Below are 69,687 nucleotides of genomic sequence, written 5' to 3'. Positions count from 1 at the left end.
TTTTACTGAGAAGGAAAAAACTCAAATACAATCCCTGGAAAGTTGCTACGGAAGACTCTGCTTCTGTCCTCCTCCTTTCACTGCAGCAGTCAGGAGAGTGAAGGATTCCACCACAGCTCTCGGTTGATGGGCAGCCCTGCTCCAGTATAAACTCATCCAAGGTCTCTGACTAAGCAAGACCCCTGCGGTGATACAGACCTAGGACCCAAAAGCAGTGAATGCACGGCTTTATTACCCATGGACACAGAGCCCAAGGAAAACAGACTCCTTTCCAGAAATCAAAGCAGACCACAGACAGCCAGTCAAAAGCTATAATACCAGCTGGCTCTGGAGTCCTCACGTGGCAACATAGCAGGAGAGGTTCCAGTCTGATCTTGAACTCCTGAGCTGGCAGCACCCCAGCTTGTAAGAGGGACAACATCTTGTATTGCTCCCAGGCAATGCTCTTGGGTCGCTGCAGGCGTAGCCTTAACAGCCTTTAAAGGCTCCTCAGTCCAAAAACATGAAGAGTGTCTCTACTTTTGAAGGATGTAGGAGACATGCTTACGTATTTGTGTACATCCATTGCATGCCTGTAATCACTAAGGGTGCGAAGAAAGCTGTTGAAAAGCCCCAGGACCATTCCAGAAATTGCCTAAGCTTGGAAGGGACAGAGTAGCTTCTCCATACCTACAGTTCAGAAGGTCAATATACCACACACAGCCTGGAAACTCAGGCCATACCTTCTCCTCAATTTGATGCTGCTCTCGGTGCTTTTCTTTCTCGTTTTGCTGTTCTATAGTCTCCTTTTCTGTGCTCAGCACTGACAACGCCTGGACCACAGTGCGCCCTGCTGGAAAGCAGCAGCTACGGCCAGCCTGGAACTATTTCTAGGGATGGATGACTGCAGTTTTAACAGAGAACTTCAGGTACCAATGCTTTAAGTAATAGCCCACTGAGCTAACTGGTTCGATTTTTACATCCAAAAGCCGACTGTTCTGATGCACGCTAATCTGTTTTACTCCTTCTGTACTACTGTGTTATGAAGTTTGTCAAAAACACTTCTATAAATGTCAGGTAACTCCATGGGATGCTGTAGCTCAGTTTCACACATTTACCAGACCTACAGATCACCTCTCCTAACCAGGAATGAGGATAGCTGTGAGCCACACTAGGAGTTTTGTTCTATGTTTTGGCTACCTCTTTTTATCCTTGCTAATATGAAGCACTACCCTCTCATTCATTATGGGTCTTTTAGTTTGAATTTCAGCAAGACAGCTTGAAAAGCCTTGTCCCCGTGTGGCTCTTGGCAGGCTAAGAAGTAAAGTGCTTTTGCTCTCAGTTTTCACAGAGCTGGGGAGGTGCTGCTTATTGTTAAGCAATGAAAGGGGAGGGCTCAGGTCACATCTGTGAAATGTTAGCGGAGAAGGGAGGCTGGGTGAAAGTAGGTGGCCAGCACAGCATAGCACTGCTGGATTTTGCAAGGCCACTGGGGAGATAGCCATTTGTCTTAGAGCCCTGATAACGGTCAGGCTTGCTCTCTGCTAGCTAGCTGGGGGTTGTAAATACCTCTGCAGACACAGACTCTTCAAGTGGCTGGAGACTAGGCTGATAGAGGATTAATCGCCTGGAGGGTGGGTCGAAAGGGAGTTAATTAGCTGTGTTAATGCATGGAGATAAAGCAGGTTCGTGCCTCCTGGCCACCTTACTTCCAGGACCTGGACTTTTGGGGCAACCAAGATGGAGCTACCAAAATGGGCCTTGAGAGTGGCCAAAGGAAATTATCTCCCACTTAGAAACGCAGCCTCTCTATCTTCAAGGGCCCATTAAGCACCAGCTGTTGCTAAACCGGTAAAAAACATGCCAATGAAGCTCAGAGAACAGGAGGTTATGAGTGTTCTAACCCAGGCTACTGTTCAGCAAGTTTGCAGAAAGGCTAGTGCCCAAAGTATTCAGCCAAGGAAACAGCCACAAATCCCATTGTCTGCAATGCTGTGTAAGGAATGCCTCAAAATCACTGCACTTTCAGGTGAAGAAACGGAGCTACAGACTGAGTGGCTGTCACTTCTTCCGCAGTCAAAATGGTAAACGATCTTCTCTCTAGGCACTTCTCTGGCTGAATCATGAAACAGCAACTAGACAAGACCCACTATGATCCACCCTGCCACTGTATACCCGTTTAGAATGACGCTACGAAATCCCAGCATAACAGAGCCAGAGCAATTACATCTGAGAGGTCTCAGCTCCCCAGTCTACCCTACACAATGCATGGCAATGTCAGGAATCTCCTCAGTCCTCTTTTGAGCCTTCGTGTGTCATAGTTCAGAGTGTAAAGCCAGCTGTACTGAGAGTCCTGTGCTTAGAGTCGCTGTCTCAGGAGCACATTGCCACCTTTGCGTTAATGTCACTGACAATGAAGAAGCCCAAACTAAAAATCACCCTCTATGGCTGTCATCAAGTTTACAGCCAGGCATATCAGGAAATCACCTGTTCTGTACTCCTACATTAAACTTAACTCAGTTACTCATGTCTGGGACTAGCAACTTAGATTTGCCTTTGGCTAAAACACAATTCCCAGGAAGACATCCAGAATGATGCTAAGATACCAAGAGACACAAATTCCTCCATTATCCTTGTTAGCCGGTAGTAATTTTACTGTTAAAATTTGTACCTAGTTTCTCATTTTCATTTTTCTGGCTATAATATTCAGCTGCTGATTCCTGTTACGCCTGTCTCTGCTATACTAAATAGATCTTCAATAATCAATACTTAAACTCCATGGAGTATTTACGCAGTGTAATACAGTCATTCTCATGTTCTTTCCTGCAAGATAAACAGATTGAACTGTTTATGTCTCTCACCAGCCTTTGAATCCTTTTGTGGCTCTTTTCTGTAACTCTCCAGTTTTGCCATGTGCAGTAATCCAGTCCTGATTCCACTAACAGCCTGCGCAGAAAAAAAATCACCTCCCTGTTCCTATTTGCTACACCCTTGTTTATAAATCTACAGATCAAATTAGCCTTTTAAGTTTCAGGATCAGACTGGGAGCTGATGTTCAGTGGGTTGTGCCTGGATTTCCTTTCAGAGCCACAGCTTCCAGAATACAACTCACAGTCTGGCTTCCAGTCCCTGCTCTTAGGTCTGTGACTTTGCAAGTAGCTACATCAAAATGTACTTTCTTTAAGCAAGCCCAGTTTACCAGATCTCTGTAGCTGTCCTGCCCTTGTCATTATTTGCCTCTCCACCAATTCTTTACTCCTAGATCATTTATAAATAAGTTGAAGAATACCAGTACTGGCACTAGTCCCAGCTGACTCCCCTTCTGACCCTCTCCAGAAATATGCCCATTCAGTGATTTCTAAATCACAACTACTAATTAAGATAAGTTTAGGGGAATATTTCTGCAATGCTGGGATTTATTAAAGGTTAACATTGTAAGTATGCCACAAGTCTCCTGAGATAATGATTTCAGCAATAACTTATCTGGCTCAGCCATTTTCATTTTTTGACACACAGTAAAGGTTGTCTAACTACCCTCCCATAGCAAACAGTCTGAAAACTGTCTGAAAGAGTATTTTATTGTCTTCATTTCATGTGAGTCCTTATTCTTCCCCAAAACAAACCAGGAAAAAAAATTGAGCATTTCTGCTCTCCCACATTTCTTATCAGCCTTTTTACCTTCACCATTTAGTGACAATTTCCGGTACCATTACTATGCTTTCTTTTCCTATCAATATAGTTGAAAAAGTCCTCCTTATAGTTGTCAGGGACTACTGCAGGTTATCCTGGCTTCCTTGTCATTTTCTACTCAATATAAATTCCAAATTATATCAATCATTAATTGTTCCCAACTTTCTGTATTTCTTTTATATTGCTTTTTAAATTCTAATTCCTACCCTTATTCCACCAGTGAACTGTGGTAGGCTTTCAGCCAGAAGCAGCTCTTTATTGACTGGGAGTCATGACTTGTGAATAAAGTCTTCTTTTATAAATCCTCTTTCCACTCATAACTTTTCCTATCCACATTTTTCTTTTCCTTTGCCTCCAACATACCTCCCCTCCCGCATCAGTTTTTAACTGCATCAGTTTTTTAACCTGTTGGTGTCCCTTATCTCCATATCAAAGTGATCTGAGTCAGCAATCTGTAACAAAACTCAGAGTCAATTTATTGCTTTTCTGAACTGTACTTTGAAAGCACCAAAGACCTGAATTCTGCATCCCCTGTTTTACTTCCTCCCAAGCTTTCCAGTCTATGCTAGTACCTTAGGCTTTCTCCCATCCCCTTTCATTTGTCCTTGCAGAATGTAGCATAGCCTGATCTGATACTATGGTGACAGTAAAATCATCCTTCCCCCTCCATTTTCACTTTTCCCATCATGTCAATGCTTGACAGGTGACCATTATTTCATACCTATGCAACATTAGGTCATCAAGTGAAAATGCTGTAGGCATGCTAGGAATTTCTGCTATTTTTTTCACCATTCCATTATCTACAAGCACATGTAAAACTGCCAGAACTCTAGTTCCTGAGATGCTACCACCCAGGGTGCCAAACTCCACGCAACAGAAAGGACCACACTGGCAATCTGCCAGCAGCTGAAAGGCTATATCTAATTGTGCATAAAGTTGAGCAGATTGTCTGCTTAGACTAGAGCAAACAAGCTTATCTTTAATGCAGACATATGGCCAGCAAAACCTACAGATCCCAGCATGCAACATTATGGCCAGCTGGCCACTTGGATCAGAAAGAAGCATTACATGATCTGATACTGTGGTGACAGAAGATCAGTATCACAACCCCTCCATGTTCAAAAATCATGAGTCAGGCCACTCAAATTCATGAGTTTGGCTCAGAGAGCTGGCGACTTTAGAGGGGATAAGCCAATTGAATTTGCTTTTGAGACAGGGTTTGCATTCTCCCACTTTTCTCTACAATCATTTACAAAAATGTATTTTTAAAGTAAAATCTAATTTACACAGTCACTTGTCTCTGGGAGCTGAGACACCAAGAAAAACCAGACAGACTCACAGTATGATTAGGGGAGGAGCAGCAACATAGTCTGAACTCTTGAAGTGCACAAATAACCCAATAGACAGACACACGGACAGAATCTGGAACCTGCAATCACCACAGATATCACTGATAAAGATGAGGGTGGCAGACAGTTTTGTTACAAAACTCCAGGTTCCCCAATCTTGCACTAAACTCTCTGCTTTTACCGTTGTTTCCTTTATTCAATCTGGTTTAACTTCCTTTCTTCCCACCCCTCAGCTGTCATATAAAATGTTCTCTCTGCCTCCAATTTTCCATTCTGTAAGACACCTCTGCTCTCCTATTATGACACCCCATACATTTGATGACAGTTACACCCTTGACAGCCACCACAGATGTTCAGTTTCCAATTAATAAAGAAAACTATACCAAAAGAGTTGTTACTTTTAGACAGGTTAAAATCAGCCCTTAATCTCTCAGTCCTGTTCTTTAGGTCTTTTAAGGGAGAATCCTAATGCACGCTGGGAGCATCACTCACATGTTACTCAACCCGGTCAATTTTTTGTGTATTTATTGAGGGCAGAGATGATTTTGGCTTCGGTCACAATTCTAGAGTCAATAGATTTGGGAATTCCTACTTCTGCTCTGACAATAACTGTTCAAGAGTGGATCTAGCCAAGAAAGACAAGAAAAGCTTCGGGTCAAAATGAGGGGATTGGCCAGAGCTATGAACAACATGTCAGGAAATAGAGCACTGTCTGCGCTGGGTCAGGACCAACATGAACTGGCAGAATTGAAAGAGGGTAATTCAAGACCCAGAGTTTGAGTACCTTGCAACCTGGAGTGAGGGACATTGGCAGAGCCGTGCAGATAAAGTCAGCAGAAAGCCTGTGTCTACCTCCTGTTCTTTTTTTTCCCCCTACATTTTCACAAGCAACCAGTACTTCAGGCAACCTGAATGCTTGTTAAAGGGGGGTGGATTGATCTTTCTTTAATGTCAGAGCTCCTATCTGCATGTGATAGAGTGCAATTAGAGAGGCTACATGCCTTGCTGATCCTGTAACCAGTTCCTGCCTTACTTCCTTCACCTGACAAGCTCATTCCATCAGTCCTCAGGTTCAGTCCAAAAAGGAGCAGAACAGAGCAGCCAGAGCTGCACAGGCACCATGATGAATCTTCTTTTCTTCCATTAAGAAGCACTCAGTTGCACTTGAGCTCAGGTAGTCTTTGAGAATTAACTTTTTTGAGGAGACAGAGATCTGCACTAACAGCAACAACCTCCCAGGAACGGGGCAAAGGTTCACACTTACTCAGACCGCAGGTTGCGACAGGAAGACAAACACAACAGTGGCACAGCTGAGCCTCACTTTCTATCTGCCACTGTGTAAAATTTGACTACAAGTCAAATTTGATTTAAAGACTTCAATAAAACCGCCATCTTCATGTCTAACACACAGCATGACCTGCCAGTTGCCTGGTCCCTTGAACTAGATGTGAAACACTGCAGAATTGTATCTGTAATCTTTCAAAGGTGCCATTCTTCATCACAGCTGAAGGGGGCTAAAACCAGCTCTGTGATGCAAATTAGTCTCCAGGATCTTAGCCCTTGGTGCCTGTTTTCTAGTGGAAACATAGAAAGCACCCCAGATTTATCGCCTGTTGCAGTGGCTCTATGGTTTCAGGCCTCACAAAATTAAAAAGTCTCCCTACCACAAACCCTAGGAAAAAAAGGGTGGGCAGGGAATGCAAACAGTAGCAATGCCTGAACTACCATCAAAACTGCAGCTAAAATTTTCTTAGGAGGTATCTAGGACCTAATCTCCCTTGCAATACTCCTTTTTGAGTCAAAAGGGCCAGCTCAATGGGCCAGCATACATAAAAATGTGCAGTCCCTCCAGACTACACCTTTGTAAAACGACTGCAGCAAGGACACTCCCAGTAAGTTGAACAATGGTTTACATTTTAGCACTGTTTATGCTCTGAACAGTCAGAAATGTTCAGAATTCAGGCAGGAGCTCACTAGGTTCCTTCTCAGTCAAAGGAAAGATTGGACAAGATATATATATATCTTGTCTAATCACACACACATAAAGTCTGAAAGTCAGAGCACTGGTAATTCACTGTCCTTCCAGCCAAATCCATCAGGCACAGGTCACCTACTATCCTATCCTGCTACTCCAGGATAGGAATAAAATAGCAAACTTAAGTTCTGACTATGACCCAAGAACCTTTCTTTCTGTTCTTTCTAGACAGCAGGCCATGAAAACACTTGGCCCAATCCAAAAAAACGCAACAAATCAGCAAAAGGTAGTTAGAAGCAAATAAAAATCATGCCCATCTCTTTAGAGAAATATCCTGTCAGAGGAAGAAGCTTTAAATATACTTAACAGTTGTCCAGCAGAACAATAGAGATGTGAACTGAAAATATTCCAGTAGGCACATCTTCCTTTCTGCTTCCAGTGTAATCCCACTAGAATACAGATTATTCCACACTGCAGCATCTAACACAGTTTATCAAAGGAACATTTGAATTCAGCCTCTCAGAGATACCAGCTTAGTGTTAATGAGAGCCCATTTAGATAAAGAGCAGCAATACTGGGTGAGACAAGAGGTCTCTTCAATACTTCAAACCACATAAATTCCCTCTATCACTGGTGGAGTTATCTCTCCCCATAGGGACACCAGCTGTCACAGGCTTTACAGAAGTCAAGAGACAATATGCCACTCAGGCAGAGGGGTTATTAACTGCTGATGTGGTCAGATCTGTTGTGAGGATGTAACAGCTCTGGTACACTTACATCTACCACTGTAAGCATTTAGATTTGCTTAAGAAGGGAATTAAGTACAATATTTAGTAAAGGATACAATTCCTTTACAGATTTGCAGAAGCTCCTCACAAGCATACCAAAGTCCATAGTAACCTGCATCCTGTCACCTCAGCATTTCCCAGACTACTCAAGACTGCCTTCCCTTTCATTGCATCTGTTGATTCTTCTACCTTTACCTTGTGGGATATCATGCTCCAGAGAGTCTAGAAAGTCAGTGGATGGGTCGAGGTCAGCCTTTTCCAGCAGGGTTTTATTCTTCAGGTTAACAGGCTCAGTGAAATGGAAATAGGAACTTAACTTTTTTGCCTCCATCAAAGAAAGACCTGCAAACAGCCATTGATGACCATTAATAGAGTGAGCTAGGCTAACGTTCGTCACACCATAGAGTATCATATCATTTCTCTAATGCCCACAACATAGGAAAAAATCACAATCTTTCTTCAGTGGACTCCACAGAAGACCAAAGACTTGCCGGAAATGGGTGGCATCAGTCATCAATGATGTGCATTGCACGCCATGCTAAGTGCAGTCCTAGCTGAGCAATGGGCACTGAGTTGAGACCAACCCTCTGTGCCCATTTGGTTCCACCCTATATCTAGAGAACTCACTGCAGCTATAAGTGCTAACCGCTGACATAAACTATGCGCAGCAATGGCGGGTCCCACCTTCCCGGTGGCGCCGGCGGGCGCAGGCGGCCGGTGTGCCGGGGCTGAGGGCCCGGGCGGGCCGGGAACCACGCGGGGCCGGTGTACCTCAGTGCCTGGCGTGAGGCGGCAGCCGTTCCCACGCGGTGCGGGGCTGAGGGGAGCGGGGTGGCCGCGGCCCGGAGGCCGTGCGCAGGCCTGGGGCACTGCGGGCTTCCTGGGCAGGCAGGGCCAGGCTGTGCCGGGCCTGTGGGGAGCCAGCCCCGGCCCTGAGGGGCAGCAGCCCGCTCGGAATGCGGTTAGGGGTGGCTGCCCTGCCTAGGTCAATGGCCTCCATTTCAAGAGGCCCAAATCCAAATGTACGTCCAAAAGCAGGAGGGCATACAATTACACCAGAAAGGATACCACAAAGGGCTCCACCTTCCTCATTTGTTACATGAACGGCAGCAAAAAAAAAAAAAAATTAAAAAATCCAAACCTCTGAATCTCACTACTTGCGGTGTCTTTTTTTACAGTTCTTACCTAGCTCGTGTACTTCTATAATCAAGTGGCTTGTTTATAAACAGCAGCACTCTTTGTGCTTTCACTCTTTGTGATTGTCACTCTTTGGGAGCTCATTTTGCTGAATCCCATACAGACAGCCATGAAACAGTCCCTGCCCCTGCAATCTGACTTAATACAAAATGCAATAAATAATGAGATTGTGTGGCTGTTTAAACAAACAGAATTTGTTTGACATCTTCAGGAAGTTGAAGCTTTTATATGTGTGCATTATATAAATAAATATATGTGTATGCACTTACATTTAAATCCATTGTCACATCATAAATTCTTGGGTTTCTTTTTCATATGTTTCCTGTTCATTTCTAAGGAAAACAGTGATCCTGGAACTGCTGCCTGTAACAATCGTCACCTGCTGATCTGTCACGTGAAATCTTTAATGAGCTGTGCAGCACACAATCTGACCCATTAGTTTTATGTACGCCACACAAAAAGTGACTCAGATTCCTGAAGATTAACCACCTCTCCTAGACACGAATCAGGCAGAACATGTAGGAGTGACTGCAAACTTTTTGTCCATGCTGTCACCTACCACTGTGCCATAGTCTGATTTTCTCTATGGGAATTGGCATTTTCAGGCTTTGTGAGCTCATTTAATCACTGATGTCTCTAGAATCACATGTTAATATGCTATGGCTATCTGGCTAGTAAACAGAACTGCAAACCAGTCAGAGTCAACCTGAGATCTTAAGTGATTTTCTGCCACTGTCAACCACAGCTGGATTCAAACCAGCTGCTAACAGCTGAGAGGCTCTTTAGCCTGTTATGGATCTTCTAAGCCACCAGTGTCTAGTTTTTGCCAGTCCTGATTGAAGATTATCAAAAAGGAAATCTATAGCTTAAGGAAATTCTTCCTGGTTCAGTGAAGTCTGGTGGGTAACTGTACTCTGCTTTGCTTTGTCTTGACCCCAATTACTAAACACTGATAAGGATCAGGAAGTAAGTGGTTGCATTATTTAACAAATGAAAGGTCAAAAGTGCTGCTATTCACTAAGGTCAAAGGTTACCATCACTGTTATTAAACAGTTTGAAAGCAGTTTCTCCCATCCGTTGCCATCCCAGGCTGGAGCAGCACTCGGGCAGCCAGGAGGGGAGAGAGGCACCAGGCATCATTCAGCCGGCTGCTGGCTAGGCAGCTTTGCGTGGACACCTGCTTCAGGGAGGGAAGGTGCCATGCTCCAGCAATGCCCAGCAGCTCCAGTCAGAGGACTGAGCTCTCCTGCCTTTGCACAGAACATGTGTGTACCTGTGTGCCAAACAGCTTTAGCTCCTCCCAGCTCCACTCATTTAGAGCTGGCATCATTTTGGGTGAGAAATCAAACTCAGGTTCCCTTCCGCTCATCTTGAGCAAGGTACTGAAGCTCACAGAACTGTTTACAGCATCAGAGTTAAAAATCCTGAAGTACCTGTAAGTTAATGCTGAGTGCACAGTGACTCCTGTATGCTTGCACAGCTTTATAAAACATTTGAAAAAACTTTCAGTGATTTAGGAGGAAGCTAGCTCACCTTCCTTTGCATTCTGTAGTATACCTGATCTCAAGAGAAAGAAAAATAGTTATTAATCCATGTCAGCATTTCTGCTGGTACAGATTAAGAAGGCTACCCTCAAAATACTCTTGCAGGACAAACTGTTTCACTGTCCTGGGCACCCATTAGACTGACACTGCTCACGAGTTATACTGCTATCCATCATCCAGGTCACTTCAGTGTGGTGGGGACAGGCTGCAGTTGGTTCTGATGCACCAAGAAATAGATTGGGGTTATTCCTCCCAGGTGTGTTGAATATAAGGTCTGGTTTTCCTTCCAGTTAACTCAAAAGTTTGGACTGTCTGGCTTCAGAAACAGTGTGGTTTTGAATCATTTTCCTGCGTGTAAGTCATTACTGTGTAAGGATAGTAAAAGATAGGAAACCAGAAGGAAAAGTACAGTTTTTCTCAATAAGAAAGGCATGATAGGTGGCTGCTTGACAGAAGGGGAGGAGATTGTGGGTGACGAACAGTTGGACAAACTTCAAGAGCTGCAAAATGAAGCCTTGAGCTGTGCTGAGCATGAAGTAAGGAACTGCAGCCAAGTAACAGTTTAACAGGAACGGAAGGGACCAGGGGTGTCCCTACCTGGTATAATATAGACGCTTTCCTCTTGTTTGGAGATCATACTGAATACAGCAAAACTCTGGGAATATTTTGACTACAAGCTGTCCAAAGAATGTGGGTCTTTTGGCCTGTCTGGGACCAGTGCCATTGTCTCCATTACTGAGACCGGAGCTAGCTGTGTGCAGTCACTGGGAGACTCGGAAAGGAAGGGGTGAAGGTACAACGTGTGCTGTGGGCTGGGTTCCTCCACATCTGGAATCGAATCCCTGCAGTAGCATTCTCAGTAAGAAGGCAGCAAGGAATCAGGCTAGTAGGTCAGGATGGGAACAGCTGTGCTGAGATAAAAGAGGAATCTGTGGGATGATTGTCACAAGTCTTCCCTGGAGATTCTCTTTGGCGTAATCCGGGGCAGACATTATGTGTTATACTGCCCTACTCAGGAAGAAGGCACAAGAGCCAAAGCGCTTTGTCATTTTGTGACATGAAGTTTTCTATGTCTTTAAGGTTCATTTCGTATTTTTCATCACTCCCCTAATAGCCTCTGTCTTCCTGACTGCTCTTGGCACAGGGGACAGGTAAAGAGTTTACTGGGGTAAGAAGTACTAATGTGCTGATTATATCATCTTGCCCAGGCATCACATGAGCAGCTGTGATTCTTCTAGCTGGCAGCTGAACACACACGTCTGTCTTTGTGTTTTTCAGGTACCCAGAGGGGTGAGATGCAGCCCTCTGACCTTGCAGCCACCATACTGCCAGTCAAACTGCCAGCAGTCTGAGTAGGAGGATGCTGTTGAGGAACCCTGGGAAAGACAAAACAGGACAGTGAGAAACTGCTACGTAAGTGTAGTCCTGGCTGTGATTAGGCTTCAGCAGGATTTAATGCATTGGTATAGGTATTAGCCGCATTTCAGGCTGCCCATCATCCTAGTGTCTCGGCACTAGCAGTTAATATATACACAAATATATACTCCAATATAATAAAGGGGGTTTTAGACATCCTAAGCAAGGACAGGCACTGCATGAAATACTGCCAAATTGTTTTAGTGATTCCCTGGAAGCAGCTTGCTGACAATGATCCCTCGTCATTGCAAGTTCAGTTTTTATGACTGACGCTCATCTTGTCTCTACAAGCTGCAGTTGCTACAGCAAAGTGGTGGAAGAGCATGTCTTATAGTGGCAGGGACCTGAACGATTTAGGTTTTTCAGAGCCATGACCAAGATTACATATGACAGAGAGGAATGAGTCGGCAGCCATCAGTAAGCACAGTCTTGGTATAACAAGGTTTAGTCAACTTGTCCTTGAAGAAAGCCCAACAAGTTTGCAGCTTGCAGATGGCTCCAGGCAGAACCTCTGTAAACCATTTAAGCACAGGGGCAACAAAGACCTGGGTGATGCGTGAGAAAAGCATGCGGCAAGCTGATGATGGGATAAGTGTTTCTGGCCTACTGCCTGAGAGCCCAGAGCAGAAGTAAGGAAGCGAATCCAGGGGAGCTCTGGGATCAGAGTAATCAACAAGGCAGATCTCATTAATTAAAGATGACGTTTTCAGAAAACATGCTCCTTCTAGTTAGCTTTGCTTTTATCTAGGCAGAGGTTATTCCCGTTGGAGATATCTGCATCCCTCCCTTTGCCAGATAGTCAGAGACCACTGGCCTTTTTTCATGTCACTTTCTATAGTGATTGCCATTTCCAACACCTTTTTTTTTTTTCCTCCTCAGGAAAATAGTTCCCAGTCTGAAATTTCTGCTCAGTCTCAGGCACCTGCTTAGAACTATTAATCTTTAAAAATGTGCAGGAGCCAGACACCAGCTGAGGTGGGGTGGGTGGCTTCAGATGACTGTCTGCACCCTCCAAGCATCAAACACGCAGAGACCTCTCTGCTGTGTTTGCATCCCTGTCTCTGAGGCACTGACTTTTGCCAGCGGAGCTCAGTCATCTCCTCAGCAAGCCTTTTGCCTTTGTGTGGATTCACTCCTCCAATCTGCTGCTGAATTGCTTTGTTTGAACAACCCAGCTGCATCATGCTGATACTTTCATGTGGTTTCTTTTCCCAGTAATGGAGTGGAACCAGGTAAATTATATCTGAAAAGGGGAGGAAAAGAGGGCTCCCTGCACAGCATCTGCTGCAGAGTCTGTCCCTCCACATGCACTGTATGGCCCTCACCCTGCCAGCCTTGGAGTTGCTTAGCGCTAATAAAGGAGGGGTTTCCTCCTTTTTACCGCAAGACTGAAAAATATGTTCTGTCTAGTTCTGGAGAAAATGTTACTCCTCTGAAATTTCCAGCCTTTCTTTGCTGCCTGTACTCAGTTCTGGGCAGAGATTGAGGAAATCTGAGATGACCCAGGAGAGAGAACAGCAGAGACCTCTGCCTAAACTGTTTGAATAGCTAATACCCTTTCCAAATACTGGCACCTGGGAATCCTTTAATGACTTGGATGGTGCTTTGGGTAGACTGAATATCTCCTTTCAGAAACAAAGACTTACTATTATTATTTATTTGTCTGACTTAAATCTTACAAGCAGTTAGAAAGTAACCCTTTCTTGTATTATATTCCTGGCCCTGTGCTAGGTACCACGAGGCCAAAGTGTCCTCTCATTTACTCTGATTTAACGACAAGGGTAAGTCTATATTAGGGCAGATACTTCAGATTTACATCAAATTTTCAAAGAGCAGAATTTGTCCCTATTCCTTTAGTAAAATCTTAAACACACACTGATCATTCAGAAGGGAATTATATGTGAAAAATTCCAAATACTAAATGGATGCGTGCCTCCAACATAGCTAATGAAAAGCTAAGGAATTATTTGTAACTGAGAGGAGAAGGGTTGTCACTGAAAGAAGTAATAGACCACCCTGTCAAATTCATTTTATCCTCTGTGTTGGGCAATTGTTTTAATCAGCTGAACCTTTATTGACATTTCTTTATTGACAGAGCTCCGGTAGGAGAAATTTTTCTTTCTTGTCTGCTTAGAGACTCCTACTTGATCTAAAGAGAGAATGCAGTCTGTGGTTTCATGGGCATGCATGAAGACTTCTCTTAATAACCCAAGTTACGATCTTTTGACATTTATTTCCTACCTCTCTCCTTCTTGCCTTGATTTGTTTATAATTGTCTGCATCACTCCCAAAACCAGATTAACTCTATAAAATCATAATTTGTAGGCTTGATCCACACAGCTCTTTGCAGACTCCAGCCTTTCTTGGTTTGATCTCTTTTCAAGTTTTCTGGTCTTTAAGTAAGTGAAAGTATTCAGAGCAAAAAAAGCGAGCAAGTAAATGCTGCAACTTCAGAAATTTTCCTTTACGTAAGCCTGGTTTACACCTGTAAACTGCGAGGGTGGAGGGTCACTCTGGGTTTGTTCAGCACCTAGGAGAATTAATCCTCCCCCCAGTCTCACTTGTGGCCTTTAGTCTGTATGAGAATACAAGTGGTGTCACACATAATAATGACTACCAATTTGCTTTCCTGCTGTTAGATGTGCCTTTAGTTCTGCTGGCCTCTACCTCTGAATTTCCTGCAACACAGTAACCTTGAGCTTGGCCAGCAAGGGCTGGAGGTCATTGTAGATCTGAACTAGGGAAGTTTCCTCAACAACAACAGGAGAAATCACATGCCCAAGCCCCCACCGTGAGTTTGTCAATGCAGCAGCACAGCACTATGCCAATGGAAAATGGGGTGGGTCTCACACAGTCAGTTGTTCAGGCTTTATAGCCAGCCACAGGGCAATTTCATGCTCACAGCAACCTTTGAGGCATAGAGGCACACTGGAACTGTGAGTCGTGGGACCGTTTTCCAGCTCAGAGGCCCAGATGCGCACTGCAGTCACATCCTGGTTGCTTGACAGGATGCAGCCTGGATGTGTAATGGTCTGCCTTCTCTTCCCTGCCATGCTTCCAGCTTTCCATTCAAAAGAAAACTGGGACTGAGGGCAGGGGAGTGGGTGTTGTGGTGGACTACTGGTTTAGACAGCCATAGTGTGTCTTACAGTTCACCTCAGACTAGTAACAACACATTGCAAAGCTTGGCCTGGCACAGTAGAATCGCTGTGGGATGGGCTGTTGCCAACTTCTGAGCACCTGAGACATGCAGACTTGGACTACGGTGGTGCTTGTGAACCAAATTTCCTTTCCCAGAGAACCACCACGAGGCAACTTCAAGCACCGTTTGTTTTACAGCTACACACTACCAGCAGGGATGAGTTAAGGTGTAATTATTTTGGGAGAGAGAGCGAGCTGTTTGGGCCAGTACTGACTGATCTGGATGCCTAGTTCTAGGACTTAAGTGGGTCTCTCTGTACAAATGCCTAATCAGTTTCAAAATACGAAACAACTTAATGTTTCCTTCTCATTTGGTCATAGCTTTATTTTTGCCCCTGTTAACCCAGAATCACATCTTGGCAGCTTGAGTTCATTTATCTTTGAACTGATGGGCCACAGCTGTATGAACTTGGCTGAGGGTAGGTGAAAGCTGCAGCCTATTTCAAAACATTATCTACTTGATGTAAGCAGAAATAGGAGCTCAAGTGGGCTGTTAGATGTGTGTATTGCTGAATGGTTAGAAGAATTGTGCTGTGAAAATATCTGAAATCAGAAACAGTATCTGGGTTAAGATACAGGTTTTGTGACAGCCAGAGGCTACTAGTTGAAAGCCAGGTCTGGCAGAAGTCAGTAGCAAAGCTTTCGTTGATTTTGCTGGATCAGGATTTCATCTGTGGAGTGCAAATGAGGAGCCAATGGAACGGCAGTAGCAGAAATGGCAGTAAAAGAGTTGTGGTAAAGTTGGGTATGATGCTGGATGTTTTTTTCCTAACATCTTCTCACTTTGCAGGATAGGGACCTGTCTTACGGGTTTATGTGCTCCGCCGGGTCCCAGCTGCTGTGCCATGGAGGCAGGAAAGCCTTTGAGGCACAGAGCTGCCCACACCAACTACCCAGAAGACAGAAAAAGAAATTTGTCCTCTTTCCTGGGAACCAGTGGTTCTCAAAACAAATGAACACTCGCTTGGTTTGCTTTTGCTTAAACAGAGATTCAGGCTTGAATCAGAATTAGTCAAAGCAAAAGCTGTTTGCTCTTTGATCATTAATCTTTAACAGGAACCTGAAAACAGTGGATGGTAGGGATAATGCTCTAGCAGAGATGGTGCATTAGTCTGCCTCCAGGGTCTGAGATAGGCTGATGTATTTGAGTGTTAACTCCTTGATCTCAGGGAAAAATATTGCTGCAGACTGTAGGAAAAGGATCTGGTTAGCCATATTTACAAATAAGCCTTCTAAGAGGAGACAATAGATTTGCCAATCTTTTTTTTTTTTTTAAAGGCCTGTCATCATTGGTGCAGTTCAGTCCTATAATGGGACTGTTAGAAGAATTAGGATTTTCTTTTTTAAGTAGGGGATCTGTGAAGGGAAGGAGGAGTTGCTGTCTTTTATTGCTTTCCGTTTGGAGTAGTTACTTGAGCTTGATTTGCTTCCCAAATTTTCAGGCTCCATCACACTTAGGGCATGCCTACCACAGCATCAGTGTTTAACTGCAGCGTAGCAACTTTATTTAAACTCTTAACAAGGATGAAGTAACAGCAAGACAGACTTCAGGAAGGCCAGTCAAGTCTAGTCACGGGCTTGAGCAAGCTTGTTAGACCACACTGCAGCTGGCATCCCAATGACTTGGAGCTAGATGAGTCTGCTGGTGTAGCATTCCCTTCTCCAATTGCATTTTAAATAAGAAACATCTTGTGGATCCTTCTGCAAAGTCCTGATGTATAACAGGGCACTCCACATGCTGGACAGGTCCAGAATTGCTCCTTTTTCAGGGCTCTCCAGTGGCCCAAGATCACCCTGAAGTTTTTGGCTCTGTGCTTTTTAAGCAAATGAAACCCAAACCCACGCAGGAAGCTCTGCACAAAAAGCTCATTTTCATGCTGGCATGTTCCAGGGGCTGGTGTGGTCCCATCACTGGCTAAAGGAGGTAGATGGAGGGACAGAAAGGGAAGAAAAGGAGAGCCTGATATGGGGAGGTTTGAATTTGAGTGCCAGGTGGGTGATTGACAGCTGGCAGAGGGAAAAGTAGGGAAAGAGATGTCTCTCAGCTATACCAGTGTCCCTCAGACCTCACCAGCAAGGGATACTGAGAGGGGAACAGAGCAGGAAAGCTGGTGTGGTAAGAGTTAGTAACTGCAAAACCTGCACAAAAACACCCACTTGGTGCCACAAGGGAGAAGGATATGGCAGAAGTACAGGCTGGGCTTGGACAAGCAGACAGGAGGTGCCACCCCTGTACTGCCCTGGTTTGTCACACTTGCTTTACTGAGCACTGCTAGCCTGGGCAGGCTGGCACCTCCTACCAAACGATGGGTCATGCCTCTGTCTTAGCACCATTTCCTCGTGTTGTGCTTACAGCAACACTCAGAGCCTCCCCTCCCCCTGAACACTGCGTTAAGCTTTTCCCTTCCCGAGCAAAGAATGGATACTAACCTATGCCCAAGTGCCACAGCTTTAGCTCTGCGGCTTAGCTCTGCCTTCAGCCCCGGCACAGCATGATCCTGCCGACTATGTATGTTCTCAGGTTGCTAAATCCGCTCTTTGAAGAGGCTCAGGCAGCACCAGGGCTCGCAGTGTCACAGCTCTGCTAGCTTGCCCAGTGCATCCAGCTCACCCTGCCTTATCCCTCTCAGCCCCTTACTGTGACTCCTTGTGCCTCCCTCCCACCTGGTCAGGCAGCTGGGGAGGGCTGCTTGCCCCTGAGGAGGGACCAGGCTGGACGACTTCCATCATGGCCATCCTGTGGACCATTGGAGGTGCTCAGCTGTGTGCACCTGCACAGTGCCCAGTTCCCAGTCCCCTTGGGTCCCTCCAGCAAAGCCCTTCCAGCCCACAGCTTGCTCCTGGTTCACCTGGACACCTCATCAGCCACTGCCATGAGGCTCTGCCAGTGTTGTGCTATGGTACACAAACCCATGCAGTGAAGAAGCCAAACCTGGACTGCAGGGCAGGCAGGACTTCTCTGTCTCCTCTCTAGACCTCTCTGCACACGTAGGTGGCATTTCACATCGATACTATAAATTCAGCGCTCCCTTCCACTCCGTGTTCTAAGCACCAGCTCAGTGTTTGCACAGGGCAGGATGCCTCCACTACCCTCTCCACCAGAAAAATAATTGTCCAGAATCAGAGCATATGGTGATGTGTCCCACTGGCTGCCTCCAACCACTGTCATGCCTGATCAAGGGCCCCAACACCTGCTTCCTTGGAAAGGCATGAGAAGGTGAAGTATCCCTGTCCTGAAATCAGTATTGCTCTAGAGCACCCCCACAAATATGTCGCAGGCTGGCAAAGAAGAAAGATCCTTCTTGGGGCCATATGTATTTTGAAAGTTGTGGATGGGGGAGAACAGCTTGGATTTCTTGGGACTTTCTTGAAGGAATGACTTCTCTTTTGTAAATAATTTCTTACTTCGTGGTACCCCTATCTTCCTGCCCACACAACAGTGGTCTGCTTTACTCACTAGTCATCTCCTGACTGTCACGTAGACTGTGAGCTGATCTCCATGACCAAGGGTCTGTGCTCCTGGCCCGCACTGTCCTCACCCTGATCTTTCATTAGAGAGTCAGAATATGAATACTTCCATTTCACAACCCAGTATCTCACAGGTAGGAAAAATGTAAGAGGAAGAGCAGGCACATTTTCCTTGCCTCATTTCCACCAGTTACTGGTAGTTCTATCTCCCTTTATTATGCTAAATAATTTCTCTTCACTCTTCAAATATTTGAAGGCCAGGATCCTGCTCCTAGTCAGTCATCCCTTAGGCAAACTAGATTTTGCTTTTGTAATGTTTTTTCTGCATAGTAGCTCCAGCCTCCTAATCACCTTTGTTGATGTTCTTTGAGCTGTTTCCCAGTCACCACAATTTTTCTGGTAATGGGGTTACTCAAAGTGAGCGCAATATTCCAGGCACAGGAACCCTGTGTGTCCCGTTGCATCTGTGATGTTGCCCTCAGGTGGTTACCCCAGAGAGAAGATGCAGCTTTAAAAAAACCATCCAGTGTCTTCAGGACAGAGATTTGCAACCGCATGAGAGCTGTGGAATGGATAACTCTGCACTCTTTTAAGTGATGCCTTTGTGCCAGAAACCAGGATTACACTGGCTTTTTCTGGCTCTCCATCCTGAGCTCTAACTCTCCGTGTTTAAAGTGTATTTCACCATGTGGATGCTGCTGTGCTTAAAGAGCAGCAGGAATAATCTCAGCTTCAGTGAGCCACACAAACCTGAATGGAAATCCTAAAACAAGAGGCACAAGAACTGACGGATTTTCACCATCACCAACTTTATTAATACTAATTTTATGATTACAGCTACTTGCCTTGGTGACATTTTTCAGCAATTCTTTTTATCTCAGAATTCTATGCATCATAAAATTACATTTCCTTTCTTTATTACATCAGGTGTTGTGTAACTCCCAGATTATAATCCATGTCAAGTCATGAAGGGTGTTCAGCAGGTGACAAGAGACTTTATTAAAGGTCAAATTAGATATTCATTATGTTAGTCTCTCCCCTGACTCAACTCTTCATAAAGCTAAACTGTCCTGCTCACTCATTCCCTTCTCCCATTACAGCCTCCACTGTCCCAGTGATTATGGTGCCAGGTTTTTTTCTGCCTTTTCTATTCCTCTCTGCCCTTTTGTTATGGAAGTGACCATACTTAACACTGATTTCAAAGTGGGGATGCATAGCTGATTTATTTTGGAATTGTTACGGTGATATATACATTCCTGACCTATTTAATACACGACATCTTATTTTGGCTTTGCTTTGCTCTGCACTGAGTTTTCTCTCTCAGCACTGTGCTGTCCACAGAGGTGCCTGGAGTTTTTCCCTGAAATCAGCTCTAACTCAGAATATTTCATTTAAATATTAGGTCAGTGAAATATTTTTTCCAGCTTCCCTTAACTTATATTGGCATACAGAGAGCTCCATCTGCAATCCCTTTGTGCCACTTACCCAACTTTTGGTTCATTCCTGCTCCCACTGAAGGCAAATGCCAAAACATGAATTAGATTTCAGAGCAGCAGCCTTTACTAGGGCCTTTTGAAGTTTTTCCCAGTCGTTCTCTATCTTACATAGATTTGGCTGCCTCACTAAACACTTCATCCTCTGGATGTGGTGCAAAAGCAAGTGGTGGTCTCGTCAATGGCACTAAGATTTCACCATTAAAACCAAATGAGCTGGACTCGATCATTCTTGGCTACCATATGTCTCAGCACTGATCATGGGGGATGTTCCTTCTGTGAGCCTTGCAACTCCTCTCACTGCAACACTGCTAAAATATAGGTGCTTTCTCCTATGTTTTCTTTCACAACTTCATTTTTGTTCCTTGCTTCCTGCAGAACCAGTGCTGGTGCAATCACTGGGTATGTCTATAGATGTGTCCTCTCAGTAACTTTTTGATCTGTTTGCTGATTTCACCAACTTCGGCAAGCAGACATTTCAAAATTAGTTCTGAAAGGTGTTTCTACACATTTCATGAAAAGTGATTTCTTTGGAAGTGCAGGGGTGATTTTATAAACATACCTAAAGGAAACAAAATCTTAGAACAATTCAATTGTTAGAAAGTTTTTGTGTTTGTACTTGCAAAATACAAATTCTTTGTATTTGCAGATAGTAGCTGTATTTTGCAAATACATGTAGGAAACAAGGCTTCATTAGTTACACTGCTTGTGGAACTGCTTATTAATCTTAGGCAAGGATTAATCCTGCAGCTGTTGCTGCCCAGTTTTCTTAACAGCCACTTGCAAAGGGCTTTATCCTTGTACCTTTGGGAAGGGCCAGTCAGTTACGTATCTGGGATTTTGCTTAGAGAAGTCTTTCCAAGAATGCTGAAAAGCTGGAGGAGAAAAAAAAATTACACTTACAGATTTGTTGATAGAATCTTGTTTACCATATTCAGAACAATATCTTAAAATACAATACCTAATTATTTTCCCAATTGTATTTGTGGGTCCTGATATAATGCTCAAGGTCCATAGTGCTGCTTTCTTTAGGTGAGATATCTGCAGTGCTGTTATTACATTATACTCAAACGTCCCTCGTTTTCCAGACTAGATGTTTTTAATGAAAAATGAAAATCATATCCTTATGTCAGAAGTTCAGCTGATTCAGTCTTCATTCTCTTAATGCCTCTGGACCTGATGAGTCTCCTCATATTACTGTTGTTGTTGTTGTTATACAATGTAGGCATAACAACTAATAATGGACAGTAGGAAAAACCATAGAGAAATAAATAATTTGGAAAGAAGGCCACAAATATTTCCAAACAGCTAACACAGTTCCCCAAAAGGGAGGTAATAACACACAGGATCATTGCAGAAAACTCTCCAAAATTTCCAGTGAACTGAATACATCATGAGACCAACATCTCAAAAACAGATCTCTTCTTGCATGTTTCTTCAGGCCTGCAAAGGGGAGCTCACACACTCCAGCAGCCCTTCAGCTGCCTGCCATACCGACTGTGGGAGCTCCATGAGCGCCTAATGCTCAGCTGATGGCACTGCAAAACGCATGCTTAGATTTGGGCTTCTCCTTTTCCCTCCGAAGCCCTTCGTTGTAAGAGCTAGTTTCAGGAAGGTGGCTGTGCAGAGCTACAGCAGAGCCGTGGGACAGAGACAACCCGCCCCACTCTGCAACACAGCTACCCCTCGCAGCCACTGAGCACTCATGCCCACCGAAAGCAAGAACAGGAGTTTTCCAGGGTAAGGATGGAGAAAAGCAGCTTGGGATCTGGCCTGTCGTAATAGCTACTGTTACAGGATCCTCAGCAGCAATCATTGTTATTGAGAAGGATGGAGATCGTTCTCTAGCATTTCTTTCTGCCTCAGCCAAATACTTCCTGTTAACTGCTTTTTTAGAGATTTTTTGTTAAACTAAATAAATCATTGAGTATAGACCCTCTACACATACTAATTTATATGCAGCCCTTTGTTGAAGATAAGGCCTTTGTTTCTGCCACCAATGCTTCTTCACTACATTAATGACAAATCACCCAGCATATTCTTTTCCATAAGACATTTATATCTATATTGTCCTACAAATCTTAAGACTAGTCCCTCTCTCAAGTACCTTTGGTCAGCTGCATCCTTTTTTAAAAAAAATGATTCTTGCTTTCTTTGCAAGATGATAATTTTACATGGCTTGGAGCAATGGTTGCTGGAGATATGCAATGCAATCCTAAGATTGTAAAACAACAAAAATGGGATAACTGAGCAGAGTTGAAAGTTATATCTGTACTGATTGTATGAAGTTCCCTTCTGTATAAGAAATTCCTCATGTCTGCTGGGCACCTGGGTTAGCTAAGCCAAGCCTGCAAGCCTCCACCACACTCACCTACCAAAACTCCACAGTGTGTCCAAGCCCAAAAGGGCTATCCTTCACATTACGTTCCAGGATTAACACTCCTAGCATGCAGCACAGCAGTACCCATATCCTAGAGCACAGAAAGGTCTTGTACACCCGACTTTCAGTCCATGGCCTGGCACACATGCAGGAGCTATCACATTTTGTGCATCCAGGGTCTGAGCACAAGCTTCCAGAGCCTGCTGCCTGCCTCCCATCACCAATATCCCCAAGATTATCCCTGGGGTATCAGTGACCTAAATACACTGGTTTGGATTTGAAAGTTGTTTTTGTTTTTGATGTTGCTGAGTCTCTAAAACCAGCACACGTAACAAACTGCCTATTTCCAAGCAGCGGTTGTGTAATTTTGCTCCCCACCCCCAGAGATGTTGCCTGCCATTCATTTAATGGGCTCAGTTTCACTGGGAAGTGCCTGGAGGAACCTTTTAGCTCCCTAATTAGCAACAGAAGGGGCCAGTCCTTGCCAGAGGTAGCAGTGAAACATTTGTGAGGTCTTCCGACAATAAGGGAGACAGAGAAGGGGCCATTTCCAGCTGGGAAAACAGTAACTTTTCTTCAGCATACAGTGCAGAACAGAGGACTAAAGAGATGTTAGGGGGAAGGTATATTCAGAAATGAGAATGGGCTTTCTGCGCAAGAAAGGAGCATTTGTGGAGGGGGAGGAAGAGGTTGGAGAGATTGTCCTGGGCTCTCCCAAGCTGTTCGTTGCTCCTGCAATCCGACTTTTATGTAATATACCATGGAGCAGCACAGAGGCCTCATGGACTGGCTACCGGTGAGGGCAGGAGCAAGGTGTTGCTGCCGTCTGCTCTCAGATGTTTGAGCTGGCTCTTGTTAGTAAGATTCAGGAATTAACAGCTTGGAGGTGCTTAGGAGCTCAGTGTTTCCTCCAGGGCCGTGATCACTGAGGCTGAGCACAGAGCCTGCCATTCAGTGCCAGAGTAGACTTTGGTACCAAACAAATCTCCCACCAACCAGCTGAATGTCCTGAGACCTCACTGGAAAGGTGAAAACTTTGCTTGTCCATTGCAAGTAGGGCGATGTGCTGGGGGCTTTTCCTTAACCCCAAGGACACAGCCACACGTGGTAAGATCTCCAATTTTTCCCATCTAATCCCATCTCTGGGCATGGCTTTTTTCATGCAATACCAGTTGGAAAGAGTTGCATGTGCATGGACAGTCCCAGCTTGGACCTGTTGGACCATGGGGACCATTTTCCTTCAGAAGTCATGCAGGGAAATACAGCATTCAGTGTCTTTGGCCTGTAGGAGCAAAGATACAGCATAACACATGAAATCCTTGTTAGCCTTAGGACCTTCCTTAAAAGCAAAGGAAGAACATAACGTTCAAAGACAGAGTGATGCCATGGGGCAAGCAGGGTTTCGGGAACCTGGAAGAGCACAGGAGAGATCTGAAGCTTCCAGTTGTCCTGCCCTGCAACATCACTGGCCAGCAGCTCACTGGTAGTGGCCACCGACCAGAAAAAAAGAAGAGAGCTGGTCCCTGGTATAAGTCAGGAGACCATATTCACAAAGATCCCCTGTTAATGAGCACCATTTGCTTTCTAGTAATGCTTAAGACAGTGAACCTGATTTTGTGCATGCAAAAGGAAAATTACGCAGCAATGCCTTCATGCTGTAAGATGATGACTTGATGATCTTAAAAGGTCTTTTCCAACCTCAACAATTCTATGAATCTTATGATTCTGTGAAGGGCAGTGCATTACAGTTGGGGCCATATATCCCAGCAAGGGCCTTGCAACGGCTCTAAAGGTCAGAATAATCATTTCCAAGTTGCCACAGCATCTCAAGCTATAAAAGAGCTACATTCAAAGGTTTTGTGCTCCATTCTTACCCCTGTTCAATAGCCCATTTCATAATGAGAAGTCACCAGCTTTCCTCCCCGTGTTTCAGGTTTCAGTATTAATGGCATTGATGAGGCTTGGATTATGATTACGTGAAACTGGCAACGAGAAACACATAAAGTCCAAAATAGAAAAAAGCCCAAATAGAAAAAAAAGTTGTATTACTGGTGCTGCGAGCTCCTCTTTCCCACAAGAGGGCACCCAGTATTTGCAGAACTACTGCTTGGCCTTTGGGTGCTTTCTCCAGCAGCAGGTCACACTGTACCAGCAGTAGCGAACGGTCCGGGAGAGCTGGCAGGTTGTGTTGTGTTTGGCTCCTCCTGCTTGTATCCAGCGGTTAAACCAGCTGAAAAAATACATTACGGTAACATTTCCATGTCTGTATTTTCTATCATTGCTGCAGGGGTGATCCTGCAGATCAGTGACAAGAGCAAGAGAAAAGCATAGGAAACAAGCTTTCTGTTAGTATGTGATTTGTGCAATGGGAACATATGAAAGCCCTTTATAAAATGATGCCTGTCACACAGGGACTGTGGGATGGCAGCATTTGGAAGTTTAGACAGAGGTGCAATAGTGAGATTCAGTGTATCAAATTTTATTCTCTCTCCTTTTGGTTTTGTTTTGTTTTTTTTCCCATGCCAGAGTAGCAGCTGAACCAGCAAAAGCACAGCGCTGGGACAGAGGTAGAATTTTTTCTAATAGTGCTCCGAAGGGGCTTTTTAAAAATGGGTTTGCTAAGACGTCTGCCATTAAGAATAAGGGATCCTGCCCCAATGCAGGGAGATGCTCTGAGACATTTTTGCAGGTCCTTTCCTGTGGGATTCCCCTTTCCATTTATGAGACATGCATCAAAATCTCGTGGGAGGCAGCCTTGCTGTCTCCAGCAAGCAGTTTCTGCCTGAATTTGTGCATTTTGGCCTCGAGAGGTTGTAAGAGAGGAGGGGAAAAACCCCTTGCTTTCCACTGCTGCTGCATCCCAGGATGGAATTTCCTCTGGGAACCCTTTGATCTCTGCTCACCAGCACTCACACAAAACTCCTGCACATACCCTGCATTTCAGTAGATGGGATCCTGGCATCCCAGCTGTTTCAGATTTATCGGGGGTGAAGGTGGTGGTGAGGTTTTGCCTTTTAGCCCCAGGGTATTAGTGGCCTTGGTGTGTCACCTTGTATCTTAAGTAAAAGCCATTCTGACTTTCCCAAGCTTTTTATACAGAAAGCAGCAACTTCTGTCTTTTCTTTGTAGCTGTAACTAGCTCTGCTGGCTCTTCTCCCACATTCCTGGTATAGATAAATTCACTCACAGCTGTTTAAGCCAGTCCTTCCTCCACCAGCCTTTATGCTTTTTCCCAGTGCTAAGTAAGAAACAGAATTTCCTCGAGGTCTCTTTTGTCTACTGAAGACATCACAGCCTGCAGTACCTCAACCTGGCTCTTTACAGGGTCCTCAGCTACCTTCCACATGGGTTGTAGTTCTTTCCCCTTGTTGCTAATAATTCTCTTGTCTTCTGACTATAGTCCCTCTGCAATCAGTGATATCATCTTCCAAGAGGCCTCAAAAGAGCTGGTTTTGTTTGGGAAATAGAACCTTAAAGCTAAGTAATCCCAGACGGATGTAACCAGAAATAGCTGTGGTGTAGCAATAAACTGAACTTTGACCAAATGAAGGATTTACAAGCTTTTCTTCCTGATGACTCTTTTTTGATGGCACAGTGGCTGCATACGAAGTCACGGTATGAGACCTAACCATCACAGAGCTCACTGGTGGTGGTACTTCGCTTAGAGCGTTGCATGGATATAGGAATCATTTTCTCTCACAGTAAGATGTAGTTATTCCTGGACTGAAGCACAGCAAGGACACAATTTAGGAAAGAGAAGCCTTTACCTAGTAAGATTTTACTAACCATGAAGGAAATTAAGTCTAAAAATGAGCTAAAACAAAGCATTGATTTCTGTGGAAAATGAAAAGCAACTTTTCCTTTTTTGTTTGGGCTGCTGCAGATCACAGGTGCACATGGAATAGAGCCACACGATGCACAGGTCAGAAGGGGCACATGGAGGTCAGCTCATCGCAGCTTCTGCTCAGAGCAGGTCCAGGTAGATCAGGTTGCTCAGTGCCTTGTTCCTGTCAAATTTTGATTGCCTTTAAGGATGGAGATCCCACATCCTCTCTGGGCCCCTGTCCCAGTGTCTGAATACCTCCATGGTGAACTAATTTTTCCTCACATCTAACCAGAATTTCCCTCCTTGCAATTTGCGTCCATTGCCTTTTGTTCTTGGTCCATTTTTCCTACACTCTCCACTAGGTAGATGTAGACAGCAGTAAGACCCCACCTTTTGCCTTCTCTCCTCCAGGCTGAACAAGCCCAGGTCTCTCTGTCTCTCCTTGTACACCACATGGCTCCAGCCCCCCAGCAGCCTGGTGGCCCTGACCACCAAGGGTGGGCAGCCTCACTCCAGCCTTTCCTCTGCCAGCAAGGCCAGAACTGGACATGGCACTCCAGATGTGGTCCCACAAGTGCTGAAGAGAGCGAAGGATCACCTCGCTCAGCCTGCTGGCTAACACGCTTGCTGTCTAGCCCTGTACGCACTGGCCTTTGCTGCACCTTGTTGACTCAGGCTCAGCTGAGGACCTCAGGCCAGGCTCTGCAGAGCTGCTTTCTGTGCATCTGGCGTCCAGCCTGTGCTGATGCACGGAGCTATTCCCTCCCCGTGCAGGACTTGGCATTTGTCTCTTGCTGAACTTAATCTGCAAGTGCACGCTTAGGCAATAGGTGGCACTGATGGTTGGTGTAGCTTGCATTGTCACCAAGAGAGTGTCGCTGCGGAAGAGAAAGCCAGCGGAGGAGACACCTGGGTTGTTTCGCTGGGAGCTGTGGCTAGGCGAGGAGGAGCGGACATGTGGCAGGAGATGCTTCCAAACGCCTGGTGAGATCTCTTTGGCACAGGGAGGAGGGACTCTAAACAGGGGTCCCCAGGGTTGGGGCAGGAGAAAGGCCCTGTGGGGTCCACCAGGCCATCGGTGGGTGGGAGCATGCAGCTGAGCTTCCCTGAGCATGGGTAGGGAGGAGGCTTTATAAGACTGAGCCTTGTTCTGTGCCACTCAGAGAGCTGTTTCTGGGACATGCTTGCTTTGTTAGCAGTGCCGAGTTTGTGCTGTTGCCGTGATAACTGGTTTCATGCCTCTGACTCACTAAACTCCAGGATGTAAGTGCAGGGGGTTGTTATTACTTGTTGCATAAGCTACTTAGCCTCCAGGGAGGTGGAGGCTGACACTGTTTACTCTTAGGAGCTCTTGGTCTTCTTTGTCTGGGAGTGGTTTCAGGAGATACTTCCTTAAAAATCACATAGACTGTCTCAGAGATCAATTACCCAATTGCCTTCACTACTGCTGGGGTGTCCAGTACAGGCACTGTGTTCTGCATCACAGGTAGCAGTGGGAAAGGGTACTAGGCAAAAAGAAACACCCAGTGAACTTGGTTTTTCATGGAGTTTCCTGTCCTTTTTATTTTTTTTTTGTCTCAAGGCATCATAATTATGACACCAAACAGCTCCCTCATCTAGCTGCCTTCCACAAGGCAGAGTAACAAGACTTTCTCTGTTGCTTCTAAGTTTTTGGTAGATTTTAGATTCTGCTTTTCTTGCAAGAGAATCTACCAGGCTAAAAGAGAACCAAAGAGGATATTTTCTTTTTCTTGCGGGCAGATGAGACCTAAAAGCTTGGTATCCAGTCAGGAGTAGTTGGAAGTAGCAAAGGTACAGCAGCTCACTGAACCTGAACAGGGAAGGGTCCCACAAGCTGCTCCTCATGCCAGCCCTGGGCAGGATGAGTACCACGTGGCTGGCAGCAGAGTAACCCTTGAGCTTGGAAGTCCCCTGCCAAGGCTGGGCCCCTATCGCTACACAGCTGCCAAAATAAACTATTTACTTGGCTGAAGTAACACAGCCCTCTGTAGGATGAAACACCGCAAGGACACCTACCCAGTTGTTCAGTGCCTTTTATCTAAATTGTGCTGAAGAAGAGAATATTATGGTGACAAACTATCTAGCTAAAACACAGCCCAGAAACACTGTCTCTGTTGCCAGCCAGCTGAACAGCTTGTGATCCCATGGCTGCGCAGTAAATGGTGCTGGCAGGGGATGTTCCTTGCACCATCCCCAAGGGATGGTACCATTCAGACAACACTGTCAGACTAAGAATCTTTCCCACCCCACCCCCACCCCCATTTTCTAGGGATGGCATCTTGTCCCGGATCAGGTAAGTGAAATAGCTGCTCTGTGCTGAGGAGTTCACTTTTTATTAGCACCTGGGTTGGGGCACAGCATAGTCCCTTCCATACCCTGTATGACAAAAAATCTTCATTCACAGTCTTCTTTGAGCCCCCTGCAATAGCCCCAGACAGCTCTGCTAATCCCCAAGGGAAGCTGGAGAGCTTGAGGCACAGGTCAGAGGGATGGGAAGGGACACTACATTTAGGACTGATTGCTGAAGGGTTTGAACGGTTTTAAAACATTGCTGTCTGCCTGTTACATCCAGCTCTGGTGCCTTAGCTCCCACACCTCAAGAAAGTCTGAAACTTTGCTGTCTAGGTAAGAAAAAGAGGCACCAGACAGACAAGTTGAGACCTTTACCTATGGACAGCTATGGTGGAGGGCTAGCGTTGCCCTAAAAGATGACTGAATCTGTAGGGGAGCTATGTATATAGCACAGTCAAGGGGCATGTCTAGCACATCCAGCTGTCTCCAGCAGCTGAAAACTCTTGTCTCTGCTCCTCAGCCCACTCTGTGCAGTTTTTATTCCTGAAGCTGTCCAGGTGCTACTATCCCATTCACTTCAGTACCTGCCTTAAAACAGATAGATCCATATCCTACTGATCCTTGTCTCCCAGGGCACACCTGGTTCGTAAGGAGTGGGACAGAGAAGCCTTGTGATTAACAAGTCCTGATCAGCAAAGGCTTAAGGTCCCTAAGAAACACTGGTAGATGTAACCCTGCCACAAATCCTGCCTGCGATCTTCAAAAATAACAGAAACAGCCAGCCCCTGCTGACTGCATGGGGTTTGTTACTCACATCCAACCAATGTGACTACAAGCCTCAGCATAGTCCCTTTACCCTTGACACTTCTGTTGGGCGCAAACAATTTTATGCCTCCCCAGGTCATTTGAATGTTCTCAGAGGAATGCAGTCCTGGTCCCTGTGGCCGCTCTGAGCGTTGGAGGGATGCTGGTTTACTGGCTGAGGTCTAGACACAAGATCAAGACTATTGAAATGGGCAATGGATGGTGGGGCTCAGATGAAAGACCTCTAAAAGGGAAAGAAGATGAAAGTATCTGTCCCTTCAAGATTGAAACATCTGACAAAGAACTTGAGGTACCCGTGGCTGGGAGGTAAGGAGGGGCAGAAAGTTGCAAGGTGGAGCCAGTTCATCACCCACCTTACTGCTTTGAGGTGAGTGATGTCTTGGGGGCAATAGCCAGCGCAGGTCCGTTAGATGATGCTCTGGCTCACTGCCCTTTATGAATGGGATTTGAGCTCAGATTCACTGCAATGTCTTTATGCTTTCTGAGACCACAGACTCTCAATGCAACCTGGGGCTGCTCCTGCAGAAAGGCCATGCTTTGAGCAGCAGAATTTGACAGCAGGTCTGCAGTGGTGGAATGGGGTGGGAGGGCACCGGGATAGCAAAGGCACCAGTAGGGCAGGACTGAGGGGCTTCCACAGAGGACAGGGTTGGAAGGGTGAAGAAGGATGGGGTCCTTCTTCCTTCTGTCCCTACAAGCCTGTCACTAATTATCTGGCCAACTAGCAGTCGGTAGCACAGGCTAAGCTGCTTGTTCTTCTCTCAGCTGGCAGTGCTGGCAAGTTCCTAGTGCCAAAAACCCTAAAGCGAGTTAGCAGTAAGGCAAGCGTAGAACCCACTACTCCTGAGTGCCCTAGGGGAACTGCTAATCTGTAGAAAAATATATTCTCCATATAAATGATTCAGGAAGTTATACAGAGTATGGCAGTGCTTCAGGAGGGCTTGTGGTGTCCCAGAGAGAGACACAGAAGCCGGTGGAGCCAGAAGAGCCTGTTCATGCCTGCCTTAGCATAGGGCACATGCAGGCATCTGGCCAGCCTTGCAAGAGCTCCTGTCCGCAGGACCCGCATCGCCGCCTGGAGCAGGCCCGCTACACACCGCAGCTGGAAGGGGCTGCCTTCCGCTACGGCTTCAACTCCATCTACCTGCAGAAGGTGGTGGCCTTCTGGAGGAACCAGTTTGACTGGCGCAAGCAAGTGGAAATCCTGAACAAATATCCCCATTTCCGAACCACCATTGAAGGTGAGGAAGTCTCTGTGGCTTGAGCAGGTCTCACTCTGAAATGCACAGAGAGAATGGGGGGCTTTAAGAGGTTACTATATTAAGACAACAGTATGCATAACAGCTTAATGAAGGATCAGTAGTGGAGGCTATGTTATTAATAACCCTCTATAGATTAAGGTCATTGCACAGTGGTGATAAGATTAGATCTGCTTGAAGATGGGCTTCATCTGGCTCTGAACCTGCACGAAATAACAATGAGGTTTTCTTCTGCTATTGCCTTGAAGCCACCTTTGAAAACTGTAAAATTTACCCAGGCCCTGAGGTTGGAATATCCACCACCACCACCCAGTTTAGCCAGACTTTAGATAAGTGATCTGCAGGTTAAACTTACATCCTGCGCTTACTTTTTCCATGTTTCTCTTTTTATCACCCACACATTTTGTAATTTAGTCATGTTTTTGCACGTGTCTTAGCTGCATTATGCTATTCATTGAAGTGCAGCTGTACTTATATACTGTAAGACCAATTTCTCAGGAGGTGGATGCTCAGTCTCCTGTGACCCCAGTAACTGGGACTGGGATCAATACCTCTGTCTGTAAGTAAAAGATGAGACACAGGTAAAATACCAGGCATGTCCTTTCAGCTAGGCATCTTCTTGCCATGGGTGGATTGTGTACCTTCTGCTGTGAATGCTAATCACAGTTTTGCCACCCTCCTTCTTCAGAGTTCGGAACAGAAACTGTGATGGAACTAAGGCTTTAATTTATCTGTCTGGATGTGTGGCAGGGATTGATATCCATTTTATCCACGTGAAGCCCTCCTATGTCCCTCACGGTCGAGCTGTTCAACCTCTGCTGATGGTCCACGGCTGGCCTGGCTCCTTCTACGAGTTCTACAAGACTATCGCTCTACTCACAGAGCCAGCTGAGCATGGCCTGAATGAGGGTGACATGGTGTTTGAGGTCATCTGCCCATCCATCCCAGGATATGGCTTCTCTGAGGCACCACACCAGAAAGGTGAGCGATGAAAAGGCGCTGTTGGAATTGCCAGGTTCTTGGAGCCTCAGTCATCCCTGGCCCTCACCAGGGAATGCAGTTTGTGAATGCAGATGCTTGGCTCTGCACTAACACCCATGTGGCTGAGGCTCTGGGGCTGCCTGTGGAGATCTGGAAGGTAATGGTAGCTGGAAACCAGGTCTGCTTTCCACTCTATCCACTTTCCACTGAATTTCCATCTTGTGTTCACTGTATTGCCAAGGAGCAAGGCAGAGCAGCATACTCATGTGCCTCTGTCAGACCATGATCTTTGGCCAGGGGATGATACACCAAGACAAACAGGTTTCCTCTCTTTCTGTTTACCTACAGGCTTTGACAGCAAAGCAACTGCTCGGAAATTTCATAAGCTGATGAATAGATTGGGCTCCAAAGAATACTACCTACAGGGAGAAGACTGGGGATCTCTTATTACCACAAACATGGCCCAGATGCTGCCACAGTGAGTAGCAAAGGGAATCAGTGCAGAGAAGGTTTCTCCAGTTCTTACCCTACCTTCTGGCTCCACGGTCTGGGTCCTGCCTTCTGTTTGCCCTGCCTCTCATCACCTTCTGCTTTGTTTTCTCCAGGGGTATCCCCACCCCTGTGCATTCAGTCATATTCATGCGCTTTGCATTGATAGTGGTATTTGCATTCTCACGCTTTCTAAATTTCATAGAATCATAGAAGCATTTAGGCTGGAAAAGACCTTTAAGATCATTGAGTCCAACCATAAACGTAACACTGCCAAGTCCACTGCTAAACCAGGTCCCTAAGTGCCACATCTACACACCTTTTAAATACCTCAACCACTTCCCTGGGCAGCCTGTTCCAATGCTTGACAACCCTTTTAGTGAAGAAATTTTTCCTAATATCCCATCTGAACCTCCCCTGGCACAACTTGAGGCTGTTTCCTCTCGTCCTATCACTTGTTACCTGGGAAAAAGTGACCAACACCCACCCTATTACAACCTCCTTTCCTGTAGTTTTAGAGAGCAAGAAGGTCTCCCCCAAGCCCCCTTTCCTCCAGACTAACAAGCCCAGTTGCCTCAGCTGTTTCTCATAGGACTTGTTCTCTAGACCCTTCACCAGCTCCGTTGCTCTTCTTTGGACACATCTTTCTTGTAGTGAGAGGCCCAAAACCGAACACAGTATTCAAGGTGCAGCCACACCAGTGCTGGGTACAGCATCACTGCCCTTGTCCTGCTGGCCACGCAATTTCTGACACAAGCCAGGATGCTGTTGGCCTCCCTTATCTAGGGAAGAGTTGTACAGAGAAAAATGGAGTGCTGTTTGGCTTCTCTTTCACTAGGCATGGAAGTAAGCTCTGCTGCATTTTGATTTGAGACCTCAAGGATCATCATTCTAAATCAGGAAGGAGATAAATTTAAAATTGGCAGGGAGAAAAGGAAGGAGCTCAGCCTTTCAGCAGCTGATCAGTACCATGAAGTATAGGACTTTCCTGGATGGAGATGGCACCAGCTGTACCATTTTTAACTCTCCCAATTTTTTTTTGAAATCACGATAAATGTGAAGGGCTTATGTATTTGGCTTAGTGAAATGCTTCTATTACAGCTCCCGTCAGACTTATTTTCTAGAAAATTTGGAAACAGAAAACTGCTTGATTTAACCTTCTATTCATTAACTTGATTTCAGATCTGTGAATCTTATCTTCGCTGGCAGAGAAGGTTTGAGAAGGATGATAACCGTGATGCTTGGGGCTTATATACCATGGCTCATAGGCTTTACTAGGGAAGATGTTCGACATATGTATCCTTTCATCCAGAAGAATATACATGAACTATTGCGAGAGTCTGGATACTTACACATCCAAGCCACCAAACCAGACACTGCAGGTAATGAACCTTCTCTATATCACTATGAACTTTGTATACTGACTGCTTAAGGCATATAAAAACATAGTTGAACAAAAGCCAACCATGTTTGAGAAGCAATGAATTCTGGTGACTGAATGCAAGACATGGGGACAAGAGCTGTGTAAAAGGAAGTGAAAAGGAACCACTTAAAAAAAGATGGAGACTACAAATATCACTTTTCAAGGTCTTTTAAATGGCATACCACTTCTCTATGGCAAAGAACCCCTTTGCAAAAAGCCTCTTAAAGTAAAGCACAGGACCCTGAAATTGAAGCTTCTAGAAATAAATGTGGGTGAAAACAAGAAAAATACGATAAGCAAGTGCAATGTGAAACTTGCAGAAAGGTAGACACAGCCATAATACCTGAAGCCAGAAGCAGGATGTAGTGGGACCAGTAGATAAGGAGTCTGAAGAAAGGTATGGCCATCTCAGAAAAGTTAAATGATTTATTTGTATAATATTATCAAAGATGATGGGGTATTCCTTTATTGAAATAAACCCTCATCAGGAAAGACAGCAGAGCTCTCTCAGACTGGCATCAGGTATGGAGACCATAGAAGGAATAGCACCCCATCCTGGCATTTAACTGGAAAAGAGGAAACTCAAAGTGAAACGTCAGCTAATGCCTAGTCTGTTGCTTGAACTGATTGCAGTATCAGAGAAATAAAAGGAGACAAACCAGATACCAGGTTGGGGTTTTTTGGGTTTTCTTTTCAAAAGCCAAACAATGAAGACAGCCCCCAGAAAAACAAAGACCAGTATGTCTAGTGTCTGACCAGAAAACTAGCAGAAATGTTTTTAAAAGGAGAATTGATTTACAGGTGATAATATCACAGGGAAATCATGCTTCAAATATCAGAGCTCTGGCAGGATCAAGAAGCTGTGGATCTAGTAATGGAACATATTTAATTTCCAAAAAAAGTTTTGTTGAGGTTTTTGGGTATAACATTCTCATACTCAAGGAGATTCAAATACAAGCAAAGCTTTTCAGCAGAGTACAAACCACAAAATGTGTCGCTGCGGTGAAGCTCTGCCAGCTGACTGTGGCAATTACTAGAGTCAGGAGGTTTTTATAGAATTTCCCCAGGACTTTTTTCAAAAAGGCACTTAATTAATGTCCTCTAGGTTTGCAGTGTATGTTCCCACAGGGACTGCAGCTTTTTCCTCAGGAGCTAGTACATACACCACGGGTCTGGGCAAAGGAGGTCTTCAAGAGCAACATCACTTACTCTTACATGCCACGTGGAGGGCATTTTGCTGCCTTTGAGGAACCAAAGCTTCTGGCACAAGACATCATGCACTTTGTCAGAAAGGTGGAACAGCTGTGAACATGCACTTTAGATACATATATAGAACAGAAGCAAGTTGTTCTGCCACCAGCAGAACCTTTACTTTGAGGGATCAAATAAATCCAATGTAATCACATAGAGAAAACAACATTTCATTTTGATAATCATTACAGTACTAAAATAGTTAATGACACTCTAAAGCTTTTCTAAAGAATAAAAGAAAAAACCCCAAATTAAGCAGCTTGCCTTCTTTCACTCCCGGCACCATATCATTGCTGCACTCATAGTTCAAGTGTCACAGAATACATAAACAGTTTACTGCAGTAACACTGCACTCATCTGGGGAAGAGAGTAGAAAGAAACCGGCCCCTTGATCCTTTAGAACTAAGGCTTCTGTTTAAAAGCTTCTTTAAACACTTGAGTGCTAGCGTCTGAAATATGCATTACAAGCAGCTTTGGTGGAAGTGTAAAGGGTTTTGTTCTCCTGAGCACAAACACTCCTACGTTCAAGTTATATTTCATTCAAGAGACCAGGAATTACATATTCAAGTGGGCAGCTGCACACAAGGCAGCTTTCTTCATTCTAACAGTTTTTCCCCCTATGGGTAGCTTTAGCAGCTGCTACGCTATGTAAACAGATGTTTAATGGATAATAAGGCAGAGACAGCATTCCTAGTGTGCTCCAAGCTCAAAAATACCAACTTAATTTTCTCTTAGTTCTTTATCATTCCATTCCAAATGGTAAAGTTAAAATATGCACCAAGCGTAGCAGGTTACTTCAACCTTTACCCTCATTTCAAATGATTCTTATCACACCATCGTGCAATTTTTGCTAGCAAGAAGCTGCAAGCAACCTTGCTACCAGTAGGCTCGAGTTTCTCTTCAAACGGGATAGAGCTGTTTGGAGCTGTTAAGCTCACTACATTACAGACACGTCTAAGTAGCTGACTGAAGGTTAAGTCCAGCAGACACCTAGCTTTGACACACTGTGCAAAGCTCTCAAGTGTTTCTCACCCTCCCTCCTTCTCCCATTCTGCACTAGACACCAGGCCAGAAGAAAGGGCTCGAGTTCTGCTCCCAAGTAATACGTTCTGACTTTGAACAGGAATTTGACAAGTAAAGATAGCGCTGAACTTGATCACACTCGCCTCACCGCCTCTTCACATTTCATAAACATTTAAGAGTCTAAGACTTAGAAGTAAAAGCAAGCAAGAAACTAACTTTTATTGTTGTTGTCTTAAGTGAGAACAAGCTAGCATATTGGGACAGGAGTCCTATGCAGGAGCGGGCTGGAAACTAATGAGAGAAACAACTAGGTATTGTGAAAGAGAATAGGAAAGATAAACATGGTTATCTAGTGTTTAATAGGTGTCTGCACGCTTGTAGAGATATATAGCTATGTAACTGCATGAATGATTCCTGCCCTGAGCCTGGTGGCGCATACAGCTGCGGTTTGTGTCCTGGCTCAGAGATGTAAATAGGGGCTTCTCTGTTTTGGTGAAAGTGTTTCTCTTTGCATAAAAAAAGAGGGAATGAAGGGAGTGACCCCAGAGGTATGTTCAGAGAAGGCATGCTATGTTTCGAACTTTTTGACTGAACCAGTTCTTGTTTGGTGTGCCCTTCCACCTATGTATAATGTTAATCCAAAAGAAGATGATATTGTTTACACTTTGAATGTCGATCATTGTCTTTCTGTTGATGCTAATGTAGTAGGAGGCTATGATTGGGAACGTATTGCAGCGGTTCTTCTCTTATCCGGAGTAACAGCAGGGAAAGCATTAAAGAGTTAAATCACCTTGTTTGGTATGCGGTTAAGCATGTGAGTCAAAATTGCGGCTGCTTTTTGTTGTTGGTTCAAGGACATGGCTGTGAGGATTTTGATGGTATGCGCTGCGTGGATTTTAGGCACCCCATTGCAGCAACATGTTATCAAAACCTGAGAAAAGGTCAGCCTTTTTGGCATCCATTCACTTAATTGGCAGTATTGTTTGTTTGCTATTACCTTGGTTGCTGTCATGTTTGCAAGGGCCCTGCAGAACATGGCAAACCTGGTACTAGCTGTTCAAAAACAAAAAGGGGAAATTGTAAAATTGTACGGAACAGAGACAGTGGGTTATTTTGCCATTGATAATGTGTCTTAGTTGCTTTTTTATTTGTTCTATTACTTATACCTTGTTTTTACTCGTTCGGTTTCAAAGGTTCTTTTTGTGCAACAGGAAGGGGGAGATGCAGGAGCGGAGCGGGCTGGAAACTAGGACCATGCGTGGCAATCCGTTAGCTGAGGGGAATGTGCTCGAGCTTGTCTAGACAACGATTAACATGATGAGGCATGTTTACAGAGCACAGGGGAGTGGGGGACAGATGGCGTCAAGGATGGTGCCAAGGAAAGGTAACACCTTTCTGTTAATTGACGGCAGTTAACCACCAATCAGGGATTGCCTAGTATGCAAGGCTTAGCTTCAAGAACCAATCTGTTTAAAACGCGCAGCTTCTGAAAGTGTATAAAAACGCGTGCTTCTGTACAATAACTTGACATTTGCTTGCATCAAGCTGCATCCCATCTCTTCATTCGCCGCAGGGGCGTGTGGGCTAACAGCAATTTCATGGGTGAAAAAGAAGGAAAGCACTGAGTCCATAACACAAATTAGTAATAAGCTATTTCTTCTTGCAGCTCCCATCACCTTTGGCTAATAACAATCTTTGACAGCAAAGTAACGATTAAAGTCCTCAGGACCAAATTTAACCCACTGACCAAGAAGTGGCAAATGAATCCGCTCTTGTGGCTGAAGTCAAGAATGGCCAGTGGTACCAAAGGGACCGCTGTTTCTGTGTGTTAGTTCTAGGGAATCATGCTCTGCATTTCAGTTATGGACTACGTATTGCTGGCTCTGCCCTGAGTTACGGATGATACACTAAAAACCTCACCTGTCCCACCATCAGGTAGTCATGGTCTTCTGGCACTCTCGCTGCACAGGGGGAGAGAAACCCAGATTCATTTCACTGAAGTAATGCAAAAGACAACCTCAGGAATGCCGAGAAGAATTTTTTGTGAAGTGGACATTTTTCTGGATTTTTCAGATTTGCATTCAGTATGCTTTACTTAAGTTTTAGCTGTTTACACTGAGCAACATAATTCTTAATAAATTATTACCAAGGGGAAAAAAAATGCAAAGCCTCTTGGGAAGACGACAGCATGAGGTTACTAGAATCGCAGGCCGTTAATTCCTTGGGTAAAGCAACATCCTTCTGTGGTGCTGGATTTAGCTTTGATGACAACATTGACAAAATTTCTGCTTCTGGTTTAATTTGAAGTGTGAAACTCTGTTAGCCACCCCGCCCAAACACCATTTTCCTCACTTCAGCTATGCGGAAGAGCAGAGGGATATTACTTTCAGTTTAAAAATAGGAACGGTTTCCCATCAGTTTATTCAATTTTGCCCCCTTTCTGGAACTTACTGCGCTTTTACTTGCCTTGGTGGTTAGGGGCTGTGCTGTAAACCAAAGCAATAAGGACGACTTTAGTTAAAGAAGAGGTTTGGGTTTGTACCTTCTTGCTAAGAAATTTTACGACAACTCCAAGATAATGTATTTGAGGTCACGAAACACACAGGTGCTCAGTCTTCTCGCTACTGTCTTGCTTTGAGGGCAGCCAAGAGAGAGGAATGTCATTTTCTTCTGCCACTGCTGGTGACCTGTGGGCAAGATGCAAGCAGAGAGAGAGATCACCGCACTCTTCCTTCCCCGGCTCCCTGCTCTTCTTTGCCTGTTGGTTCGTAGCAGATTCCTGTTCTGCAGCGGTAAGGATGGTTCTGCTGGTTCCTGCAGTCTGCCTGCAGTCACAGCTGGCAGCACAAGGCTGAGGAGAGGGCAGATCTGCACCAGTGCAGCTCAGGCACCGCCTCAGAGCTGTGCCAGCGCACAGTGCAAGCACTCGCAGTGACAAAGGTGCCGCTTAAGAGTTCTGGCCTTTGTGAATATAGCTAATCTTGTTCTTTTTCTTTTTTCCTCTCTCTTTTCTTCACACACACGCACACCCCCACACCCTCCCTTAGCCAAGTAACATTGTGGTACCCAAAACATCCTGTGGCAATTAGTTCCCCGGTTTCCCTGTGATTAAGTACCTGATTTGATTTCTCCTATTTGAAAACCTCCAGTAGTCGTGCTTGCCTCCTTTACACTAACTACAACTTTACTCCCTATGTTTTTATACAATAACCGCCCCTCTGAAGATTCCTTCTTCAGTATTTCCTTCCGCTGAAGCTAGCTCTTACCCTCGCTGCTGATTTTCTCTGCCCCATTTTAACCCCACCTGATCTGTTCTGGTGTGGGGATCAGAACTGCACAGGTCTGGGGGGGTTTAGGGCAAATGTGACACAATTCCCGATTTGTTCCGCGCTCCTCATAAATTTGCTTTTCCTTTTGTGAACTGCCAGTGGTTTTTAAGCCGACACTTTGCAACACCTGCTCTGCCGGCAGCATTCCTCCCGGCGGGGTAAGCACCAGCCCGGTGCACCCCCGGCACATGGAGCAGCTCCCCAGCCCCCCGCTGCCCGCGTCCCCCTCTGTCCCCCCCGTCCCCTCCGTCCCCGCCACCCGCGCCCCCGTCCGTCCCCTCCGTCCCCGCCGCCCGCACCCCGCGACAGCGCAGCGGCCCGGGCAGGTCCGGCTGCTCAGCAGAACCCGCCCCCGCCCCGCCCCTCCCTGGGATGCGAGGTGTCACGTGGCCCTGCGGCCCCGCCCCCTTTCCCGCGCGCGGTCCCGGTGCGGCGGGCAGCCATGGCGGGGCGCGGGGCTGCGGAACGCGTGCTCCCCGCTCTGCCCCGCCTGCAGCCGCTTTCCACGGCCCGGCGCCCGCCCGCGCCGTGGTTCGAGGACCTCCAGGCTGCCGCCGGGACGGCTCCGGGCTGGCGGCGGGGCCGCCCCGAGCGGCAACTTTCGGCCCCGGGCCTCAGCCGCCCGGTCGCTCACGGAAGCTACGGGAGATGCTGGTGGCAGCGGAGCTGAGGGGCCGGCGGGGTGAGGGGACCGGCGGGGCGGAGGGGGTGGCCGAGGGGACCGGCGGGGCGGAGGGGGATGGCTGAGGGACATGGCCCGGCTGAGGGGACTTGGGGAGCTGAATGGACGGCGGGAGCTGAGGGGGATGGCGGGGCTGAGGGGGGCGGCGGGGCTGAGGGCACCGGCGAGCTGAGGGGGGGCCGGGCTGCGGCCGTGCCGTGCCGAGGGACCGGGGCGCTGCGCGGACCAGCGCCGCGGCGGGGCTGAGGGCCGGGGGCCGCGCGCGGCGGGCGGCGCCTCGCAGGCGGGGCACGTGCCGTTCGGCGCGTGGCGGGGGAAGCGGAGGAGCGGGGCGGCGGTTGAGCGCGGCGTTGGCGCCACCTACCGACACGGACGCGTCGCAGCAGCCCGTCCCCGTCAGTGCCGACACCTTCCCCGCCAGGCTGCGGCGGCTGGTCAACAGCCCGCGCTGCCGCTCCGTTCGCTGGGGTGCCTCCGGCCGGGGGCTGGTCATCAACCGGCCGCGCTGTGAGTGCGAGCTGCTGGGCGCCGGGCCGGCCGTCGCCGCGCAGCCGGGTGGCCGTGGGGCAGCGGCAGCCGCCGGTTTCTTCAAGACCACGAACTTCAGCAGCTTCATGCGACAGCTCAGTCTCTATGGCTTCCGCAAGGTGGGGGTGTTGCCGGGGAGCGGTGTGCTGGGGCCGGGCCCAGAGGGTGGACAAGGCAACGGTGGCAACGGCACCGGGCCCCTGCATCGCTTCTGCAGCCCCCACTTTTGCCGCGACCGCCACGACCTCCTCGTCCACCTGAAGCGCCTGACGAAAGGCAACAAGGCGAAGATGGCAGCGGGCCTGGATGTGACCAGCCGCCCACCCAACCGCTTCCAGCGCTTGCTTGGCACGCCACTGGCCGGGCAACCGCTGCTTCTGCCCTCGACGCTCAGCAATGCCAACAGGCCTGGTGAGTCGGAGTGGGCCGTGTGGGGCCTTGGTGGGTTTTTGAGAAGCGCTGGGTGGCATGGGATTTGGAAATCAGCACTCCCCTGAGGGAGAAGGGTTACCTGTCCTTGCCGGTGGCATCTCAGTTCACCTGGCGTAGGGAAGCTGTCGTTGTTTATGCAGGTAGATCTGCTGCCAGTAAGCATGAGTAGCATGGTTCACATGTATTTCAGGCTGCCTGTAGACTATAGTACAGTCTCCATTGCGTGCTACACTAAGAACACCCTTGCCCGATCTCTGTGGAGCTGGCACAGCTCTACCAGATGAACGTTACCGCTTCTTGCCCGTCGGTAAGGATGCCCATCAGTAGGGGTGCTTAATAAGCTGTCATTAATTGTGTGCGAAACAGTGAGTCATGTGAAGTGATAATTAGAGCATCGTGTTAGTTTTGTGCAAAGGAGGCAAGACCTGGTAGTAAGATTTTTGTCGGTTGTCTCCTGAAAAAGAATTCACAAGCTATGCAGTTTTTAAAACGGATTGCATGAGTAGGTGAGAGCTAATTAGAAAATAATACTGCTGAAAAGCTCTAGAACGTGTTTTCTTTCTTTCTAACGCTCTTTGAGAGGATCTGAGTTTTCCCAAGACAAGTCTGAGCCCTCAGGATTATTCCACACGTTTTGTATCGGCCCGAAAGCTTTGTAGCTGGCACTGTGTAAGGCAGCTGTGAATATCTTGCTTTGCAGTGCTCTTGGGCTGCTCTAACTGTGGGCTGCTGCCAGAAGAGCACTCCTGCTTCCCATTCCTTTGGTGGCGTGTTAACTGTCATCTTCCTTGCAGCTGATACAGCAACATGTTGGTTCAGCGCAACGATCGGAGAAGACTTCAACAGCCTTTTTGTGGCTGGCTCCTGGACCCGGGTGATGCACCCCGTGGGTGCAGAGCTGTAAGGCGCGGTGTAGGAGGAGCGGCAGGACTGTGCGACCAGGGGAAGGGGAGAAGCAGTTGACGGTACTGCTCTCTGCAGCACCGGCTGGCATTTAGAGCAGAGTAGGGTATCACCATGCTCGTGGTTACTGTGTCAGGGTAGGAACTGTCATCTAATTCAAGTGGTGTTTTCCGTGATGTGTGTGGAACTGCACGTGCAATACCAAGAAAACAAAATGAAGCATCGGAGAAGGGATGGAACTTATTTCGGTAGGGAGGCTAGGAAGCATTTAAAGTAATGACTTGATGTTAACGTTGTTAAGGCTAAGGTGAGTCATTGCAGACTTCAGTGACATGTGGTTTGATGTAATGCAGACCATTGGTAAAGGAAATTATTAGAAAGAGATGACCTGTTCATTTTTTGTCCTCTGTTTTGATGGCTGCAGTTTCAGAGTTTTTGCTCTAGGAGTCTCATTTTCTAGAAAGACGAACAAGGAAAACACTGGGGTTTCTATGCAGTCAAGTTCTGACAGGCTGACAATGCACTGTTGCGCTCTGTACTGACTATTCAGCGGCATGACTTTGCTGTAAATGTGAGGTAATTTGATAGATAAGAGATACTTGTGTTTGCAAAGCGTCAGTCTGTTCCCAATGTCTTGCAGCATGTAATGCTGTGTTAAACATTCAGGAACAATTCCTGGACAGCAACGGGAGGTGGGTAACTTGGCATCCTGTGGTGTCTTGTGTATGTGTTAGAACTAGATGATCTTCATGTCCCTATCCAAAGGTAAAATATAAACAAAAGGATTTTCATACCCCTGTTCCTTCTCTGTTTATAAATGGTGAAAGTACTGAACAGGAAATAAACGGTCCTATACGTTAAGTCTTAGCAAATCTTCAGGGTCAGCTGGTATTTATTTAGTGATTCTTAATGGTTAAATGTGAACTTGCAGAATAATGACTGTATGTTACTGATTTCTTGAATTAGCGTCCGTCAGAGGAGTGCCAGAGGTAAATGTGAGGCTATTTTTTTTAAAAAACCTTTTGAGTGAGAATTGGAAACTACAGGTCTGAGAAAGCCTGGCTTCTAGATCAACCCTATTGATGTGAACCATCCTGAAACTTGTAATTCTCATGGCTAAATGCAATCCTGCAGGGGAGTCACAAATGCAGTAGTTCTTAGAGAAATCAATGAGCGCAGGCGTTCGGGGTGTTACTGTCAGTGTTTCAAGAAAGCCACCGAAACAGAAATTGGGCTGTCATGGTATAAAAGCAAATACCATTTCATGAAACAGTACCTGTCTGAGAGAGGAAACTGTAAAATAATAGAGAAGAATAAAAGGACTATCTAGGAAATAACAAAATGGCAAAGTCTGGCATATTTTAGTCTGCACTGAACTAGTTGAGCTGACTGAGGAAAAACTGGCTTTGAATTTTTTTTCTTGACCAAATAAATGACTTGTCATAAAGTACTTGCAAAGTCCTTTGGAGGATTTTGACATTGCCCTTCCCTTAGCTGTTTGTGAGCTGTCAGTAGTGGAGTTTGGTCAAATCTTGCTTTATGATGTCCCTTTTTTAAAATGTATTGTCTGATTTAACACACAGTACTTTCAAAATTGCTTTTGTTTGGTTTAGTAAGTTACTACACTTTCCGATGTATGGCACATTTCTAAATATGGGTAACTCGTTACTGCCAGTTTAAGGAGGTTGAATGCTACGCAGACACCTGTGTTGGCGCTTCACTCGTGTGCCGCACAGCAGTTACTGCATGCTCGGGTCTAAGAGTACAGTCTCCTTTCTGGGTTAAGTATGCTGGAGCAAAGGCAGTCTTCCCAAATCATGTTGTAGAGCCTTGGCTCCTCATATTGCCTTTCTTTGCCTGTGAAAACTCCTTTCCTTAACACTTGTTTCGCTTTATTTTGTACCCACTGCAGGACTGCTGACTGGAGGACAGTTTCATCAACTTTACGGTCAAGGTGTTTTCCCTCCTTACTCCTACACGGCAACCTCGTGCCGAGCCCCCAGCACTTCACCAGCACAAAGATTAGGTCCGACTCCAGTCCCTTCCACTTGGATCCAGCAGGGACCACTTGGGTTGCTGCCAGGGCAAGGGGCTTCCCCAGCTTTTCCAGATAAAGGGGCTGCCTTTCCGGTACTCCAGACGCTTCCAACGGGAGCCACGTACACACTCCAGCCTGTGGCTTCTCTTCTGCCACTTCAGCAAGGGACTCAAAGCGTTGCCGCATCCATTGCAAATTGTAGCAGCTCTGCATCTTCAGTGCCGTACTCACAAACCTGCTGTCCAACAGGTATGGAAAAAAATTTCTGCATTTGCTTTTCGAAAATAGATTTTAAAGTGAGACTTTCAAATATTTTTCTATAATACTCTGCCATGTGTATATCTCAAGTGAGAATTAGAAAGTGTCAAGTCTAAAAGGAAGATGGACCTTTAAAGCAAAAGGAGTTTCTGTTTGCTATTCGTGTCCTTCCTCCAGATTTTATGTGTCCCCTGGTGATTTTCTGGATAGCCTTTCTGTTGAGGTGAAAGGGCGAGGAGAAAGACATTTGTCCAAAACTAGTCGGTGTGAGGCTAACTTTCATTTTTGTTTTTTCAATTAAGCAAAACTTGGACAATGATATTAAAGCACTGAGACCTTGTTAAGAAGTAGTATCCTAGGCCTTGGTCTCATGTTTTTCCAGGTTAAGGTTTTAAACCTTAAAGATCAGTCAAACGTATTGTGTAGAACAGGGGTCCTCAAACTTTCTAAACAGGGGGCCGGCGCGCGGATTAGGTGGCCGGAAGTCATCTGCGGCTGCTTGGTTTCCCCCTCCCACCCCCGGCAGGGTGGTGGTGGTGTGGGGGTTCTGTAAATACGGGGGGGCGGATTGAGGACCCTGGGGGGCCATATCTGGCCCACGGGTCGTAGTTTGAGGACTCCTGGTGTAGAATATTTCATTCTGCTCGTACTGGTTTTGTATCTAAATTTTTTTTTCTTGCTTAGCTTCTTTATGTTGTATTTTTTTATGCACTGAAGACTAGAAAGTACAAAAGTCTTGGCTCCTTTCTTTTTTCGAAATTATTTCTGCCACAATTGTCAGTCTCAATCACTTGATTACAAAATAAATCAGTCTCACTTCAGTGTTTTTATTCTTCAGAAGAGGAGTTGAAGCAAATTACTGTTCTTTTCCTTGCCCTTAACCTTGAATTGGAAAAATCACATGATAGGTTATTTTCTGGGGAGTGGTGGTCTGTTTGTTGTTGTTTTGTGGTGTGTTTGTTTAATTTCCCTAAAACTTCTGAAATTCTGAACAGTGACCCTTTCCTTGAACAAACTAAAGCTCAGTTATTATTCTTTCCTTCTGCCTGCTCCTCCTTTGGCAGCCGCACCTTCACAAAGACAGCTATCTGTCCCTGTTTAGAAATCCTACACAGTGAAATCATTACATCTTTTGTGCATCTCTTCTGAGACCTCTGCTGAGAACATTTCAGGCAATAATTGCTAGTTTCCATAACGTCATTTTTGTCAAGGAAGGGTTCTGAGGAGCTGGGCATTTCTTGTAGACACACTTAAATGTTTAAGAGACAGGCAACTTCTGCCACGTGCTCCTTGCCTTGTGCCCCTTATGCAGAGATTACTGTGGTGGCCAAAGTGTGGAGCCTGCCTTACCAGCTGCTAACTATTAAGTCTTCTCCCAGGAGCAGGTGTCCTGAGAATCACAGAATGGTTTGGGTTGGAAGGGACCTTAAAGATCAGCAAGTTCCCACCCCCCTGCCGTGGGCAGGGACACCTTCTATTAGTCCAGGTTGCTCCAAGCCTCATCCAGAATACTTGCTTCATTAGGGTGGGAGGTGGGAGGTGGTCCCCGCTTTGCGTTTCTATGGTTACAGAGCATAGGCTGAAACTCATCATGATGAATTGTAGTTGTCTCTGTCTCAGCTAAGGCCCCAGCCCTCTTCCGTAGTCAAGGGAAGGAAAGGGGCGTCTCGGGTGCGATTCACGTTGCTCGGTTTAGAGTTTGTCTTGGGGTAAGATTCCTGGTGTCCTGGAAGTGCCTGTTTTGAAGTACTGCCTGTAGGGGAGCTGAGGGAGACCAGCGTAGATTTAGACATGAATATGGAGATCTCTCTCGCTGGGTGACGCTCGTTGCTTTAAGTTTAAAGGATAACTTGGCTATGTTGCTCAGGTAGAATCTTCTGGGGTGGGAGGTGGGTGTGAGAATGCGGTGAAAACATACCAAATTTTGCAAGGTGTAATCAAAACTAAAATGCAGAAACTTAGGGAATCTGAGGCGTTTGAAACCCCCAGTGAATTAATTAGCGTTTCTGAGAGTGTAAGTGACATTTCACTGGAGTATGATAAATCTTTTAATTTTCACTGTCACTCTAGGACTGTCTCAGCGGTTTTACTTCTGTGCCTGTGTATCTCTTAATCTCTCCGCTATCCTTTCTTCTGTATATTATAACATACAGCATGCTGAAAGCGTGTTTCTTCATATGTCCACATGAAAAAGTCTGGTTTCCTTCATCATGAGAGCACAGCAGCAAGATTAGTTTGTTTGGAAAGTGATAGTTAACCTTAAGATACGTATTTAATAAGTGAGAGAACTGAAGAATGTATGTTCAATCTTATTCTTGACTCTCCATTTCACTTTTGAAGTCCCATTAAATGAAATCAAAGTAGAACTTTCTGAAAAGATTTCTTTTTATGTGTATTCAAACTTGTTTGTTAACTTCCGTGACAAAAAAATTCCCTGGTTTTTCATTATGATTCTTATTGAAAAGTCAGTAAAAGAAAATATGCTCGTCTAAGTCTCTTTTTCCCCACTAGCCTTAGACCATAATTATTGTAAGGATTTAGTTCTGTTTACTTTCGGCTATCTGCAAAACCTTTGACAGTAGTAGAATCGGGTGAAAGAAATGCGTTGAAGCTTCATTATCTGAGAGTGTCTAATAATGAAAAATCAGTCATGGAGACCATGTGAGACATATTAGTTATTGGTGCCACCTGACAGTGCAAGTCCAATCGCGCCTTTGGCATACATCTGTGCCTGTAGGGTTCATTTACATATGAAAACCTTTCTGGTGAGTGGTAGTTCAGGAGTAGTCATGATATTCTTCGGAATGACACACTCTGGGTTAAGATAATTCATTTTCTTTGTAAGTCTTAAAATTCACATGGTCACAAGTGTGTATGTGTGTATGAACACCTAGGCTCAGCTATGTGAATGCACTTTGTGGTGTATTGTGACAAGAAACTCAAGCAGCCAAGTCAAAAAGGTGATATTAAGACAGAAAAGACTGATGATGAAGTTTCTGCATGTATGTGTGTGTTTTATCAATTTTACAATATATATTTTTAATATATCTATACATATCTTAAAATAAGTATTTTTAAGATTAAGAAATTGGTCTTAAAATGACTTGGGAGGTAACAATAAATTTCTGGAATTTCGCTTACTGTGTGATTATTGAAATGTTTAATCGAAGTAAGCAATAGAACTGCACACCAGACACAGGTTCCGGCAGTCTGATAGCTGTGTTTGAATTCTTGCAGCCACACCAGAGCTGTTCAGCAGCAGCCCACACAGATCCTCTGGCTGGCTGTGCTGGTCCTACTGCTTCAGCGTGCACCCACGACAGCTTTCTCCAGGTGAGCGCAGCCTACTGAAAGGAGGTGAAAGCGAAGGAGACTGTATGAATGAGCTGCAGGTTTATACACTTGTGAAATTAAGGATATAAATTTGAAAATTGATCTGCTTGATAAAGTGAAAGTGATGTGGTTTACAAATACCTATTTCAAAGAACCACTGAATGTTAAACGGGTAGTTTTGTAATTCAGGTTAGGTTTCAGGGTAGCAGCATAGTGGGTGTCCTCATCAGCGGAGTGTTTTTTTGCTTGACTTCACCAGAATCACTTTTAGTTAATGAGCCTGCATTTGTATTGGAAGAATGCTCTTGCCTGGACAAGAAGAGATTCTTTAATATTATGAAAATACTGAGAAGCAGCTCCACTTCTTTGTCCCGGACAGCTTCCTGCAGTCCTGAGTTTCATTTGTTGAACGAGAAAAACTAAGGTGACTTTGTGGAATGGGCCCCGCCTCAGAGATCTCTTATTAAAGATAACTCCAGTACTTCCTGTAAATGCGTTATGTAATTCTAGTGGAAACTGCACCTTATTTGGAGGGCCTGGCTTATCAGATATCAGAAGATCTTTAGTAAGAATGCAAAGGCTTCCTTTTCTATTACAGCGTAACGCATATACTTTTTTCCCCCCTCACAGAGGACAAGCGAAGCAAGTTATGCTTATGTGTGTTGAAAAAGGGTTGACCTACCCAAGCTTGATCATCCGGTTTCCTATCTTGCAAATATCAACCTTTGTCTTTTATTCATGAGTTTTTTTAAAAAATAAGCTTATCCAAGATGGGCGGGTTATGGCCTGGATAACTCCAGCTGCTTGCCAGCAAAGATCAGCCGCTGCTGGTTGGGGGGAATGCCTTCCTTGTCCTGGATCTTGGCCTTCACATTCTCAATGGTGTCACTGGGCTCGACCTCAAGGGTGATGGTCTTGCCAGTCAGGGTCTTCACAAAGATCTGCATGCCGCCCCTCAGACGGAGCACAAGATGGAGGGATGTCCCTGTTCGGGCGCCACATTGACGAGCGAGGGGAAGCAAGCAGCCGACTCAATATGAGTGATAGAGCAAGCTTCGATTTATTACGGCGCGATTATGTCATATATACAGTTCCAGTTAATTATGCCTACTAGTCATCTGCTGATTGGCTAAGCTCTAAAGGGTTACATTTTCATACGTCCTCCTACTTGCGGTTTCTGCGGATAGCTAGCTACATTTTTTTTTTTCCTCTCTTGTCTACGCGAATTCCTCAAAGTTATTTACAACATTAGGCACAAGGTCAGTGTTTTTCTCAGCTTCCTTATCAGCATGCCTCAGCATAGCTGCAAGGCCTGCTTCAGCTAACTTACGCTAACTTTGTTTCACAAAGATCTTTAAGGGAGTCATGGCCATGATCACACAGCCATTCTGCAACAGATAACACGTTAGTGTAAGGCTATAAATAGCCAACAGCCAGTCATGCCGTCGATATTGTAGTATTTATTTTTCGCGCAGTGCATCTTTGTCCTCTCACTTTGATCGTGAGCTGCTTTTTTCATCCAGGACGCGAGGATCCATCTGAGCGATGGGAAGTCACAATTAAATAGCTTATCTCGGAAGGCCGAGATCAATGGGATAGTAAATCATTCCAAAGGAGTTGTCAAAGGTGGTGTTGTGGCTAGATTGAAGGGTAATATACAGTGTCCAAAGGGTCTAGTAAAACTCAGTTGTTTGGAGAAGCAAGTCCGTGGGCAGTGTGTGGAGTCAGAAGAGCTTTAGGCCACTTGCTAGTGGTTGCTTTGTTTCCTGGAAACCCCCAGCAAAAAGCTGCCGAGCATCTGGGCAGAGACTGTGGGAAGGCGATCCTCTGCGTGAGAAGGCCAAAGGCGAGCAGTGCCCTGTATCAGTTCCACCAGGTCAGTAACCGGCTGTCTCTGAGCAGGGTAACACAGCTATCGTACCGCGTGGATCAACGGGACTTCTAGAGATTTCTGAGTCTTAGCATAGCCTAGGTCATTTCTCCTGGAACGTGGTGACAGGCTGTGCAGGTGGTACAGAAGACAGCAGTTTGCCTGCGGTTCTTGCTGAGCTGTGGGGAATAATCAGTTTGCCTTTTGTGTGTTCTGGGGCATATACTTCCCCAAACTTCTGCTGGGGGATGTGGCAAGCTGCAGTATTGAGCATCCTGCCCGGCTGGCGTATTGATCATCCATCAGTAACCACTTGCACAAATCCTCAAAAGCGGTAAAATTCATCAGCCCTGGCTGACTAAGCATTTTTATTGTTCCTCACAAAAAATAGAACTATTGCATGGTATATTTCCTATCGTTCCACTCAATACCTTCCACCAGTTGCAGGAATTCAGTGCAATGCTGTTGAAGCGTGGTTTGCGGGGCGTTTTAGGCTGTTTGGTCCCGCTGTGCGCTGCTAGATAGGAGTGGCAAAGCCTATACGAAACTGCCGGGCCAGTCCCGAAGACAGCGAACCGTATCGGCGCACTAGCAGACAGCAAGCTGGTTACCAGCCCCGTTTCTGTTGGATCCAGACGGTGCTTTGTGGTCTCAGAAGGAAAAGCTGGCACTCTCGGACAAGGAAGCCTAAACCTTGTGCTGTTCTTACTGGGTCTTGCAGAGAGCATCACTTTTTAAGTTTAGGAGAGATTTAAGACAGGTGGAGTTTCTGGGTCTTGGAGGCCAGCTGCTGGGCTTGTACAGTACGCACCTGAGCTGCTGAAAGTGTTAGGTGACCCTGCCTGGAACACGGGCAGACCAGGCCGGTAACTAACTGGTTGGTTGGCTGCAGTTTGCTCTCCAGGAAAAGCTGCAGAGAGTTACTGCGTGGAATGGCAAGGGGGCAGAGGTGGTTATACCCAGACATGGTGGCTGATGATGGTGTATCTCACCAGGTTTCTGAAATCGGGGTTTCAGAGGTTTGTATTACACTCTCATCACGGTTGGTTACAAAACAGGGAGCTCGGGTACAACTTCTTACCCATTTTCCATTAGGGTTCTCTTAAGTGGGGTTTGGATTAGTGTGATGAATCGGTATCCTTGGGTAGGAATGAGTCTTTTGAGAGACCTCCTGCTATCTTCTGCAGCAGCAGTGCTGGCAGCTCACAACCATTAGCTCAATACTTCCCCGCTGCTTTATCATAGATGTGAACTCAGGCTACATGTTGGATTTCAGTGATTATTTTTTTTTTTCCTGCCCTCACCTCATTTTTATTTTTATTTTTTTAATAGCAGCCCTGCTGTTTGATTATTGCTATTACCATGGTTATTAAGCTGTCAGTATTTCCTTGTGGAACTGAAGCAAGAGGTAACGGGAAATGGAAGAAATAAACGTGCAAGAAAAAAGAAGAAAAACTTTCTATTTGTAGTAAGGAATGATAATCAGCCATGTTATTTCAAAAAGAAATCAAGTCTGAATTCCGATTGCCCAAGCACTCAAGCCAGATTTGTGTAGTGCTAGCAGTCCCTGAAAAGGTGTGGTTGTGCTTTAATTCCTGCTCACGCTATGCTAATCTTATAAGTGAAATGCCCATCTTCTCTTTCACCACTTTTGCTAAGTCAGACCATTTTTCCTCTTGAGCTTGCGTGACCAGCAAGCTATTAGTCTTTCAAGCCCTGACTTCTCAATCTTTTATTGGTTTTCCTTGTTTCATTGCTGCCCCCCCCCCATCCTCGTCTGTCATATCTTCTCCAGGTGAACTAAAAGGATTTAAATTGTACCTTTGCGTGGCTCCTTTCTCCTGTTGGAAATACATACGAGATCCTGTAGTGCATCCAAGAAGACAATATGTGCTATAACAGCTTCAAGCTGAGGTCCCCTAAGAAGAGGCAGAAAAAGATTCAGTATGGGTGGGTTGGTTGGTCGGTTTTTGGCAGGGATGATCTTATTCCTGGACGGTTTGGTAACCCAGATCTTAATTAAAATCCTGACTACTTACGACAGTAAACAAGCAATGCAACAGAAATGAAACACCTTGTTAACATTTTAAAAAAATAGAACTGAAAAAAAAATCAAATGAGAGGAATAATGTTTGAACCTATCTCATAAAAACATAAAGGTGGCTTAGCCTTTAATGAAAAGATTTTGCTTAACTTAACCTAAATTTCTCAAATTCCAGGTTTTATTTTCCCCTCTGTTTCCCCCCACCCTCCACAGTTTGTGGCTATCTACAAACTGGCACATCTACACAAATCCACACTAGGACTTGACTTCACACACCCAGGAGACGGGATCTCATCTCTTTGTGGTATCTCCTTCAGGGAGAGACCAAGTCCTTCACTGGCATTTGATCTGATACGGCTTTCCTAGTAGGTGATCCTGCAGCTTCCTGTTTCTAATTGACTCGTCTCTGGAAGTAGCTTTTCATTAACCATGACCTCAGCTAGAAGGTCTAAGGATAGTCAGGCACTAAGGACTAATCCTTCATGCTGGATCTCTTCCAAAAGAAGGCTGTATTTTAAATAGACCTGAGTTTCTGTTCAACATCGTTGTATGACTTGTATTTGTCAGAAGAAATGACCCTTCTAGTGTCCTTTGAGTCACCTCCAGAAGAAGTAGCAGTACAGACACTGGCTGTTAAAATGTCATCTATTATTTCACTTGGGTAGGACTTGATGCTTTTGAAAAACTCTGTCATTGTCTTCGTTCTGTTTTAAAGGTTATTCGATATATATGAATTCTACTAAAAAAATCATCACTGGATTGCTGATTGTGTCCTGTCGTCCTGTGATGTCATTACAGTGAAAAATTTTAGTAGTGTTCAGACCTGATCTGTGATGGCAAAGGCAGTCTCTGTAGGTTCTACAAGAAGGGTTTCTGACCTGAAATTCTGTCGGGTTTTTACGCAGATTGATGCAGACTTCGAGTTGTGCCTCTGTGGGACCCTGTCATGACAGGAGAGTCCAGATGTGAGGCTGTGACAGGCAGGGCAGTTTTACAGTATTTGCTGTCATCGGTATTTGAACTCCCACTCCTCCTGGGACTGGGGCATCCCTGGGGGGCACCCCTTGTGTAGATGTGCCTATGGACAGTCGCTTGAGGAGGAAAATGATATTATTGGTTAAGAAGCGGTGAGTTCCTCAAGTTGTGTTGTCCATATGCACATTTACAGCATATGGACCTTTTTCTTTTGCTTAAAAATGTTGTGGTTTATACTGGGTTTATACACAACAGGAATGCTTGAGTTTTAGAAGGAACTGAAGGCGGGTGGATTTTCTCTCTCATTTTCTATTACATATGTGGCACGTGAAGAGGGTGGTTCTAGTGTACCCCCACAGGTCCTACTAAGACCAGAAGTCTCTGATTTGAATGCTTGGGTATATTTAACACCTGCGGTGCAAAGGGTGTGCAGACAATGCATCTGCAGGCATACACCAGCTCCTCTCCAGGATAGACCATGAATAGAAGAAAGGAAGTGTGCCAAGAGTAAGGTGGTTAATGAAAACCAAGACAAAGCAGTAGCTTTTTTTTTTTTTTTCTTCTGGTTAAACTTGCTATTTTAACTGAGAATAACAGACAATCTTTCAAGCTTTTGGATAAATGGATAAACAGAATCAATACACATCCTGTCATGGTAATTTTTTATACAAAAGTTCACTGTATTTTGTTTTTTCCAGAATCCTCCAATGCAGTCATCTTATGAAGCTGAACTGATGCCATCTGACTGGCTATGTAATATATCTGAAGAAAACAAGAAGGCAGAAGTCGGTCTTGAAGCCATGTTTCAGGTTGCCGCTGAGGTGCATTCATCATGCAAAGCTGAAAAGGTGAGAGTGGCACCTGTAGAGAGCCAGAGTTCAATCCTGGAGCTTAATGGAAATCAGGCACTGCCTGTTAATAGTTACACACCTTCTTCAACTGAGGAAAGCCAGCTGGAAGGTCTCACTCCTGTAACTTCAGACACGTCATTTCTGGTGGCAGCAGATCGAACACTGAATTTGTCTCCATTACAGCCTTCTGACATTCTTTGTGCTGCCGATCCCACTCTGTCTATAGAAACTGCTGCTGCTGCTAAAATACTACAAGAACTTCTGACCACACAGGAAGCAGATGAAGAACGGAGCAAAGAACCAGATGACCGCCCAGCTGAGTTCTCCCTCATGATTTTTCAGGAAGAATTGTTCAGTCCAGAGCAGGTAAGGGGTAAAGGGAGGTAAACCAACATCTTTCTTGAGCTAACTATATTTGATAGTAATACTAGGGTCTGGACCGATAGCTTTTTCAATATTCTTGCCTGCTCAAGAACCGAAGGCTTCTTTAATTAAGCTGTTAATGGACAGTGAAGGGTTTGCTTGGTAAAGCAAGATATAAAAAGAAGACGGAATGAAAAAGTATCCCATGTTAATGAGCATGACATGTGTCAGCCTGTTGGCCAAGTTAGGGTGTTCATTTGCATGGGAAACATGTGTAGTGCAGGTGTATTCGTGGTGATGAAGTGGATGCTTTTTTAGGTTGTAACATACCGTCTTTTAATCTCCAACAAAGAAGAGTATTTTGAGAATTGCCACTGGAGGCAGATTTTTGCTTAAATTTAGATAAACGGTTAGATTGTTTCTGATAAATAGTTATTAAGGTCTGTTTTCAGTGGAAAGTATAGTCTTTTGACATTTGAATGGTATAAAGCATCTTCATTGGCTTATACCTTGTGGTGTACAACAAGTTGTAATTGTACTTCAGTCTACCTGGAGCTGGTCTTCCCTGTAGGTAAAGTTGTAAGTCTCATGAGGAGTGAGGGGCATTCTAGATGTTACTCTGTTAAGGCAGCAAATGCATGCTCTGCTTTTTTTTGGTTTTGTTTTGAAAACAAAGTAAGCTCAGGAGATTGACTGCATCTGTTTCTGCTGCATGAGACCTACCTTGCATGTAGGCACTCAAAATCTCATTTTTGTGTATGCATTGAAGCTACTGTCTTATTGTTCTGTCGGTAGCTTGATGCCTTCACTGAAGTTTCTAGATCGGAAATCATCAGCTGGTGCAAACCTCCCATTGTTGCTTTCAGCCAGCGTTATAAAGATTAGTCATCTTCCTCTTGGGTATCTTTCTAGAAAGGGCTGTGTATTCTGATCAAGCCTCTGCATAGCTCAAGCCTAGACTAGACTGTTCTGCTCCGTACTGTGTAGGGAAGAGCACATCCCTGTGCTAGTGCATAGAGTCGGCAGTACTCCTTAATTGGTGCCCACTCAATATATTAAGCGTTGACCGCACTTTAAATGTTGTCAGTTTCGAGAATTTTTGAACTGCGTTTTTAGAATGATAGGTTGTCCCTTGTTGAAGGCCTTTGGAGTCCGTGACCTGAAATTCCTTGTCAAGAACTGGGGGAATTAAGCGCATGAACCACGTAGTTGTTTGGGAGGGAGGTTTTGTATATTTGTGAGAATCCTGATGTTGGTCCTGGACCGTAACTGGTTAAATAACTGGCCTCATTTTTTGAGCAATTGAAAAGCAATTCAGGGACTGTTCAGCGTTTTGTTTGACAGATTCCCTCTTTCTGTTAGAACTACTCTTTAACTAGTCTCCTCCTCCCAAACTCAGGAGAGGGAAGGTTAACTTAACACCCTGCTTGTCCAGAGCCTGCGGTCATGGCAGGTGCCGAACTCTCCAGAGGAGGCTTCTGTGCCTGTACTCCTCACATCAGGCTCCAGCACAGTTTTCTTCCTCATCCCTGAGTCTGGAAGCACTCAGGCTTTCAGCGGCTGTTGGTACCATGTGTTTTAGAGCAAGCTTGTGACAGAATAGTGGGCGTGCACAGAAGACCGCTCTGTTCCTCTCTATACGAGCAGAGGGGGAGCAAATTCCTCCACTGTTCGTACAAGAGCATCAGAACAGCTCTGCTGGGTCAGATCAAAGGTTTGTCTTGCCCAGTGTCAAGTCTCAAAACAACAGCTGTAATCTGATGTGTAGGGAAGAGCAAGAACAAGGCCCGCAAACAGAGCAGGGCATTCCTGCTTATACTTTCCAGCTACTTTCAGCCCGAGGACTTGCGATGATGCTGTGTACTTCATCTTGGGTTTCTGCTCTGTGGACTGAAGTCAGCCCTTGAAACTGTCGGTTTTAGCATACGGGACCTTTTGACCAAGCTGGTACTTTGCTCACGGGCTATTCCTGCACGAAGAGCTTCCTTTTGTGCGTGGCTGTTAGTAGTTTCATGTGATGCTTCCCCATTTCCGTCTCAGAAGGGACATTCAGCTGTCATCCCTGGCTGCTTACTGCATGTCACTTGTGACTTTCCGCATCGCTTATCACAGCCGCCTCAGTAGTCGCCTTTCCTGACTGTACAGCCCTGCTGTAGCTTCCTCTGCGTGGCAGCTGCTCTGCACCTCTGGTTAGCATTGGAATTGTTCTCAACTTGTTCTAGTACATCCTCTTCTGAAATGAAGAGAACATTTTTACAGTGACACAAAGATGTTTGCTGTTTTGTTTTCTGTTTCGTTCAGGTATTTCCCAGCATTTAATTACTCTTGTGACCAGCACTGAGCCTTGAACTGTCTTCCTCATAGAAGTAACAGTTTAGTAGAAACCTGCTTTATTCTGCTTTCCCGATTTCCTAAAAGACAGCAAATTAAAGAGCAGTTCTTTACATGAAAAGAGTTAGTACATTCAACAGTTCAGATCCAGTGTTGCCCTCTCAGCCTCAGTGAATTTCTGTCCTAGACTTTTACAGGCTTTGGCCTTTAATGGGCATATTTTATTCCACTCCTACTCCTAAGAAATGTTTTGTTTGCTTCTTAAAGTGGAAATAGAACATGTCTGTAATGCTTGATCAAGAGGAATTTGCCTCTATTTCGTTCAGTCTCCTTGGCCGCATACCTATGTGAAGGCTGAAACGCTTGCTTTCTTTGGGGAAGGTGAATCCAGCAAACCCCGTTCATGCGAGTTGCTAGTTTTAGTACCTCAGCTTCCCATCATGGTTCCAGCTGGGTATAGGTATAGTCCAGTCAGTGTCTCGTAAGTCGTGTAAGTAGTGAGTGAGATGAAGCAGTTTTGGCGTTTTTCAGTAACTGAGGTGAAAAGGCAAAACTTTCACGTCTGTCAGCTTTGGTAGCTTTGATTCTCCGCCAAACAATGTTTCGGACTCTGAAGCTGCAGAAGTATCAGACCTGAGTGGAGGGCCTGTCCACAGGTGCGGTGAATCCATGGTCAGAAACATGTTCGCTTAAAAGACCAAACAATAAAAAAAAGGGATAGCTTGGGAACCAGACTTGTGTGGGCTAGGCTGATGCTGTTTGGATGAAAATATTATTACCTATTATATTAGATTACTGAAGAGTTGGTGTGTAAGATTCTACGAACACAGTGATAAAAAGGAATCTGAAAGGGGTGCTGTGCAGTGTGACTGCTCTTCAGTTTCCACACACGCAGCTGTAAGGGTTAAAATTGGACACAGCATTGGAAGTACAGGTTCACCAGTGAGGGGGAATGAAATTTCCCCAGTTTGCTGGCCACGCTCGTCCTGGTGTAGCCCAAGGTGTCATTAGCCTTACTGGGCACTGCAGCACCCCCAGGTCCTTTGCAGAACTGCTAGTTAGAGTGTCAAGACTTCTTTCACCACGTCGGCTAGTAACAGTTTCTTGATAATGGTTATCCCAATATGCATGTTACTTGTTTTTTCTTTATCAAACACTGCAATTTGGTTTTTACATCCCCCACCTGGTATTGCTCTTCATTATTCTCTTCTTTCTGCAAATTTCATTATTTAAAATTGTTTCTAGAGCAGTTGTTCGGTGGAATATCCAGTTTAGAATGCTTACTTGAGAAATCTTCCCTTCTCTCACTGCTTGATTAAGGCTGCTCACTAATTTTCCTGGAAATTTATTATTATGTAAATGTCACCAGGAATAAAGAGGTCATCATCACTCGTGAGACTTGGATTCTAGCTGGTGTAGGTAGTGACCTACAGCCTGCCTGCCGCCTTTGTTTTTGTGCCTGGGAAGGAGTTGTGGTTCAGACATCAGACAAAAGGCACTGCTAGCCACGTGTTTTTCACGTGGCCTTGTTAATAGTACTGAAGCAGTACATCCAGACAGCGCATTTCAAAGATGGAAAAAAGAGTCAAGTGGGTATCCAGCAAGTGCAGGAGGTGTGTTGGAGGGAACTAGTTCTCCCTGGAGTACTCCATTACTGTATTTGCACAGGTCTTTTTGAATGATATTATACAACTTTGTCAAGTTTCAAAACTAGGTTTTAGGTCACGAATGGCTTGCAACTTTTTTCTACAGTAAATCAGGCATATATTTTTAGTTTTCGTTTTAGGAATGTGTAAGGCATTTTGGTAAGGTGACGGTAAGGTCTAGGTCACAGACTCGTCAGACTGAAGTCCCTTCCTTCAAACTGTCCTCTTCCCCCTGGAGAAGGAAAAGAGAGGTGGGTTACTCAACTGGCTCTCAACCTTATCCTCGTGGCAGCTCAAGCATCAAAGCGTTTCACAGATGGGCCAGGTCCTGCCTTTTGAGAAGGGAGAACCATGGCCACCATCTCCTGTGCTCCCAGAGCTTCCCAAAAGCCACCCAGATGGTTTCTGGCAGCAAGTGCCACCTTGTCTCCGGTTTTCAACCACTGCCTGACACGCGCTTCCCCCTGCCCTCCACCAGCACCAAGGGGAGGGATGGCTGCGGCCACCACAAGTACCGTTTCCTGAAGCTGTTCTTTACACTTCTTCAGTCTCCCTTTGGCCAGTTGGTCCTGGGTAACCTTCAGTCGCTCCTGTAGTTCGCTTGCTGCCTGGCCCCGGTTCTTTCTTTTTTTTTTTTTTCCTAGTTTTTCCTACATGGGAGTCAAAAGAAGGCGTCTGCCTGAGTCTCCCTTGGCCGTCTGGCGACACTCCCCCCTCCAAAACATCTCGGGTCACCTCAGGTCTCCACTGAGCTGCCTCGGCGGCCACAAGCCAGCGATGCGCCACTGCTCCAGCGGCGTGCTCAGAGGCTCTACCTGGGAGGTGTCCTTTAAACACCCCTAAAAACCCCAAATCCAGCCACACCCCGGTGACAATAACAAAGCCACAAGCTCTACCTCCTGCACCAAGGGCTTCAGAGTCGAGAGGGAGCACCCACGTCCTCGTGAGCACCCGCTGGCAGGGGCCACTGGGTTTCCTCTCTCACCTGAGGCTACCACCCAGCACGGTGCACCACCTAGGCTTCCCCCCCCACCCTCACACCCGGCGGGAGCAGGTTTGCAGGCGCTTGCCTGACCTGCAGCTGCTCCATCTGCCTCTCCAAGGCCGCCACTTTCATCTTCCAGCTCTTCCTCAGCTGCTCCTCTTGCCGCAGCACCTCTGACTTCTCAGACAGCTCGTTCATCAGCTTGCCGCACCACTTCTGTAACCTGGCCACCTCAGCGTTTTGCCTGCACCAACAGAAGCAGCGTTATTCCAGCCCGCAGGCCAGTCAAGCATCCCTGGTGTTACCCGGGGGGAACACATCCTCCTGGTGGGCCTGGTAACAGGGCTTGAAACATCTCAGCGGTTGTGTTGGCCTGTTTCTCGGACACGCCTGGTCCTTCAGGGATGGGGTGGAAGGAGCCGATACATCCAATTTCAAAAGCTCCGTTTCCATCCATACTAATGAAGGTATTCCAGCATGCTAGTAATCAATCAAATGTACTTGGTAGTAACATTAGAAGAGGCAATCGGGTCACCAAGCAGGTAAGCCCTGCCTTAGCTTAGGCATTTGGATGGTTTTCTCTGACGTGTGTCAGAGCAGACATCTGGCTACATGCCAAATAGCAATGCAGAAATACCGGGGAGAACGTTTTCACTACATCCGTGCTCAGACTGTTCCCCTTTTCGCTGCAGGCTCTCTCAGGAGCGCACCTCTCCTTTCTAGGGCTACCCTGGGTATGGCGGGTGAGGAAGCTACACGCAGGCAGGCTCCAATGGCTGACTCGGCTCCCGCTGGCTCTGGAGAGGTGGGTGAAAGAATCAGAGTGAGCATCTGGGCTGTAGAGACCAGAAAGGCTTTGCTGCTCCAAGGAATCAACAATGGATTCTTTTTTTGGAGATCAGGGAGCCCAACCCAAGCCGTCTGATGTGGAGAAAAGCTGAATTTCTTCAGGATTTCTTTCTTTCTTTTTTTTTTTTTTTTTTTAACTTCCACCTGTGCAGCACAGCCTCCCTGGCTAGTTGCAGTCCACTGGCCAGCTGTCGTGTGAAGGCTGGCACTGCTGCACAACGATCCTGTCTGTCTTGCAGGCTGCAAGATTTTGGCCCAGTGCAGCAGGAGGAACTGAAGGGGGTCGGCGCTCTCTGGCTACAAGCCAGGCCGACTGAGCATGAAATCTCTGAATGCTGCAGCAAGATGTTTACTCCTTGGTTAACGGTGTCTGACAGGCTGAACAGAACTTTGCTTCTCCACGTGGAGATGCAATGCCTTTTGAAATGAGTAATGACAACCACATCTCTAGATCAAGCGCATTGTTAATTCCTACTGTTGCACAGGGTGTTTGAGATCGTGTCTTTCAACAGACACAGGCTTGAACGTCCTCTGCCACAGCAGCAGCTCTAGAAGGAAGCTAATGGTTTCTAGCCTGTATGGTGCAGATGTGCTGCTCTGCATGGCACAGCTGTGGTGTCACAGACACTGCAAAACCTGCTCTTGTCCTGCGCACAGTTCTAGTGCCTCTAAAATTCAGTCAGACGGTGTAAGTTTTAGCCAGAGCTCACTTGAGCTGCATCACAGGGCATTTCACTTGTGAAGTTCTCATCTCTCACTAGTATCTCAAAAAACCCAGCCATCCACAACCAAAAACCAATCCAGCATCCAGCTGCTCTGGGAGGTGGCGGGAGCAGCTGACGGGGCTGGAGAGCATTTGCCAGCAGTCAGTGATGCCCTTGCCCTAAGCTGGAGTGGCGAATTTTGATCTAAGTCTGACGCGGTGGCACTGTGAGGTCAGCAGCTCTGCTGGTAGCAGCGCATTGTTGGGGTTGCCAGGTGAGGAATGCAGGGCGCTCAGCTCCGCCCCGGTCAGCTCCGGGGCACATTGGTCTGGCCCTAAAGCCAGCAGAAGGACGTGGGTACATGTTCTCTGGACCCTCGTTTCTGTTTCCTGCCAGGAAGAGGAAATCCATCCCTTTTCACCCTGCAGGTTAGGAGTAATCCCTCTGTCCCGATGGGGACCATCCCAAAGTGATGCTGCGTTGTCAGGAGGGAGGGGGCTGGCACCAGCTGTGCTGGGATGGAGCCGGCTGAGGCCGCTGAAATCCCAAACGACTGGGCCGGGCCGGGATAGCGATGCCTGTAGTATCAGCTGGGATCTCGCGCGGTGCCCTGGTGTAGAAAGTTGGTCCTGCCGGGGGGAGGCTGGTTCCAGCTGGCGTTGGCAGCCTGCCCGCCTGCCGGCTCTCTGCTGCTTTGTCTGGGATGCTTGGCGAGGCGGGCAGGGAGAGCTGGGCTGCTGGTTGAAACGGCCCTCAACAACCCCCCTGGGGGTTGGAGGCGACGTTTTCATTGCCCTGTCACCCCCTCGCTGCACCAGTGCGGATTCGGCTGGGAGTGAGTTCGCCGCTGTCGGCTGTGAGAAAGGGAAAGGCTCTGAGGTCTCTCCCTGTGAGCACTGAGGTTTTGAAAAGATGCTGATCTCCTTAGTTTTATTCTTATTTTTGCCTCCTCCCTTTCCAGCCACTCCCTCCGTCCCCAGCCCACAACCTCTTAAAGAGGAAATTCAATGATGTTTACAGTTAAGCGTGGGGATGGGAACTTCTGATAGCTGAGGGCTTGATGCATTGATCACGAGAAAGCGAGAAAGCGCAGCCTGGCACCTCCTGGGGAGTGCCCCTGCGCAGATGAACTGCCTGGCTGCAGCATCGGAGGGGTTGTGAGCCACGTGGAGGTGGTGCCCATGGGGGAAACGCACGAGTGGGACAGCGGGGAAGAGCCTGGCTTCCAGACTCGGGACGGGGTTCGGTTAGCGATTAAGAAGAGTGGAGGCAGCAGCATCTTCCTCCGCGGGGGCTGCACCCTGCCTGCCAGGTCTCAGACCAGGCAGTACAGTCTCCCTTGCGGCTCCGTGTGTTATGGGTGGAGAACCTGAGCGTGGAGAGGAGGGTGGGAACGGATGCCCGCCAGTTAACAGCAGAGGTGGAAAGAGAAGCACCACATCCAGTGCTCCCTTTGCAAGTTTCGTTTCTTCCTGTGGGCATCTGCTGGGGAGATGAGATGGTTAATGACCATGCTTTTGCTTTTTTTTGGCTTGAACTTGGGCCTTTTCCTGGTGTTTGCGTTGCAAGGAGATGGTAGCGTCTTGGTTCTCTGTGTGGCGTCTGTAGCATCATTGCTGGGGTGGTTCTCGTCACTGGAGGCTGGGAGCAGCGACCCAGTGGGATGTGGTCACTGCGTGTCCTCCCTGCCAGGCTGGGCAGAGGCCAGCAGTGCCGCAGGGTGCGGCTGGCAAAGGGAGGCGGCCAGGGCTGCTGCAAAGCTGGGGAAAGCTCTCCCGTGCATGCTTTCCCCTTCCAGGGGGGTGTTCTATTCCAGAGCTGAGACCCTGGATGCACTTCCACCTGCGCCTGGGCGCAGAGATAAGGCCAGGTGGCCCAGGGAGAGCCCAGGTCTTGGCCAAACTGCACCAGGCAGTCTGGAAACGGGCTCTCTTACTGCCGCAGGGCTGCAGGGATTGCCCAGGGTCGTGCAAAAGCGTCCCATTGGACAAGGCATGGGCACTTTGCTCGTGGCTGTCTCTGATTGCATCCCTGGTTTTTTCTTCCCCCTCTTTGGTTCTTCTGGAGCTTGCTGCAGCCAGCGCAAGCAGCCCCTGCGGTGTGGCTGGAGCACCGTGCGCAGGCAGCGCAGCGGAGGAGCGCAAACCTGGGAGGGGGCGGGGGGTGTCAGCAGGTTGCCCACACAACACAGATGGACATGGGAAACTCGCTGCTCACAGAGAGGCTGTTGCGCCTCTTTGTTTTCCCCACTAACTGTTGTTGTGGTGTCTTGCAGGCACAGAAGAATAAGGCAGGATGGATGTCTATGACCCTCAGATGCCGAATGTCGTGCTCTTTGGAGGTCTGATGGTGGTATCAGCCATCGGGATCTTCCTGGTGTTCACCTTCATGGAGAAGGTCCTCCGTCCTTCTGAGGAAGCCTTGGCCAAGCAAGGCAAAGGGCTTAAGAAGACTCAGCAGAAGGAAAAAGAGAAAAAGAAGAAAGAGGAAGCTGTTGAGAAAAAAGGAAAAGGAAAGAAAAATCAAGAGAAACCTAATGGACAGGTCCCAGAGGCGCACCAAAGTGCTCCAGTGGTCAGCTCTGTCACCATAAAGAAAAGCAATGTGCTTCCAGCCCATGAGGAGCAGAAGCATAATGGACCTGTCAAGAAGGTGGCTGCATCCAAGAAGAAGAGCGAGCCAGGTAAGGCCAAGTTCCTCTGCATATATCCCCGTCGGGTAAGCCGGCAGAGGGATCGGAGAAGGGCTGGAGTCATCTCGTTCCCTTAGCAAAGAGCTGGAACGAACCTGCCTGGTGAAAGGCAGGAGACGACCTTGCTGCTCTGCATCACTGGCACCGCTGCGTGGAGCGACAGTCCCCCAGCGAGGCTGTGTCACAATGGAGTCCAGCTTCTGATGCCCACCACGTCTCTGCTCCCTGGCTTTAGCAAAGCGTGCCCAGCTCCGTCTGGAATCGATCAGTGTGATGGAGGGCGGTGGCAGGGCGGCAGGAGCAGTAGCAGAGCCAGGCAGAGGTGGCAGCTGGCTCAGGGAACGCTTGTCTGTGGTGAGCGCCGTCCCCAGCGCTCGTCACATTGCTTTCAGTTAGAGAGGTATCAAACTTGGCTGTGGACATCTGGGCGGTTGCTGGCGTGAAATGGCAGTTATGGGGTTGAAGTCAACTGAGGCGATGCTACTCAGCCCTGCCGTTGGCTCGAGCGCTCCCAACCCCTCCTCTCTCCTCCCCAGCACCTGCGGACTCGGATGGGCCCCTCCACCTGCCCTACAAGACGCTCGTGTCCACGGTCAGCAGCACGGCGTTCGGCGAGGGGGAGGCCCAGCGGCTCATCGAGATCCTGACGGAGAAAGCGGGCATCGTCCAGGACTCCTGGCACGCGGTAGGGCTGCCAGCAGCGCCGCGTCCACCAGGGCTGGGCCAAGCCTCCGGGGGTGCGGAGGGGTGAAGGCAGCCCGTTTTCGGGCAGGCTGTCCCCCGAGGGGCAGCCTTAGAGACAGGAGCTGAATTTTCCCTGGGGCAGAGGGCAGGACCCTGTGCGTGTGGGGTGGAGGGGTTGGATGCGGAGGTGGTGGTCCCCGCTGATGTGCCACCCTGCGCCGGCAGGCCAAGCAGAAGGGTGACCCTGTCACTGTCCTGAAACGCCAGCTGGAGGAGAAGGAGAAGCAGCTCGCCACCAAGCAGGAGGCTGCAGCCGCTGCCAGAAACAAGGTGGAGGAGCTGAGCCAGGTAAGTGCCGCGCAGCCCTCCCGGCACCCCTGGCACGGGCTCTGCGCCTCACGGCTCGCCGTGTGCCTCCCTCTCCCCGCGTCTTACCCGCCCTTGGAGGTGAAGCCCAGGGGTTCTCTGGGCCCTTCATCCATTTGCTGTTTTCTCCCCAAAAGGGGAGGAGATGCCCACCTGAGCTCCTCTCCTGGGCCTGATCCAGCCCGGGGAGGCACGTGCCCTGTTGGGCAGCCGCAGCTGGAGGGGGCTAAAGCCGTGCCCGTAAGAGACTGCAGCTTTCTGCTGCTTTCCGGAGGACAGTAAAGCCCTTCTCATCTCTTGGCAGAGCCCCTGCGCTGAGAAGGTGTTGATCAGTCCCTTTTTAAGGAGCCTGGTGCTCTTTACAGCCCCCTTGCCTGGCTCAGCCCCTTGCCTCCACCTCTCGTTGGGTGTTGAAGTCAGAAGGGACCCCCGGCGCGTCGTGCTCAGCACCTCCTGCCCCGCAGCCGCCAGGACGCTGCTGCAGCAGGTCCATCTGCCTGCAGGCAGGAGAGGAGAGGGCGAAGCCACCCTGTGCACTGAGTGCTGTGCTAAGCCCCGGCCTGTGCAGGCAGCCCAGGGCAGCGGCACGGCATCACCCAGCCGGCCAAGAGAGCACCCCTGCCTTGGCAGGGGGCGGAGGGGGGGTGTGTTTGGTTTGTGGGGGTGTTTTCTTTTTTTTGTTTTCCTGCTTTGCCCCAAACTTGATGTGATGATATTGATCCTGGGGCCGGGGAGGGGAATAAAATTCCAGGCTGTCACTCCTGTCTCTTAGCTGGCCCAGTGTGGAACAACAGTGGCATCCAGTGGCCACTGAGCCCAAAGCTTAATGCAGGAGGAAATGTAAGTGCGGAAGGGTGTAGCTGGGCCTGGGGGCAGCGCCGAAAAGGTTACACTTCTTAAAGTCTTCTGAGCCAGGAGGCCACTTGTTTCCAGTCCCCTTAAAGCAGGGGAGTTCCTGCGCTGAAACTGACCGGGTGGCTTCTCTCCTCGAAGGAGCTGGCGGCCGAGCGGGCCAAGGCGACGGCCGTGGAGGGCAAGCTGAAGGAGCAGCTGCTGGCCCGCGAGCAGGAGATGGCAGCGGTGCAGGCACGCGTGCAGGCCAGCTACCAGGACCATGTCAGCGAAACGCAGCAGCTGCAGGGCAAGGTGAGCCCCACGCGGTGCTCTGCAGCTTCCTCCGCTGGCTGCCGGCTGGCCCTCGGTGGCAGCTGCCTGGTCTTTTGGAGAAGACCGAGGTGGGCGAGGGGGCCAGAGCCTCGGGGAGGGGCGAGAGCCCCGCAGTGCTCCTGAGCCGTGGTGCTCACGCTAGAAGAGGGATGTGGGAGCATCCTCACGGGATGCAGCAGCCGCAGGGGCTGTCAGCAGCAGCAGACACCTCGCTGTGGCTTCCTTGCCAGTCCCTCTTGCCCATGGAGTGGGCTCCTCAGGGGAGAGCTGAGGGGCTGGCAGCAGCGGCATCAACCCCTGTTGGTCTCTCCCTAGATCCGCACCCTGCAGGAGCAGCTGGAGAATGGCCCCGACACGCAGCTGGCTCGCCTGCAGCAGGAGAACTCCATCCTGAGCGATGCCTTCTGCCAGATCAGAAGTCAGATGGAGAGCAAGTAAGACTAGGGGTGGGGGTGGGGGCAGAGCCTGGGGCCGCCCTCTGGCAAGCCCTGGGGGGGGCTGTCCATCATGATTGGCCACCCCCTTTCTGGAGGGTGCTTCTACAGACGCCCCAGCTAGCTGGAGGTAGAGGAGGGAGTGAGGAAGAGATTGCCAAATGGCTTCTGTGGGCCTGGCAGGGGAAACAAGGATGCTTTTCCCAAGTGGAAGGGCAGGGGAAGCCCTCTCTGCTTTGGAGTCACCTGTGCTGATGCTAGCGGAGGGGGCAGAGGGGACCAGAAGGCACTGCAGCATTTCTCCACACTTCGGAGAGCTTGTGCTCACCAACTTCAGAAGAAATGTCGCTGGCTCTTTGATGGGAGCTGTACTGCAGAGAAGCGAGACCTGCCTGGTGCATACAGAACAACCAGGAGCTAGGGAGAAGAATTTGGCGCTCCTTTTTGTAGAAAGTCTGAAATGGCTGGTGATTAACAGTGGTCAGTTAATTACAGAGCAGACGCCAGCTGCTTAGAGTGCTTTCTCCTGTGTCTGGGAACACAGATCCTTGCGTCTTCTACTTCATGAGAAAGAAATGTCTCCTGTGATGGAAACGGAGCTTTTGAAATTGATGTGTCAGCTCCTTCCACCCCATCCCTGAAGGACCAGGCGTGTCCGAGAAACAGGCCAACACAACCGTTGAGATGTTTCAAGCCCTGTTACCAGGCCCACAGGAGGATGTGTTCCCCCTGGGTAACGCCAGGGATGCTTGACTGGCCTGCGGGCTGGAATAACGCTGCTTCTGTTGGTGCAGGCAAAACGCTGAGGTGGCCAGGTTACAGGAGTGGTGCGGCAAGCTGATGAACGAGCTGTCTGAGAAGTCAGAGGTGCTGCGGCAAGAGGAGCAGCTGAGGAAGAGCTGGAAGATGAAAGTGGCGGCCTTGGAGAGGCAGATGGAGCAGCTGCAGGTCAGGCAAGCGCCTGCAAACCTGCTCCCGCCGGGTGTGAGGGTGGGGGGGGAAGCCTAGGTGGTGCACCGTGCTGGGTGGTAGCCTCAGGTGAGAGAGGAAACCCAGTGGCCCCTGCCAGCGGGTGCTCACGAGGACGTGGGTGCTCCCTCTCGACTCTGAAGCCCTTGGTGCAGGAGGTAGAGCTTGTGGCTTTGTTATTGTCACCGGGGTGTGGCTGGATTTGGGGGTTTAGGGGTGTTTAAAGGACACCTCCCAGGTAGAGCCTCTGAGCACGCCGCTGGAGCAGTGGCGCATCGCTGGCTTGTGGCCGCCGAGGCAGCTCAGTGGAGACCTGAGGTGACCCGAGATGTTTTGGAGGGGGGAGTGTCGCCAGACGGCCAAGGGAGACTCAGGCAGATGCCTTCTTTTGACTCCCATGTAGGAAAAACTAGGAAAAAAAAAAAAAAAGAAAGAACCGGGGCCAGGCAGCAAGCGAACTACAGGAGCGACTGAAGGTTACCCAGGACCAACTGGCCAAAGGGAGACTGAAGAAGTGTAAAGAACAGCTTCAGGAAACGGTACTTGTGGTGGCCGCAGCCATCCCTCCCCTTGGTGCTGGTGGAGGGCAGGGGGAAGCGCGTGTCAGGCAGTGGTTGAAAACCGGAGACAAGGTGGCACTTGCTGCCAGAAACCATCTGGGTGGCTTTTGGGAAGCTCTGGGAGCACAGGAGATGGTGGCCATGGTTCTCCCTTCTCAAAAGGCAGGACCTGGCCCATCTGTGAAACGCTTTGATGCTTGAGCTGCCACGAGGATAAGGTTGAGAGCCAGTTGAGTAACCCACCTCTCTTTTCCTTCTCCAGGGGGAAGAGGACAGTTTGAAGGAAGGGACTTCAGTCTGACGAGTCTGTGACCTAGACCTTACCGTCACCTTACCAAAATGCCTTACACATTCCTAAAACGAAAACTAAAAATATATGCCTGATTTACTGTAGAAAAAAGTTGCAAGCCATTCGTGACCTAAAACCTAGTTTTGAAACTTAAAAAAAACCCCAAACACAAAAACCCAACCAGTAAACACTGCAGGCATATGTTTGTAAGAAAATCTTCATACTGTTTTGTACAACTACCGTTTGTTCCCAAGGGCACCGCACCGACCACATCGGGGCAGGCAGAACCCACAAATCTGTGAAAAGGGAAGACTCTGTTTGTACGTCAACTGGTGATTTTTTTTTTCCTTTCTTTTTTACTTTTTTTGTTTTGGTTTGGGTTTTTTTGTTTGTTGGAGTGGAAGAAGTGTGAAAGTGAGACCCAGCATGGAAGGAAGCCTCTCTTTGATGGGTGGCTCTTGGCGCGTATCCTTTTGTGTATTTCTGGGTGTCGATGCATTTACAATGATGTAGTGAAAAGAGCTTATTCTTGCTTCATTTTCCGGGTTATTATTTACTAATTTTTTATTAAGTTTGCAAGCCAGCCAGGTGTTTGGGGTCACTGAAGAAGGACCCTGCTGTGGCCGGGAGCAGATCCTTTACTCCCCCGCCTTGCTTGCTGTGCTGCAAACAGCCATCCCCTCTGTTTTTTCTCCAAGATACGCAAAGGAGAGAAGCCTTCCCTTCCAGCCACGAGTGTTCTCACACTGGCGGTGCACCCCGAGGTCCCCTGCCACGGGGTCAGGCTGAGCGTGGGGACAGGGCAGAGCAGCGTGAGCGTGGGGACAGGGCGCAGCAGCACAGCCTCGCCAGCCCAGCGCAGGCTGCTCCTGCTCTCTTAAGCCTCAGCGCACCCCAGAAATTCTGTCCCTGCGGGTGCTGCGTGGTGGTGGTCCTTGGGCACTGCCAGGCTCTTCAGCCTTCTCTCTCCCCTTCTTGTGGCTTTCCTGTTGAAACTCCACACAAACCCACCCTTTTTCCCCCGAGTTTTCTTCTTTTTAAATAATTTTTCTTTTTTTATTTCAAGTTGGTTTATTGGGAAATGGCAGAGACCACGTCACAGCTTGGTGCCTGCCTCCTCACAATAAAGCTGCTGAGCCCGGCGCTGACATCAGTGGGATTTGAGGAGCTGGTGGGGGGAAAAGGCCCCCAGAGTACTTGGTACCTCTGGGGGGTGTGAAGAACCAAGGCCAGGAAGGGGGATGATGGCCAGACCCGCCTCCCTTTTGTTCCCAGAGAAGTCTGCGTGTGCTCAGCCTCTATATTAGACACACCAGAGATTCCACGCAGGCAGGACTGGGTAGACACGTGTCCTGTCCCCCCAGCACTGCAGCTTTGGGGGTCACGATGGAGAAGGGATGTGCAAATCACACTTGGGCTCTGGGGTATGTGCGTGACCTGTCTCTGATCAGGCAAGAAAAAGGGGTCCTGCTGAATTCTGGCTGAGGGAAGGGCAAGCTGAGAGCCCACCCCCCACCCCCACCCCCACTGCCTGGTGATTAACAGTGGTCAATTAATTACAGAGCAGACTCCAGCTCCTTAGAGTGCTTTCTCCTGTGTCTGGGAACACAGATCCTTGCGTCTTCTACTTCATGAGAAAGGAATGTCTCCTGTTGTTGTGTTGTGTGTTTTTTTAAGGAGAATACTAGTGTTCTAATGAACTAATAAAGCACGAAGTCCAAGCAAATGGGCCAGAGGACCTGCCCCGAGCTTGCACTGCTGAGAAGCCAGGAGGCTCCCTGGTCGTAGCTTTTGAAGCAAGTCCCGTGTAGATGTCATGCAGTGCCACAACTCTACAGGCATTCCATGTTTTAATAGATCAGTTATGTAAAGCAACCATTCTAGGCAAGGGTTTCACTAACTGCAGGGAAGCTGTTGGTAGAATAAAGCACATTTTGGAGATGTAGCTCGTATGTACAAATGACCCTCAACAAATCAAATCTAAGGATTTCTCTTGGTTTATTAATATTTGCATTGGTTGTCCAGCAGCCCAATACTGTCCCCAATGGATTAACGCTAAAGGTCTCCAAAAATGTTGGTCCAACGCTGCAAAGTGTCAATGTGTCATGGGATGAAAGGGGGGTGGGGGTGGGGTGGGGGTGTGAGAACAAACTGGTTCCTGTTCTTAATTTTCCGAGTTGTAAAAAGCAAAATTCAGTCAGTCTTTTTGAGGCTGCTGGTCAAATGGCCAAACTCAGAAACAGTTTCCCCTGTAACCACTTTATACAGAACTGAAAACCTGTAGTGAAAGTTAGGCTAAAACAACCTGTTGGCACAAAAACTGGGTTACATTCTTAGTGCTAGCAGTTGCAGAGCAGTACTAATAAAGGCCAATCCTGAAGTGAAACAGACATAAAATAGACACATTTTTCTGGAGAAATAGTCCTAATCCACTCTTGTAAACTCACGGTGCAGTAATAATATTTAAAGGTTCACTTGTTCTAGAGGTTCAGTGTTCTTGTTATGAAGTGCCTTGAGTTCTCCTTCAGCCTGAGG

At 47.2% G+C, this 69,687-nt stretch overlaps 3 protein-coding genes across 5 annotated transcripts; all 3 read left to right on the top strand.

The window, feature by feature from the left end:
• Nucleotides 1–27,099: 27,099 nt before the first annotated feature.
• Nucleotides 27,100–35,048, top strand: LOC130159909 (epoxide hydrolase 1-like). Of its 3 annotated transcripts, none has more exons than XM_056361967.1 (7): nt 27,108–27,290; nt 28,597–28,620; nt 29,520–29,733; nt 30,400–30,685; nt 31,454–31,684; nt 32,033–32,162; nt 33,356–35,048. In XM_056361967.1, exons 1-7 carry the CDS (start codon nt 27,262–27,264, stop codon nt 33,603–33,605), a joined length of 1,164 nt encoding a protein of 387 aa, XP_056217942.1. In that variant the 5' UTR covers nt 27,108–27,261; the 3' UTR covers nt 33,606–35,048. The 3 variants fall into 3 exon arrangements, with proteins under 3 accessions (XP_056217944.1, XP_056217942.1, XP_056217945.1); XM_056361970.1 differs by having other exon boundaries at nt 27,181–27,290; nt 30,505–30,685; XM_056361969.1 differs by lacking the exon at nt 28,597–28,620 and having other exon boundaries at nt 27,100–27,290.
• A 4,596-nt stretch (nt 35,049–39,644) lies between these two features.
• On the top strand, nt 39,645–53,457 carry LOC130159967 (heat shock factor protein 5-like). Its single transcript, XM_056362066.1, has 4 exons — nt 39,645–39,881; nt 40,627–40,820; nt 43,657–44,031; nt 52,961–53,457. Exons 2-4 carry the CDS (start codon nt 40,700–40,702, stop codon nt 52,984–52,986), a joined length of 522 nt encoding a protein of 173 aa, XP_056218041.1. The 5' UTR covers nt 39,645–39,881; nt 40,627–40,699; the 3' UTR covers nt 52,987–53,457.
• Nucleotides 53,458–61,530: 8,073 nt separating this feature from the next.
• Nucleotides 61,531–67,469, top strand: LOC130159854 (ribosome-binding protein 1-like). Its single transcript, XM_056361886.1, has 8 exons — nt 61,531–62,674; nt 63,220–63,368; nt 63,593–63,715; nt 64,727–64,879; nt 65,216–65,334; nt 66,129–66,282; nt 66,707–66,842; nt 67,126–67,469. Exons 1-7 carry the CDS (start codon nt 62,287–62,289, stop codon nt 66,821–66,823), a joined length of 1,203 nt encoding a protein of 400 aa, XP_056217861.1. The 5' UTR covers nt 61,531–62,286; the 3' UTR covers nt 66,824–66,842; nt 67,126–67,469.
• Nucleotides 67,470–69,687: the final 2,218 nt, after the last annotated feature.

Source organism: Falco biarmicus, chromosome 16 (genome assembly GCF_023638135.1).
Source record: "Falco biarmicus isolate bFalBia1 chromosome 16, bFalBia1.pri, whole genome shotgun sequence".
NCBI lineage: Eukaryota > Metazoa > Chordata > Aves > Falconiformes > Falconidae > Falco > Falco biarmicus.
The sequence above is the reverse complement of the archived record's forward strand: the minus strand, read 5'-3'. Positions and strand labels throughout refer to the sequence as shown.

Coding starts and splice junctions, on each gene's coding strand:
- LOC130159909 (XM_056361967.1), top strand. CDS start 27,262: ATGTGGCAGGAGATGCTTCCAAACGCCTG. Junction 28,621..29,519: donor GGCATCTTGTCCCGGATCAG/GTAAGTGAAATA, acceptor ATGCCTCCCCAG/GTCATTTGAATGTTCTCAGA. Junction 30,686..31,453: donor TTTCCGAACCACCATTGAAG/GTGAGGAAGTCT, acceptor GATGTGTGGCAG/GGATTGATATCCATTTTATC.
- LOC130159967 (XM_056362066.1), top strand. CDS start 40,700: ATGGCAGCGGGCCTGGATGTGACCAGCCGCCCACCCAACCGCTTCCAG. Junction 40,821..43,656: donor CAGCAATGCCAACAGGCCTG/GTGAGTCGGAGT, acceptor TACCCACTGCAG/GACTGCTGACTGGAGGACAG. Junction 44,032..52,960: donor ACAAACCTGCTGTCCAACAG/GTATGGAAAAAA, acceptor TGTTTTTTCCAG/AATCCTCCAATGCAGTCATC.
- LOC130159854 (XM_056361886.1), top strand. CDS start 62,287: ATGGATGTCTATGACCCTCAGATGCCGAATGTCGTGCTCTTTGGAGGT. Junction 63,716..64,726: donor AGGTGGAGGAGCTGAGCCAG/GTAAGTGCCGCG, acceptor CTCTCCTCGAAG/GAGCTGGCGGCCGAGCGGGC. Junction 64,880..65,215: donor CGCAGCAGCTGCAGGGCAAG/GTGAGCCCCACG, acceptor GTCTCTCCCTAG/ATCCGCACCCTGCAGGAGCA.